The sequence below is a fragment of the Lycium ferocissimum genome, chromosome 6 (assembly GCF_029784015.1).
Source record: "Lycium ferocissimum isolate CSIRO_LF1 chromosome 6, AGI_CSIRO_Lferr_CH_V1, whole genome shotgun sequence".
NCBI classification, from domain to species: Eukaryota; Viridiplantae; Streptophyta; class Magnoliopsida; order Solanales; family Solanaceae; genus Lycium; species Lycium ferocissimum.
In genome coordinates, this window is record NC_081347.1 from 14,151,691 (window position 1) to 14,223,779 (window position 72,089).

The following is a 72,089-nucleotide window of genomic DNA, read 5'->3' on the forward strand; positions in this document are numbered from 1 at the left end:
ATCTCTTCTCTCTTTCTCTACAATATTCTTCTTGCTTGCTTTATTATTTTATAATACGTTATCAGCACGAGACTCTAGCTATCATCTCCATTATAGGTAATATTCTTCCTAATTTTTATCCCGCATATGATTCACCTGGTATGTATTTGATCTTTTCTACTTCACCGTGTTAAGTTTACATGTTATGATTGTTCAATAAAATAATCTGTATAAGTTTAAATAAAGTTTCAACAGAATCTGTAAAACACTTAGTAAAAACAGATTACACAGAGATAAAATACTTAAAACTAGTAAACTACGAAACCGAAAAATGAACGAGAAACGGTGTTGGAAAATAAAAAAAAATATTTTCGTAATATAATCGAGCCCACTTAGTTCAAAGTGTGTCCTTAAGGAAATTATTCCCCTCACAGTACTCGAGGTTGATGGAATATCCCCTCCCAGGATAGAACGATTATCTTACCAGAATAGTAGTACTCCAAATTCTGGTAGCGGCAAACCACTCAACGGTAGTGTATCACACAGAATAAACAAGAGAGTTTTGGAGAGAAAGGTTTTGAGCGCAGAAAAATTCGTACTGAATTCTGAAAAAATGAAGGAATTTATAGCAGTTGGAGGTACTGATTCTGAATGTTTGCAACCATTCAGATCAGTCACCAGGTTTTTTGGAGGGAAATTCGAAAATATCCGGAAAGAGAAAAACGGACCGGGTCGGTCACAAGTCGCGGGTCAGGGTCGATTTTCTATTTAATTAAATAATTAATTAATTAAATAATTAAAGAAAAGTTTGTCCAAAAAGATAATCAATCGATCTTTGACAAATCCAAAGCCAAAGCCAAAGCCGAAGCCGAAGCCGAGCCGAGCGAGCGACGATGACGGCGCGAAGGGTCCTTGCCCCCTCAACTCTTTTAGCAACTAGAGAAGGTGTAATGTAATATATACACCTCTCTTTTCCTCTCTATTTCCTATGTGGGACAAATGCTTTAACCAAAGCAAAAATGGACCTTTTACATTCCCTTCACTTTTCATCCCATCATTTCCCATTCACCAATATCAAAACCCAACAATCCCCCACATGAATGGGGAATGGCCATAATATAAAAGAATGCGCGGACAAGTGTGATATACAAGCGAAGATTGACTGCATCTGGATAAGTAGGTTTCCTTTGAACTTTCCGTAGTGAACTTATATCGGATATACTCGATCAATCGGTAGATTTGATATCTTTGAACCGTCGAACTTTGTTGTATACCTAGACAACATAAGTCACACAATCAACCCTCAACCGTTTATGGTTCTCACGGTTGTGTTCGTTTCAGCCATGAACACCGCCTGATTTCATGAGTGTATAGAGAATGGGCCTTCACTGTCATTCCCCTTTAAAGCGGCTTACACTTAACACTCACATAGGTGATTTCTAAACATGTGGTCCTATAGCCACATTATCTGGTCATACACTGCCAGATTTAGATAATCATTAAAAAACCTTAATGCTTGATTAACTCATTAACAAGCCATAAAATTTTATCCTTATTTCTGAACATTATCTTCATTCGAGAATGGGTTGAGTTATTTGACAATGTTGAACCGTCAGTCACAACTTTGTTTGATCTCCTTGAACCTAGCTCTTGGGATCTCCAGTCTGCTAGGCAGAGTTACCGCCATGATGACTTGTCCTCGGCCTTAACCCCATTCCCATTGATGATCTACTAACTCCCTCTCTAGATAAGCCTTTTGTAAGCGGATCCGTTACGTTATCTCTTGACTTTACATAGTCAATCGTGATAACGCCACTTGAAAGGAGTTGTCTAACGGTATTGTGTCTCCGTCGTATGTGACGAGATTTTCCGTTATACATTACGCTCCCTGCCCTACCTATTGCTGCTTGACTGTCACAATGTATACATATAGGAGCCAAAGGTTTGGGCCAGAATGGAATATCTTCTAAGAAATTCCGGAGCCATTCAGCTTCTTCACCGGCCTTGTCTAAAGCTATGAATTCAGATTGCATAGTGGAACGGGCGATGCAAGTCTGTTTGGATGCTTTCTAAGACACTGCTCCACTCCCAATTGTGAAAACATATCCGCTCGTGGATTTAACTTCAGACGATCCAGTGATCCAATTTGCATCACTATATCCCTCAATCACTTCGGGATATTTATTATAATGCAAAGCATAGTCTTGAGTATGTTTCAGATACCCCAAAACTCGTTTCATTGCCATCCAATGTGTGTGATTGGGATTACTTGTAAACCGACTCAGTTTGCTAATAGCACATGCTATATCTGGTCGTGTACAATTCATGATATACATCAGATTTCCCAACACTCTCGCATATCCCCTTGTGATTTACTTTCACCTTCATTCTTTTGAAGTGCGTAACTCACATCAATTGGAGTTCTGGCAATCTTGAAATCCAAGTACTTGAACTTGTCAAGTACTTTCTCTATGTAGTGAGACTGTGATAATGCTATACCTTGTGGAGTTCTCTGAATTCTGATTCCTAGGATTACATCAGCAACTCCTAAGTCTTTCATGTCAAATTTGCTAGCCAGCATGCGCTTTGTAGCATTTATATCTATCATATCTTTGCTCATTATCAGCATGTCATCAACATACAAACAAACAAACAATGACTTCGTGGCCTGGAGTGTTTTTAATGTTAACACATTTATCACACTCATTGATTTTAAAGCCATTTGCCAACATGGTTTGGTCAAATTTAGCATGCCATTGTTTGGGTGCTTGTTTAAGTCCATAAAGCGACTTTACAAGTTTGCACACTTTCTTTTCTTTACCAGGAACCACAAAACCCTCCAAGTTGTTCCATGTAAATTTCTTCCTCCAAATCACCATTTAAGCAAGCTGTTTTAACGTCCATTTGGTGAATTTCAAGACCATACACGACTGCCAGAGCCACTAACACCCGAATGGACGTTATTCTTGTTACAGGCGAGTATGTGTCAAAATAATCAAGACCTTCTTTTTGTCTACAACCTTTGCCCACAAGCCTTGCCTTATATTTGTCAATAGTGCCGTCAGCTTTCATTTTCCTTTTAAAAATCCATTTAGAACCTAAAGGCTTGTTTCCAGGAGGAAGATCAACCACTTCCCATGTGTGGTTATCTAAGATTGATTGAATCTCACTATTGACTGCCTCTTTCCAAAATGCTGAATCAGGAGATGACATAGCCGCCTTGAAATTTTGAGGCTCATTTTCAAGCAGGAATGTCACAAAATCTGGACCGAAGGAAGTAGATGTCCTTTGACGTTTGCTACGCCTTGGATCTTCTTCGCTAGGGGCATTCTCCATTGGTTCTTCCCGTGGTCATTTAAATCTTTCATTCGACGACTCGCATTCAATTTTATACGGATAGATGTTTTCAAAGAATTCAACATTATCAGATTCAATTACCGTATTATTATGAATTTCGGGATTGTCAGAATCATGAACCAAAAATCTACATGCTTTACTGTTTGTTGCATATCCAATGAAAACACAGTCCACGGTTTTTTATCCTATTTTCACCCTTTTGGGTAAAGGAACTTGTACCTTTGCTAGACACCCCCACACTTTAAAATATTTCAAGTTGGGTTTTCTTCCTTTCCATTTTTCATAAGGAATAGAGTGTGTTTTGCTGTGGGGTACTCTGTTGAGTATTCGGTTAGCTGTAAGGATAGCTTCCCCCCACAAATTCTGCGGTAAACCGGAACTGATTAGTAAAGCATTCATCATTTCTTTCAATGTCCGATTTTTCCTTTCCGCAACTCCATTGGATTGTGGTGTGTAGGGGGCAGTAGTTTGATGGATGATTCCATATTCTAAACATATTTCTGCAAAAGGAGATTCGTATTCCCCACCCCTATCACTTCTAATCATTTTAATCTTTTTATTCAATTGATTTTCGACTTCATTCTTATATTGCTTAAATGCTTCTATTGCTTCATCCTTACTATTTAGCAAATAAACATAACAATATCGAGTGCAATCGTCAATAAAAGTTATGAAATACTTTTTCCCACCGCGAGATGGTATTGACTTCATATCACAAATGTCAGTGTGGATTAAGTCTAAAGGATTTGAATTCTTTTGAACAGACTTATACGAATGCTTAACAAACTTTGATTCAACACATATTTGACATTTAGATATATTACACTCAAATTTAGGCAATATTTCAAGATTAATCATTTTTCACAAAGTTTTGTAATTGACATGTCCTAAACGAACATGCCATAAATTATTTGACTCCAATAAGTAAGAAGAAGCAGATTTTCCATTAATACTGTCAACAACCATTACATTAAGTTTGAAAAGACCCTCGGTGAGGTAGCCCTTTCCTACAAACATGTCATTCTTACTAAGTACAAATTTATCACTAACCAAAGACGCACTTAAACCCATTTTTCACGAGTAGTGCGGCTGAAACTAGGTTCTTCCTAATTGTTGGAACGTGCATGACGTTGTTGAGAGTCAGCACCTTTCCAGGTGTCATCTTCAACAGAACCTTCCATATCCTTCAACTTTGGCTGTTGCAGTATTTCCCATGTATAGCTCCTCTTCGGGTCCAGCGGGAGTGTAGGTTGCAAATGCTTCCTTAACGGCACACACATGTCGAGTGGCGCCGAATCAAGCCACCACTCTTTTGGGTTACCAACCTGTGTTGCACTCGAGACAAAGATTGCACACAGTCATCAACATCTACCACCATGTTTGCTCGACCCTTGTTTTTCTCTTTGTCCTTCTTGGGGGCACGACGGTCGGGAGCTTTATGGCCTCGTTTACCACAATTATAACGAGTTGCCCTTGAACTTTTTCTTGTTATGATCCTTCTCCTTTCCAGAAGGCCTCTTCCTTTTCTTGTTCTTTTTCGGAGCAGTATCTTCAACGACGTTTGCCCCTTCAATCGGTGAACTCTAACGGTACCTCTTCTCAGCGGTTTTGTTATCTTCCTCGATCTTGAGACGAATCACAAGATCCTCCAACTTCATTTCCTTTCTCTTGTGCTTAAGATAATTCTTGAAATCTTTCATGAGGGCGGCAACTTCTCAATCATTGCGCCCACTTGGAACGCTTCATTCACTACCATACCTTCAAAGAATAAGGTCATGGAAGATAAGTTGAAGCTCTTGAACTTGGGTTCCAACGGTTTTTCCATCCACCATTTTGTAGTCTAGGAATTTGGCAACCACAAACTTCTTCAAGCAAGCATCTTCGATTTTGTACTTCTTTTCAAGTGCACTCCATAGTTCTTTGGAGGTCTCTCTGCACCGTAGACGTTGTACAAGTCATCTTCTAAGGCACTCAAAATGTAGCCTTTGCACAAAAAATCAGCTTTGTTTCCAAGCCTCGGTAACCATAAACTTTTGGTTGTCGTGCATGTCGGCGGCAGCACGGGAGGGTCCTCACCGGTGAACTTTTGCATACCAAGGGTGGTAAGCCAAAAGAACATTCTTTGTTGCCATCCTTTAAAGTTGGCACCGGTGAACTTCGCGGTTTCTCGGCCCGGTGGCACGGTACGGGTTGTAGGAGTAACCGCCGGTGCAATATTCGCGAGAGGGAGTTTCGGTCGCGAGAGGGAGTTCCGGTCTCAATTGCCATTATTTCTTTGTCACTTTGTCAAATCGACAAAAACTGTTTTAGTTAATAAAACCGAATAGCAATTAAATCACAAACTTAAACGATGAAGATTTTATTTCTTCAAATTGCGGATACTTATGAACTTTGGTATTCCAACGAAGTTTTTATATCTTCGAGTCAGAATACTAATATTCATATGGAGTAGAAAACTACACAAGTTTTAATCTCCTTAAACAGAATACAGATTATAATATTATAGGTAATTTCCTTAAGATTGTTCAATAAAATAATCTGTATAAGTTTAAATAAAGTTTCAACAGAATCTGTAAAACACTTAGTAAAAACAGATTACACAGTATAAAATACTTAAAACCAGTAAACTACAGAAACTGGAAAATGAACAGAAACAGTGTTGGAAAATAAAAAATATTTTCAGAATATAATCGAGCCCACTTAGTTCAAAGTGTGTCCTTAAGGAAATTATTCCCCTCACACTCGAGGTTGATGGAATATCCCCTCCCAGATAGAACGATTATCTTACCGTAATAGTAGTACTCCAAATTCGGTAGCGGCAAACCACTCAACGGTAGTGTATCACACTGAATAAACAACAGAGTTTTGGAGAGAAAGGTTTTGAGCGCGAAAAAAATTCGTACCGAATTACGGAAAAATGAAGGAATTTATAAGCATGGAGGTACCGATTCCGAATGTTTGCAACCATTCGGATCGGTCACCGGTTTTTGGAGGGAAATTCGAAAATATCCGGAAAGAGAAAACGGAGTGGGTCGGTCACAAGTCGCGGGTCAGGGTCGATTTTCTATTTAATTAAATAATTAATTAATTAATTAATTAAATAATTAATTAAATAATTAAAGAAAAGTTTGTCCAAAAAGATAATCAATCAATCTTTTCCAAACCCAAACCCAAAGCTGAGCCGAGCAAGCGACGACGACGGCGCAAGGGGTCCTTGCCCCCTCAACCCTTTTAGCAACTAGAGAAGGTATAATGTAATATATACACCTCTCTTTTCCTCTCTTTTTCCTATGTGGGACAAATGCTTTAACCAAAGCAAAAGGGACCTTTTACATTCCCTTCACTTTTCATCCCATCATTTCCCATTCACCAATATCAAAACCCAACAATGATTTTATCTGGCAATCTCAAAATTCCTTTGTTTATGCGGACACTATATGATGATAACAATTAATCAGTTAACCTGCTAAACTTATTGTTTTCTTAAGTTTCCAGTGAATGATTATAATATGACAAACTTTTATATTGCAATAAATTTGGTATGCTTCTCGTCAGACTAATATAGAATGGCGTTAAATATGTGATTAATGTTTCATAGATGTTCACACCTACTATTTATTTATAGACTAGTGAAGTTAAGATCTACGTTATTAATATTCATCTACAAAATGCTTTTCATTGGTTTTTGATCAATCAGGTATGCTAATAGGTACTACCACATGTATGTAGATTGAATCTACTTTTGATTTTACTCATTTATTTAAAATCATGGTCTATCTAACGTAAAAACAAGGATGACAATTATGTGATCCATATATTTATCACTGTGTGGTTACTTCTCTAGAATATTGCTCAATGCCTTAATACCCTCAGTTATCAACAATGAACCCGCAGCTTTGGTTTATTAAAATTTCTATCTAATATTTTATAATTAGTTGATATAATAAAGATTAAGGATCGGTGGTACTGTTAATCGTATATACTACCGTCTCTAAGAGGTTAACGAAGGCAACTGCTGGTACTAAAAGAAGCACTGAAACTCTGGTAGAGTTCACAACAAATATATAACCACCAGAAGTGGTAATATTTTTATGATCTTATTGTGATTATAAAGGAAGATATGTTAGAGAAAAATTCTTCTATATTTATGCCTCGATCTGCAATATTCTTCTCGTAGTGGAGGAAAACAAGTCAAGTGTGATGTAATTAAGGTATGTTTACCGTTTTTCATGAGATTCGATTTTAGTAAACTTTGACGAACAATTGTGATGTCCATCTCAGGTAAAGTGATTTGAGCCTTTGCTCATTATTGTTGGTTTAATATTTTTTTATTCACTTCTAAGGTTACGTGCTATGTTTATATATTAGTATGTCGTGGTTAAGTTGATACTTGTTTTTAGAATGACCACCAGAAGTGGCATTAATACTTCACAAGTCTAAAGTATCAATAAATTTATCTATATTCATGATCACCAGAAGTGATGATTTATACATAGGCCTATATATTGTGGTTTATATTGGAAATATGTTAGAGAAAAATCTCTACATTATATGCATACCTCGATTTGCTCTCGAAGTAGCAATATTTTAAAAGAGGTTCTAAGCGACCATAATTTTATATGGTTAAGACACGTTCATATGATTATGTTCCATTCTTGAAGACTGAGAACTTTTGATAAATATAATAAATACATATCTGTTCCCTGAAGTGAATGCGATGATGTAAAAATTATAATTGGTTTCACCGCTAGAAGAGGTAGAATAATTGAAAAAGAAAATATTCTAAATATTTTATGATTTACTCCCGAAGTAGTAAACTCAGAAATCTGCTCCCGAAGTAGCGGACTCAGAAATCTGCTCCCGAAGTAGCAAATTTTGAATTCTACTATTGTTTTTACATGTCCATTTAATTATTGTTCATCTCATGACACCAGCAGTGTTTAACTAAAATTTCTTTTATGATACCAGCAGTATCTAAAATATATTTGATAGTACAAAATCAATTAAGGGCTCCAGAAGAGCTGACTATTTATCTAGAAGATCATGACACTAGTAGTGTCCAAACAATATGTGATTACGGAGAATAAATTAAAGGCTCCAGAAAAGCTTATATAGTATTATGTCATTCGTTTTAGATTGTAATATACGAAGGCGTTATGATTGAAATACAAGTTATAGTAAACCCGAAGTTTACTAAAGTAAATGGCTATCATATTGAAGTTATAAATGATAGGAGGATTAAATATCTTGAAAATTATAGTGGGTAAGAAATATGTATATGAATGGTTACCCTCTTTATTCTCCAAATTGTACTACACAAATATAAGCATATTGAATCACATGGTAAACGAGAAGTTTATTGGTGCAAAAAATAATTCATGTCATAGTAAACCAGAAGTTTACTAAAACATATAGCACATGATACGGTAAACCTGAAGTTTACTAGTATAAATAGTTTTATTAGTCGGCATGAGCGGTTTGGCCATCCCGATTCAAATATGATGTGAAAATTGAGTATTTGGCATATATTGAAGAACTAGAAGATTCTTCAAGGAATTATTTTTGTTGCTTGTTCTCATGATAAGTTGATTATACTGGCTAATGTTGGATTGAATTCCCTAAATTCTGGAAAAATATAAAAGGTGAATATGGGCTCGTTCACTTGTTATGTGATGTCTTAAATAGATGCATCAATAAGATGGTCACATGTGCGTTTATTGTCAACCCGCAGTTTGACATATACAAAGTTACTTGCTCAAAATAATTGAGTTGAGAGCACAATTTTCAGATTATGTAATCAAGATAATTCATCTTGTTAATGCTAGTTTATACCAAGCTGGTTTGGCGTTGAATGCTCCGATAAATAGTTAAACCATTGCTTATGAGAACAAAGCTTCATATGCTGGTCTGAGATATGATATATTTTATACAACATCACTTGTATGCTTCAGATCAATAAATTATGATAAATTTTCCCCTCACAATTGGTTCAGGGTTAGAAACCAGATATTTCCATCTAACAGTTTTTTATATGTGGTATACGATTAATTAATCTACCATGATGCATAAAGATGGATTCCCCCAAAGAAAATGGGGTGTATGTTAGTTTTTCTAACATAAAGGGGAGAGAATAAGCAGCTGAGGAATATGTAATGAATTATATATCATTAGTATGATCCTCATTCAAAAGATAATTCTACTCAAATGCTAGAAGCATTTGCCAACCCAAAATTAATTTCTAACTTCAGCTGCAAAACGCTCCTATTAAATTCATGTCCCTGAAGGACAGAGTCTAACGCATGCATGAAACGTGGTAGACCAATCGGTTCTAAACGCAATAATCATTGAAAAGAAAGAGAAGCAAATGGTTAATGATCATTATAAGGAGGCAATGTGCTCTTGAAGAGCCTGCGACATAACACTTCATGAAACCTCATGAGAGGTTAGGTACCTAAAAATAATGGAAGTGATGAGATCTCAATAAGTTATGTCACATTGCGAACCGATACAAATGATATATCGTCGACGATATCTTTGGTACAATATAGCGCAATATTGTAAAAGATTGTGAGGATCTAAATTCTACGTCTCCTAAAGCATGCTAATGTAGAAATTATTATAAAGTGAAATGACGCACCTTGGTAAGCGTAAAGTTTATTGGACCTGTTGTCCGGACACCAGAAGATGTCACATATTTAAATAGAAATAGATGTTGTCATATCCTATATGAATTACTTGACAAAATTATATGAAAATTCCTGAAGAATTTTGAATGCCTAAAGCATATATAAATTCTAGAAGTTTTGTTTGTTATTATGAATTAAATCAAGCAAGGTGAATGTGATTTAATCACCTTAATGAATGTTTAATGATTAAGGGTCTATTTATCCCTACATTTTTGTGGAAATCAAAATCTGTCATATTGTTAGTGCAAGTTGATGACTTGAGAATTATTGAAACTCTTGAAGAGTTTTGAAAAGAAATAGATTATCTGCTGAAAGAAGTTGAAATGAGAAACTTGCAGAATTTTTTGATCCAGAAGTGCCATATCTTTGTGCAATTGATGCATTTATATATTTTGCTATGACTATGAGGGATTATGGTCATGCGATGTTGTTTTACATGACAGTCAAATCATATAAAGGTAATATCTGTTTATAAAGCAAGTTAGGAATGCACTTGGAGTGATTTCAACAATATTATGTGCTGATGCAACTCTATCCAAAGACTGAAGATGCAAAGAACATACATAGTCCAACTAAAGAGTGGATTCTTAAAAGGACAAAGCTCATTTCACCAAAGTTGTTCTTCACAAATGAGCTCCAAAAGAATGGTGATATCAAGGTGCAACAAATTGTTCGAGTGATAATATGGCTGATTTGTTCACCAAGTCTATATCAACAACAACTTTCTAGTGAAGATGTGAAGATTCAAATTTTTGGATTGAAGTTCTCATCAGGGGGAGTTAATACGCGTTGTATTCTTTTTCCCTTTCAAGGTTTTTGTTCCACTGGATTTTTCCTTGTAAGGCTTTTTCAATGAGGCAACCAAATAGCGTATTATTAGAAATGTGTACTTTTTTTCCTTCACTAGACTTTTTCCCACTGGGTTTTTTCTAGTAAGGTTTTAACGAGACACATTATCTATCAAATAGACATCCAAGGGGGAGTGTTATAAATATTATTTATTATTGTGGATGTCTATCTTTAGGAAAAATATTAGGGTTAGTAACTTTGGGATCAAGTAACTTTTCCCCTATAAATATAGAGGTTCTCCTTCATTGTAAATCAATCCCCCAAGAGAAATAAATAATTCTCATCTCTTCTCTCTTTCTCTACAATATTCTTCTTGCTTGCTTTATTATTTTATAATAACTTTAAAAATTTTCTTACTTTTTTCCTTAAGCTTTGTGTCTCAAATGATGCCCACGTAAATTGGGACAGGGGGAATATAAAAGATGGGGAAAAAATACATGAGAGATCTATTTAAAGCACAAAATAAGTGGAAAAAGAAAAAAAAGAAAAAAAAAGGAAAAAGAAAACGAAGCGGCCATGAGAAGGACCTATGGAGGGTTTAAAAACCTTATGGTTTTGTATCTGCTATTTGAATTCTCACCACTATTCCCTATTCTAAGTTGTTGAAATAGAGATCAATCAAATATTAGACATGAAAATTAATGGAAATATAGACTCTTATTCACTTATGTACAAATTCAAACATGGGTTTAAGTCCCATTGGGTTACTGCTCATGGTGTTCAAGTCTCAGTTGTTGCAACTCTACTTAGTATTGCTGGTTTTATATTTGCAATAAAAGATGGTAAACTTAGAAACATCATGGTATCACAGAAACATAGTTCAAAAAACTATTGGATTATACCTGGATTGCAAAATCTTGGAAATAATTGCTTCTTGAATGTTGTTTTACAGGTAAAGATTAGTCCCTTTCTTGAATTTTGTTCATAAAAGTTTGATTTTTTAGTCAGGTGTCACAACTTTAGCAAATTTAATGTCGGGTTTTATTTAATTCAGCATTTCTTGAATTTTGTATATTGGTTAGTCTTAATTTTTGTAAAATAACAGGTTTTTGATGATTTTTTTTGATATATGTTGATTTTTGGATTAGGCTTTAGCTAGCTGTAAATTTAGCAAATTTAGTGTGGGATTTTGTTAATTCAGCATTTCTTGAATTTTGTAAAGATAAGGTGAACTCAGAAACATCATGGTATTAGAGAAACGTAGCTGAAAAAATTATTGGATGATACCTGGATTGCAAAATATTGGAAATAATTGTTTCTTGAATGTTGTTTTACAGGTAAAGATTAGTCCTTTCTTGAATTTTGTTGATAAAAGTTTGACTTTTAAGTCAGGTGTCAGACTTTTAGCAAATTTAGTGTTGAATTTTGTGATTCAACCTTTCTTGAATGTTGTTTTATTGGATTATACCTGGATTACAAAATCTTGGAAATAATTATTTCCTGAATGTTGTTTTACAGGTGAAGACAAAATCATTTCTTTCTAATTGGGATATACTTGACAAAAGTTTGTTTTTTTAGCCAGCTGTCAGAGATTTAGCAAATTTAATGTGGGATTTTTTTAATTAAGCCTTTCTTGAGTTCTGTAAATTGGTTAAGTAAATTTTTGTAAATACAAGGTTTTTGATGATTTTTTTTTATATATGTTGATTTTTGGATTAGGCTTTAGCTAACTGTAAGAGCTTTAGCAAATTTAGTGTTGGATTTTTTTTAATTCAGCATTTCTTGAACTCAAAAACATCATGGTAGTAGAGAAATATAGTTCCAAAAATTATTGGATAATACCTGGATTACAAAATCTTGGAAACAATTGCTTCTTGAATGTTGTTTTACAGGTAAAGATAAAATCTTTACTTTCTCAATCCACATTTCTTTGAATTTTGCTAATGTGATGAATTACTTGGCAAAAGATTGTTTTTTAGCCAGCTGTGAGAGCTTTAGCAAATTTAGTGTTGCATTTTTTAATTCAGTTTCTTGAATTCTGTAAATTGGTTAAGTCTTAATTTTTGTAAAGACTAGGTTTTTGATGATTTTTTATATATGTTGATTTTGGATTAGGCTTTAGCTAGCTGTAAGAGCTTTAGCAAATTCAGTGTAGGGTTTTTTCAGTTCAGCATTTCTTGAATTTTGATAATTGGTTAAGTCTTAATTTTTGTAAAGACTAGGTTTTTGATGATTTTTTATATAAGTTTATTTTGGATTAGGCTTTAGCTAGCTGTAAGAGCTTTAGCAAATTTAGTGTGGGATTTTTCTTCTTCAGCATTTCTTGAATTTTGTAAATTGGTTAGTCTAAATTTTTGTAAAGACTAGTTTTTTGATGATTTTTTTTGATATATGTTGATGTTGGATTAGGCGTTAGCTAGCTGTAAGAGCTTTAGCAAATATCTTGAGCAAGTTGTGGAGGAATATGAGGGTCCATCAAAGGAAGGAAGTGAAGATTTGCCAGTTGTTTCTACTTTGGCTTCGCTCATAGAAGGTGAGTTTTGAAATTTGAGATAGTAGAATTTGGGCGGCTGAACGAACTAGTATGAATAAATATATGTCTATTTGAGTTCTACTTGAATGCAAACGTGGATAAAGGGCAGCCCGGTGCACAACGCATCGGGCATTAGTAGGGTTCGGAGAAGGGCCGCAAAACCTAATGCAAGCATTAGTGGCTGCTTCCACGGCTCGAACCGGTGACCTATAGTATGAATGCCGACGTGGATACTAAATGAAAATGAAGAAGTTGTGCTGGTAGAACTGATAGCTTGGTAGAGTTTATGGAATAAAGCATGAATTTAATGATAAATTAATTGCATTTTAGCGAATTATGGATTGATTAAGCACAACTAAATATGCACAAAATGGTTATACGTTCAAGGGTGTGGCGAGTAGGCATGTGCGTTTGGGCAGTTCGGTTGAACGAACTTGTATGAGTAAGTACCTATTTGAGTTCTATTCGAATGCAAATGTGGATACCAAATAAAAATGAAGAAGATCTTGTGCTGGTAGAACTGATAGATAGGTAGAGCTTATGGAATAACACACAAATTTTAGAGATAAATTAATTGCATTTTAGTAAATAATGGATTGATTGAGCACAACTGCATATGCACAAAACGGTTATACATTGGAGGGTGTGGCGAGTAGGGGTGGGCGTTTGGGCAGTTCAGATTGGATATGAAAACTTCGGTTTGGATTTTTGCTTCTCGGATTCAAGAAATTAAAATCCAAATGCAATCCGAATAAGTTCGAACTGGATCGGTTTCCTTACGTTCGGTTCCAGATTGATCGGTTTGATTATTTTGAATTTTCCGGTTTTGAGCTTATAAGTTGAGTTTCTTCTTCTTACAAAAATGAACATCCTAATAAAATATTTATGTCAAATTGCCTTACTAATTTTTCATTTCCACCAAAATCATCCAAATAAAATGTTCAATCAAGCAATGAAACCATTATTAAGGAAATTCTTAATCCAAACAAAGTAAAATCATGCCTATATAGATCACATTACTAATAGTTCATATTAAAGTCAACCACTACTCAGTTCTTATAAACTCTATGCGATTTAAACATCAATTAATATGCTTCCTTAAGGATCTTGTGCCACAACTCCTCAAATGACAATGGAAAATACGGTCACAGTAAATGCATCTCAATTTGCACTATTCATTAGCCTGATAAGGTATATTGACCAATTTAGTAGGGTAGTATTAGATTTACTTTTAGGTATATGGGCTTATGTCTAATTGGTAGGTAGAGATATATATTAGGTACAAAAATTTCGGATATGAAAATCAAAAGTCCCAAATCTGAAACTTTTAAAAGTTAAATCCAGAATCCAATCCGTAATCCAAAAATCCAAAAAAAATGGATTTCGGTTTTGCCCAAACTATGCCCAACCTTAGTGGCGAGCACTACAAAGACGATGCTTATATAAAAGACCAAAAAGCTGCAAATTGGAACATGTAAACTGAATTGTTTAGATCATTCCATAATTTTATGTTATGATTTTGAACAGGAAAACAAGAGTCGTGTTATAGGAGAACAAGAGTTTGTGTTTTTGAAATTGGGTTTGACTCTTCAGAAAATCTTCTTATTTTGAAATAGTTATTACGATGAAGAGAGTTGTCGTCCTTAACAGAATGTAGGCGGTATCTATAGATAATTTATCTCGATTTGTTAGTTCTCTGAGATTCAAGGGAAGAAGTTGAAAGCTTTTACCTCAAATTTTGGTTATAGTACTTAATTTGCTTTGGTTCTGCTATAATAAGTTGGAACCATGGTTCTTTATGTATTAGTCCATTTTAAAGCCTTCTTGAGGCTTCGGGGGAGGGGGTTTGGCATAGACCCCTACATGTTACATTGATGTAAAAAGTATTAGAGGTACATTCTCACTCTTACCTGTGGAAGAGTTCGGTCTTATCAATACACAAATGTATAACTCCCTAGGAATTTCATTCGCGCTCATATTCATTGCCGTAGGAATCGGGTTCAATCTTTCCCCAGCCCTATCTCCACAAGCATCCAAAGCTGCCTTGAATGTTATAAATTTTCGATCTAGTAAACTCAAGTCAATAAGATCAAATTGCTCTTGTCAAACCAACTACTAATCACCAAGTCTTTTGTTTAGCCAAATCAGCCTGATTGTTGACTCACCACTGATTTCGTGCTTGAGTTGGAGGGCTCTGCCTCCTTCCATTGAGTCAAGTAATTCACAAAAAAACTAAGCTAGAACTAATCAAGATCAATATAAAACTAGGAATCTATTGACAAAGTTCATGACGGTCTATATGGAAGGGCAGTTGTTGATACATTCCTGTTGAGAATCTTTTGTTTTCTCGTTCTCCATCTCCTGATGAGTTTGAGGCCTCCGGCGCCCTTTTTGAATACTTGAAGTTGTCCACTCTTTTACATTTGTTAGTCCTAATCAAAGAGCTACGTTTTTTTTTCAAGAAATAAACGTGAAGGGGAGGACTCCTCCTTATTACAAGTAAGTAATGTCTAAATGCTCAATGATAAGATTGGTGTGATGTTCTGCAGAATTAAGTATAGCGCGACATGGACGAGCTGTTCTAAGTCCAAGGAGATTGATGCATGCCATGACTAGTCACATTCCTAATTTCAATCTAACTAGCCAGCAGGTACACTTTTCTTCACAATATGCGGACAATCATCACTAGTCCTAATGTGTTAACTTATATTTCCTAATGTAGGATGCAGAGGAAGCACTCTCCCATCTTATATCTTCTTTAAGAGCCGAATTGTCAGAATCTTATGTTCATGATCACAGTTCTTTGGCGGATGTAACTACGCTTCCTAATTGTAGGATTGTTACACAAAGGAAGGCAGGAGAAAGTGAACAGGAGAGATGGAAGCAAAGTTTTCTTGGGCCTTTCGATGGGATTCTTGGTAGCTTTTTAACCTGCCAAAGTTGTTCGTTTCAGGTTGAATGGTACTTGAAAGAACATTTACAATCATACAATTTAATTATTAATAGACTGCTGTATCTTTTTGCTCGTCATAGAACAGGTTTGCTACATTTACAAGGAATATTATATAGTTGCTTTGCTGTGCTAGCCTAGGCACGCATGCAATCTGAGATATTCATTTCAAGTTGCTGTAAAAGGAAAGAAACTATTAACTAATGGATAATCCCTTTTTTTAGAAAACAATTAGCTGTTTGATATCTCTAGTACTCCCTCTGTCCAATTTATGTGACACTCCTTCCTTTTTAGTCAGTCCCAAAAAGCACGATATATTTAACTTTAACTTTCCATTGTACCCTGAATGAGATTATAGCCACACAATTATCTAAGGTTTATTCTAGACCACAAGTTTCAAAAGTCTTCCTTTCGTTCTTAAGCTTTGTGCCCAGTCAATACCATCGCATAAATTGGGACAGAGGGAGTACATTGAAAGCGAGAAAAGGTCAAAACTTAATTAAAAAGTGGTACCTTAATAGTACCATTTTACATTTTTATGTCATCTTATTAGGTCCTTTTGAGGATTTTGTCTCTAGTTCTGCTTGCTTTGAGCTTTAACTTTCTTGGAGGACATGATTGTGCAAGTTCTCTTATATTCTCATCAACATGCCTCTTGAATAGTTTTTAGTCCTCCTTCCATGCATATTATATGGCAAGTCTCTGTCATCTAGGTCATTATTTTGTAAGTGGGGCTGTATAAGTTAAAGTTTGGTCCTTTTACTTTGTATAGTAAGCTGTAAATAAGTGACATCTTGTATTCTCTATAGTAAGCTGTAAATAAGTGACATCTTGTATTCTCTATCTTCTGGATCTTCATTCATAGTTGACTTATTCATATTGTGTTGTTTTTCTTCAGATCTCTCTGGATTTTCAGTTGTTTCATAGTTTGCATCTTGTTCCAGTGTCAAGCAGCAGTGGGGCTATTGTAAGTTTAAAACTCAATTATCATATGTTTTTAGTGCCTTAATTTGATTCTATTCATAATGATGTATTCTGCAAACATAATGTTAGATGCCTGGGTGTTCCGTGGAGCATTGCCTGAAGCAGTTCTTTGTCGCAGAACAACTTGAAAACTATAAGTGCAGCCACTGTTGGCATATTGCAGCCATAAAGTTTGTCTCTGCAATGGATGAAAATGAGGTAATCTTGGTTTTCAGATCTTATTTTAGGATACTACCTTAACCTTGAAGCTTGTGGCTGTAGTCTATGGGTTCAAAAGAGCTTACATGGCCTAGGCAAAATTAAGGCTTAATACATCAAGAGCCCCTTACTTGCCAGTAAATTTCATTTAGAAACTCAAACAATGGCTTGTTCCGATTGAGTACGTGAACACAGAATAAAATGTTCCTATTAGACACTTTAGTTTCAACTTCTGGAAAAAACTTTTGCGTGTGTTTTCAAGCGTCTATTAGGTAGTTAAGTCAATCACATAATGTATGTCACCTCCTTTAATTATACTCAGCACCCTCAGTTGGAACAAACCTGAGGTTGTATGGCTTATTTAGGCTAATGCGTATAGTTAAAAGAGATGACATATTTTTAAGTAGTTAACTTATCTACGTAATGGGCGTCTGAGAACACGTGTAGTAACTTTTCCAGAATTTGAGCCAGAAGTGTCTAATAGGGAACATTTTATCATAGCTTTAGGTGCTCAATTGGAATAAATTTGCTGACAAGTTTAAGGGGCTGTCGATATATTAAGCCCAAAATGTATATGCTATCATATCAACTATGCCACCATTTGGCAGGAATTTGGTCAATGGGTCCCTTCCGTGTTTCTGTTTTTAACATATTTATGGTCATTCTAGTATCTGTATAATTAGCAATTTGTTCTCAGGCTATTGTTGAAAAACTTAAGCTGTGCAACGAGGAAGATTCGTGTGATTGCAAAGAGCTAGCTTGCCTTGCTCGATTACCATGGTCAAATAGCTTCTCACGCACTTTCAAGCAACTCAGTATTGGCCGGAGTCCTAAGGTATGGTTGTTAGTGCTATTTTCTTCAAGTAAGAATTGAAGGTGCTAAAATCAGGTTTGACTTTATTAAAAGGATTGACCATATAGCTGTCAATAAAATAAAAAATGAGGAAAATAAGGGGTCGTCAAGAAATAACAGTTTTACGTCAGCAAGGAATAACATTTTACGTGCTTACATGCCACTATTTTCTGGACAAGAGGAGAATGACCTGACGGGGGACTCGTTTCTTGATATCCAAACATGATTCAATTTTAACACTTGGTGCTTCAGCCCTCTGTGATTTAATGGTTTTGTTATGTATTTTATTTGTTGACTTTTTTTGCATGTGCTAACAGTTGTGTCACCTTGCAGGTTCTATGTCTTCATTTACAACGCGCTTCTATAAATGTATTCGGGGAACAGGTCAAACTTCAGGTAACTTATATTTTTGCAGGCAGGTTTTGTTCTTAGATACGTAAATAAATTTATTAGGTAAGAACAAACCCCCAGATGAATTAAATTTAACCTTTAATTAGAGAAAAAAAGAACAACCCCAGATGGGGTTCTGGTGGACACTAGACAACATAATGGACTTGACCTGTTGACGAATGACCATAGAAGCAGTAGGAAGCCTATCTTTGAAGTACCATTTCATTCACTGTTTTTTATTTTCTATTCACCGATTTCCCATCATAGCTGATGTTGCACTTCACCGTTCTAATTCCTGCTCCCGTTGGTTACTTCCCTCTTTTTGATTCAAATGTTTGGCCATCTATTTTCAGTTACATCACTGATTCCGCTGCCTGTATTCATCAGATATCTGCGAGATGCCTATGAACTTTCCGAGTTCTTAAATTTCTATCTTCCATATCTGAGCTAGCTGCTTTTTGCATTTCCATTGTGTAATTGGAATCATCAGAATCCTCATCTGTAGAATAGTCTCCTTATTTCCTAGAACATCTCTCTCAAAAATCAATTTATGTTCAGTCGTGGTTAATGGCTTAATTCATAACATGTCTCCATAGTAATCCATTCTGTTCTCTTTTGTGAGTTCCCTTCCTTTTTTTTCCACATAATAGCTAATGACTTTGCAGAAGGAAAGAATCTGTTGTGGCCGAATCCATTCTACCCAAGACTAAAAGAGAAAGCTTATCCGATTATAGCATATGGCATAGACTTGGATTGATTTGTAGCTTGCTTGGGTCATGTACTTTCCCTTTTATTTTGATCAACTCTAGTCCTGATTCGTGTCTGCCACTTTTAGTGCCATCCCTAATTGATTTTTTGTTTTGTTTTTGTTCTCACCATTCCCCAGGAAATGCCGTATCTCATCTCTTTTTAGACTGATTTGAACCTTTAATTAGAAGACTCTGGTCCTTTTGATTTCAGTTGTTTCATCTAGGTCATCAGCTTGTAAAAATCTCAAACTTATTGATAGTGTGGTTCAGTAATGGACCTTGAGATTGGTGGGCATGCCCTGTAATATCATAAATCCATTTTTAGTTGAGGTGGATTGTGGTTGTTATGAAACGTCTTTTCACCAAGTGCTCCGTGTAATTTAAAATCATCCACATGGCTTCCCCATGCAAGCATTCATCTTTATTAGAGCACGAATCACCAAAACGGTCTGCATTTGTACCCAGTGTTCCTCAAGCAGTCAGAAACTGTCATATTTCTTTGAAGTTACCATTTTCCTGACTGGTCATATTCGCCCTGTCTTTTGGGTTAACTGAGTGATGGTATTTTCTGCTTTTCTTTTCCTTGTGTTTCAAGTTGAGCTCACCAAAAAAAAAAAAAAGTTGAGCTCAACCCTCCATATATTAACACTAACCTTAGCTATGGTTTTTGGATTTTAATTTATCTAAGAGCATGACTCTGTATACATTTTTGAATGAGAAATATTACTGTAGTTGCCTATCGAAAAAAGGTATGTTATAGTAGACGTTCTTTTATAACTGAGAAATCACTAAGGGCCAATAGTGCATGGTTTGAACTTGGTGGATAATTGGTCCGCCACTTACCCTTCTCCAATTAAATACTAGATTTTTGTATGCGGCAGGATTCGAACCCTGACGCACGCCTAACCCGCACATCACACACTGCACTCTTACCACTAGACCAAAGTCCTGGGGGCGCATTTTCTGTATCATATTGTACAGTTTTATTTAAAATAGAATTCTCCACTGAAAAGAGAGGAGACCCCTTCTACTTTTGGCTGTCCCAAGATTATGTGATTCTTTGAAGTAGATTATTGAGCATTTATCAAACTATCAGACAGAAAAAATCCAAGACAGAGACCAACTTCTTGTTCACACTTTGGCCTAATCAATTTCGTTTGCTCGAATGCAAAATCAATTTATTAATTGCATAGGGCCAACTTCAGACTATCAGAACTACAACTTTTGGCTACTAAATTTTGACTCTAGCCTTGTGACCTACATGACTTCAATTACTGCGTAATTTCCATCTTCACCCAGATGTTCATCTCCTATCCTAAGGGAAAATGTGATCTTCAAATTTTTTTCTATGCTTTTGGTGCATTTTACTACTTTGTAAACCCTCAATGTTTGAATTTTTTGTTCAGGGCCATATTTCATTTCCGTTGATTTTGGACTTGGCTCCCTTCGTGAAGAATGGAGTGGGAACAAAGAGTCGGGAAGAGAATCTGCAAATCGGGCAAATAAAGCAGCAGCAGCAGCCTTTCCCTTTGTTCAATTACTTAAATCTGAATGATAATAAGGGCATGTTAACTTGCATTACCCGAAGTGAGAGAGATTTTTTTGAAGTAGACGATACGGCTGATTTGTGTCTCTCAAATAGTTTTGGTGTTAAAGCACCAAAGTCAAAATCAAGTTTGCTCGAGACTGGAGGCTACAAGGAGACCAGCTTAAATCAGCTGCCTCCACATTCTGGCAATCAGGTTGGTCGGTTGCTGTAGGTAGATAATCTCAATGATTGGCATGGTATTTACTCGTATTTGAACTTTCACGCATAATGTATTATATGCGTAATGATTTGAAGCCATAAGTTCTCTTGAAATTAAGCATTGCTGTGAAAGACTAGTCGAATGTATCTTATATCCATCTGCAAGCTGCAACGATGGCCAGACCTTTCAATGTGCTGTCGTAGAAACATTAGGGAAATATATATAATACTAGTTAGTTTAAGTTGGATGGTGTTGTTACTCTTAAAATATGTTTGCATCTATGGCTTATGATGCTAAAGCGACTTAAATCGTGCATGCCTTTATGTATAATATTACAGTAGTTTCCATGTTTGTTGAAATGGCAGATGCATGCATATCAAGTTCTAATTACAGTCTAGATCCGAGATCTAGAGGTCTTTAAACCGGCAATTGATCCCGATTTCCCACTTTAGCACATGCGTATCAAGTTCTAATTACAGTCTAGATCCGAGATCTAGAGGTCTTTAAACCGGCAATTGATCCCGATTTCCCACTTTAGCAACTCTTAGATGATAGAAATTATTTAAGTTGTTCATCTAGAAAGTTGGGGCACATAAAGGAACACTTTAATGCAAGTACTGCAAGAGAAAAAAAGGGATTTCAGTTGGCTCGTTAGACATCAGCATTATTTCTACCTTGTAGCGGCCTATTTAAAGCAATTCGCTTTCGTGGAACCAAACAGGTTAAATCTCTCCCTAATAATTACTGTTTGATTAGACTTGCTCGTCGGAACCCCTGAACTTCTATTTTCCATTATTTTGACTTCTTTGGCAGTCAAAATTCAATGTCAATTTTTGATAGCCAGATGGTTTATTCAAAGTCTTTTTGTTTGTTAAATTCAACCATTGGACAAAATCATTTAGGTGAAGTTTGTGAAATTGGAAGCAGTCAGTTATAACGGATATGTGCCACGCGGCTTGGAGTACCATGCTTCTAGAATGATTCTCTAGAAGTCGAAAATTAGAGTAGAGTGCATCCTTGTCATTGAACAAAAGGGTTGTGAATATCTTGCTTCACAATTAGGCATGTAAAACTTTTGTCAAGGAAACCAGTAGAAGATATATGACCACTTATTTCACTGTGTTTAACTTCTTATGAACAGATGGAGACTAATTTAGCAGGGAAGATTTTCCATGTTATGCCCTACTGTGTTCAGACTTCTTTTTATTCTCATCCATTCCCGTGGTTCATTTTCCTTCATTGAACCAACATGGTCACATTCTAAGGATCAAACAGAATACCGTGATGTCTGCTTATAGTACATACCTCATGAGAACAGATGGAGACTATGTTGGAGCAGGGAAGACAATGTGGCCCATGTTGTGCTGTATTTTTAGTTGACTATTGTTAATTTCATTTACGCTTATCACACCATGCTTCCATACATCATCTAGGGTTGTTGAAGAGGAATTTTGCTATCCTTTTAACATCTACATATTATCCGAGGGGTCGTTTGGTTGTTGGTTAGAGTTATGCAGGTATTAATTATTGCAGAGTTTAGTTATTCATGTATTAGTTATTCCACCTTCTACCCTGCATCAAATAATACATAGATTGCCTCCTATGCGAAATTGTAAGCTGGTAACCAAACACCGGACTTGGTGTATTAAATTTTATACATAGAAACTAAAATGCTACCAAACATGGGTACTCGTTATGCTGGTTTTAATGCATGAATAGCCCTTTAACCAGCAACCAAACGACCCCTCAATATTATTCTCTCGGAATGAGCTTTTGGATTAAATTACTACTTTGTGCTATCAAGACTTTAGCTTCATGATCGACCCAGATAACCTGCTATAACCTTTGCGAGTTCATGTTTGTCCAGGTTAGTTTATCTGCATAATTTTAATTTCACGTGATATTCTTCCTCTATCCTTTGTATTGCAGGGTGGAGCTTCCCCAATACCACATTTCAAAAGTCACAAGTACCGACTAGCCTCTGTGGTGCAGCACTTTGGAATAGTTGGTAGCGGGCATTACACTGTTTACAGACGAGTGACTGCCAAAATTAGTGAAGACGATCCTGCAGGACTACTGGGATCAGCTGTTGATCAGTGGTTTTGCATCTCAGACACCGACGTGCACAGTGTTTCTGAGAAAGATGTCCTTGATGCTGAAGCAACCTTACTGTTCTATGAGAAAGTTTCTGATTGTTAAATTTTTGTTGAGTTATAGCTGTTTGTAGTATAACTTGAATAATTTGTGGTAGCAACTCACAAGTCTTAAGTCTTTTGTTATGGGCATTTTGTGTTTTGCCTGGAGAAATGTTTTGCTGGCTTTGGCAAACCAATTGAATTTAATCAGATTTCAGTTTACTTTATGTTGTTTTTTTTAATGTTTTATCGTTTCAGGCGTATGGCAATTTTCTTTTTTGTTTTAGTGATAATATTATTTTGTCAAAGATTAATATGCCAGTAGATAATAAAGCGAATTTGTAGTTTTAGAATTTGATTTTCATATTTGTGAAATGTTCATAGTATCGGACTGAAGAGCTTAAATGGAGTGACATGGACAGTGGAAATTCATAGTCGACTCAACTTTGAGATTGTGCACATTAGTTAATGTAATATTGGTTATATTTTGATATTTTCTTCTTAAAAATGTGTGTCGAAAGACCTTTTGAATTGTTATAACGTAGTTGTCAACCCCTTCAATTTTCTTTTTTATTTACTTAGGCCCCTCAAACTTACATTTTTGATGATTTGGTCCTTGTCCGAATTGAAGCTAATAAAGTTTCGGATTTTCTTTTGAATGTCGTCCTTTTTTGTTATTTCTATTAAGGAATGAAACTAATCAGCTTGAAGTCATTAGCAGATTACGAAATTAACTACATTTGTCAACAAAGAAAATATTGAGATCAATAAATGTTTTCCATCAAGCCACACCAAAAAATTCATATACATTTCGGGACTGAAAATAGGGAAAGGTTAATGTATATCTCTTATTTTCTCTCAAACCAAACATTAAAATTGGAAAGAGAAATATTAGGGAAAAAGCTAACAGCAGAAACCAAAAGGGACAAAATAAGAAATACATGTGACATACTCAAACAAAATGCTGCCATTGTCCGAAATATAGATAACCAAGCTAGAGCTATTGTATAAATTGGAATTCGTGAAACTATCAACTAAAAAATAAAATATCTCTCAGAATTATCATTTGAAGTTTTATATATCTTCATAAAGGTGTATATGTATACAGGTCTCATCAACATTAATTCGATATATTCAAATTTCTCAAAAATCCTTCTCCCATATATCTCCTTAAATACCCTCTATGATTATACTCTCCCAATTCTTTTTAATTATTAGTTTTTCTTACCTCCAAGTTACAAAGTATATTTCGGAAACAAAAGTAGTACATGATAAAACTTGTGACATTCAGGATCTAGACCAGACACAACGAGTTTGATAGAATTTACTGCGTCTAACTCGGGCTATATGTGTTTACAAAAACAACACTTGTATAAAAAGTAGAACTCACTGATGGCTGACTCCAAATTTTGGATTCCCCATGGGATAAAACCTCCAAGTTTGTATAAATTTTCTTAATTATGAATAGGAGGTTTCTTTCTAGCAGGAGTATAATCTAAGTCTATTGCTACTGAGTCTTCATACTTTGATTGCTCTTTATTCCTTACAACAACTTGTTGTTGGCCACTCTTTTGAGCTTCATAACGGTCCACTCGCAAATTTCTTGCTGCAAAATAGAACATGAAACCAAAAATGTGATCAACAATAAGGTCATTAAAAAGAAAAAAGGTCATATTCTCTCGAAAATGGATTATTTATTCATCCAATGAGAGATAATTATTAGAAAGAAATAAAGAAAAAGAAACTCTCTAATTAATTACCTTGACAAGTGATCAAGAAGAAGCAGAACAAGAAGGAGATGGCCAAGAACCAATGCGTTTTTTGGTAAACAACAGCCATTTTTTGACCTCCTAAATTTTTATGAAACTTTGAATAGATAATAAATTTGTGTGTTTTGTGGGTTATTTTATACAAATTCCTTATTTATAGACAGCCAATATAGAATGGAAAAACTGGGCAATCAATTTAGAGATGTCAAATCATGTTGCAAAATTTTGTACTTGGATAATATAGCATGAGCGACCTTAAGGGGGTGACAATGTATAGAGTCAATATCAGCATTTTGCATGAGAAATTAATCTTAATTTGCATGTATATGGCATTAATGCTTCCACTATTTGTCTACAAGTCTCTTAGTCAAATGACTAATGAGGTAAAAAAACAATTGTTGAGTACCAATCATATGCTTTGTCTTCCGTTTGCACGACTTTTTTTTTTTTTTTTTTGTATTTTTTATAATTGAAAAATCTTTGAGAATCAGCGGCGAATGATTCGAAACTCGATGGATAAGACATGAGATTTTTACATTACACATCACTCTAAAGTGGTCCATATGAAAAATAACCATTTTTTATACAAAATTTAGCAAGTGTATTATTAATGGACGTAAACATTAGACATTGATTATATAATTTTTATGCACTCAGTATACACTCGATATACATTGAGCGTACACTTATGCCGGTTAGAAAGGATTACGGCTAAACGAGTAAATATTTTAAGCCACCTAGCTAAAACTGTAACTTACCTAAATATATTGAGTGTGTGGGTATATTAAAGGGGGATTTAGGGGTGTGGCACACCCGTACACCCTCGACAAAAAATTACGCTTTACATATAGGGTAGATTTTCTGCGTTTGTGTATATATATAAGTTTTGAACACCCTAAACAAATTGAAAAGGTTAGCTCAAGTGGTCTAGGATGTTCAAAATTCATCAACATCCAAGGTTTGATTCCTAGCGTTGACATTATTTTTTATGTTTAGCTTTTTGTTGTTTTTTCGAACCTCCTGAGTTAAAATTCTGAATCCACCACTATAAAAAATAACAGTCGACATCTGTAATAAAACACAAGAATATAGTTATAGGGTCAATTTATGCTATTCAAATCGTAAGTTGTCATTAAAAAAAATCATTCACCACGAAAAGAAACAATAAACGAGGAAAGATTATACAATTGGACAAAAGGGACCCTCTCTTATTTTGAGATAAGGCAATTGAAAAGGAAGTGTATAGAATTTCGCGTGGCAAACAACCAGTTGATGTGCAAAATTTTTCTTCGAGGGCTTGAAAATCAAAATAGTTTGTTCCCTGCTAAGGTGACATTCTAAGATACATATATTTAAATTGGAAAATGGTACGAAATTTCCTTTCCACAATTATTAATTTTTAACCCTATCAGTATCTGAGATGTTAAGCTAATAATAAACACATGTTACATCTCTCCTTTTCGATCAACGGAGACATAGACACTAAGGAATTAGATGTGAATCAAATCCATGTCAAGGTCACACATCCAAAGGTAACAACGTTCTAGTATTTGCGTTTAAACTGAATCATGTTAATTTAATACGATTAGGTAATAAATTGATTTAATAACACGTATTATTATATGTAATAACATGTGCGATATATTCATTGATTAATTTGGTGTAAATAATGGGTGCAAATTTCTTGATTCGTTCTCATTGAAGAATTAACCTACATAGCGCCCACCCGACTGCTTAAAATGAAATAGCCGGCGAATGTATTAATATATGTAAATTTCAAGTATAATATGTTTATAACATTGTACAATCAATGTACAATCTATATAATATGTGTATAACATTGTACAATCAATGTCTATTGTATAATCTATGTATACTGACTAGGAAAATTAAACAGGAAATTCGGACGGCTTTTTATGTAAAAAGTCCTTTTTAATTTGCTCAAAAGAACTATTTTGGCGAGGAAAAATAATCTGTTGTTAGCTGACTCGATAATCAATTAGTTTTTTTAATTTTTATTTCCACAGTCTAAGACTCTAAGGTCTTGGTTCGCCTTTTTACACTTATCTCTAACTTCTACGAGCATCAACTGTTCATTAAATAGAAAGATATTAATCAGAAATTAGTTTCTACGAGCATCAATTTCTTGTTAAATAAAAGGATACAGTGTTAATCAGAATTTTTTTAGCATCACTTAGTTCTCATAAATTTTAGGGTCTAAGGTCTTAGTTCTCATAAATTTTAGGGTCTAAGGCCAGTTAAGAAGGGTATGAAACCTATCAGGTCATATTTTTAAGGGAAAAGGGTCAAGAATGCCCCTCTACTTTGGAAAAGGGCTAAAAATATTATCCGTTACAAATTTGGGTAAAAAATACCCTCCCGTCATTAAAGTTTTCAAATATACCCCTATTTTAACGGAAATCTCCAAATCCCCCAAAATAACCCGATTTTATTTTTAAACATGACCCAACTACATAAAAAACCCAAATGCGACCAACTTGTTCCCGAGTCCTACATTTGGAGCCATTAGGCACAGGAGCGGGTGACCCATATATTGGGTTTTTTATTCAGTTGGGTCGGGTTTAAATGGAGCGGGTTTAAAAATGTAATCGGGTTATTTTGGGGATTTCCTTTAAGACAGGGGTATATTTGAAAACTTTAATGACGGAAGGAGTATTTTTGACCCAAATTTGTAATGACGGATATTTTTAACCTTTTCCCATATTTTTAACCTTTTCCCAAAGTAGAGGGATATTTTTGACCCTTTTCCCTATTTTAACAAAAAAAGGGTAAAAAAGGCCCATGACCAGCGGCGGATACACCCTTTTAGGGTGGGGCTGGCATGGCACCCCCTCGATTAATAATTTTTTTATATACTTATATTGTAATTTTCTTAAATTAGGTTGAATATTTGATCCTGCCAACCCCAGTCGTAAATTAGACAAAGGTGCCCTAGCTGGTAGACACAAGTTTGAATCTATCTTGAACATTTTTCGACTCCCGTTTTTCTTTGCGCTTCTTACTTCCTTTGTACCAGTAATTCCCTTTTCGGCCCTCCCAATTTTCTATTTATCTTTTTATTAATTATATTGCCTTTCCTCTTTTCTATTATTTTATTGGTGATCTCTAGCGAGAACACACAAATAGAAATTCCAAAATCCTTTAAATTAAGCATTTCTCTTAATCTCAAATCTATGAGTATTGAAATCGGAAAACTTGGGTCTCAATGGGAATTTTGGATTGAGATCAAAATTCAATTTTTTTAATTTATAATTTCTTTTGTTTGTTACTCCCTCCGTCCATGTTTCCTTGTCTATATTTGACTTGGGACACTCTTAATAAGCAATAAATAAAATGAGAAATGAATTGTAGTACTTAATAATAAGGATAAAATAGGTATAAAGTGGTAAATTATGTCTTGGTTTTTCAAACTATATAACTTACAAGTGAAAGTGGACATATATGTTTAGTATAATGGACAAATAAAAATGGACGGAGGGAGTGTATTATAAAAATTTATGCTATTCTATAATTGTTAAATTCAATTTAAATCACTTCACTACTTAAATTGTGATGGAAATTTCGTAAGCACTGCTTAGAAAAAACATGAAATTTATGATTTATTTTTGGAACTTGTAGTTTATCTAATTGTATTTACCTATTGAAGAGTTTTTTTTATTATTTTTCTTATTTTGATTGGTGTAGTTCCCTTATTGAAGATGTTATTTTACTTGTGCAAATTTATTTTTTAATATACATAAGAGATGCAAGTCCCTTGGTGAAAAATATTGATTTTACTTCTGTTGTTAATGGGTTTTAATGAGTGTGATTCCTTGTTTAAGATGCTAATTATGTTCGTTTCTTGATTTTTGAGATGTAATTTTCATATTTGCAAATTAAAAAAAAAAAAGCCTATTAAGTTGATCCGAATAAACTAAAAAGAGATGGACCAGACCTAAATACACGTTCCTAAAAAGATATACATTAAAGAAAATTGTGGCACCCACCACCTTCAAATCCTAAATCCGCCTCTACCCATGACCTATTAAATATGACTCAAAAATAACGTGGAGGACATTTTTGGTCCTTCTCCTTATTTTTAATATATGAATGTTCGTTCACTTTGCTTTTGGAGGAATATAATGATTCACAAGCTAATTTGCATCAAGTTAGAACGATAACTAAGTCATTTCTCATTTTCAGTAATATCATATAAACTTTCTTACACTCCTAGCTTTGCCTGCATGATTATGCATGCATGTAGTACGTATACTTGAAGTAGAAGACAACCATGCATGAAAATGACTTAAGAGATGTCATGGTCCGAAGTTCCAAAATATATGGCTAACTACCCTCGTGACTTCACGTGATGAAGTTAGGCTATAAAACGTAAAAAGAGACATGAACATCAACAAACAATTATTTCCTTTCAATCACTTTAAGACCAACACCTAATATGTACTGCTTCTTTTGAAGATGCTGCAGTGAAACTCCTGCCATTCCTAGACATTGTTATCTGTGGACCATCTTCGACAAGGATTTTGATGGAATTTAATTAAGTTAGTGGAAAAATGGCACCAAAATTTGATTAATTTTATTTTTATAGGAATATGCCATGTCCCCATACTGGGGTTGGACGTGGTTGACACTCATCCTTATTACCCTTTGAGTAAATCATGCACAATTAGCTAGCTGAAGGTCTGACCTGTACTCAATAATTGAAATGAAACCAACAACATCTTAATTAAATATTGCAAGGCAAATTAAATAAGGAACTTAACTTCAAAACGTCTTTATTAAGTCATAAGCCTCTAGCTGAAATTTGAATACATGAAGCTTCGGGCATTCTCCGATTGACTAAAAATAAGTATAAGACTAGCTCGAGTTAACTGAGTTATCGTGCAAAGCTATTCACTTTCTGTAATATGATATGTATCATGAACTATTGGCTGAATTTAAAGCATTTAAACATCTACAACCTCAACTTATCTCAAATTAACTATCAAGGTCCGCTATCAACAAACTCGTATACTCAATCACTTCGAAATCTACAATAAATGGTTAAAATCGTTAACTCTACTACTTATTCAACTCAATTCCTCAGTTGAGATCTCTTTTTGACCATTTATAGTTCATCTCACTTCCACCCCTAAACATTAGCGTTCTTACCATCCAAACATCACTATACGTAATAAATTTTTTTAACTTTAGTAGTAGGAAGTAGAGAAATTACTTTGAATGTCATTCTCAAAAACCCTATATGTGTTTTGGGTTTTTTAGAAGTCCTTTGAATCCTTGACGAAAACAATAGGATTTAGAATTTAAAGGTGTTAAAACGATATTAATCTAATATTTATAATTTGAACCCGTGATAGAAATTGTAATCAGGTAAAGGATGAAGAGATCCTATTTATCCCACCACAACTCTTATTGCCAGAGCATGTAATACTCAGGTGGAGAGAGCTAGGGGAAATAATTATATTGTGTAATCCAATATTGATGCAATCTTTGATATGGTTAGGCTTGTGGCACATCACGTATATAAACATACGATTACGAATATTGTAAGTGATCTCTAGACATCGAAATTTTGTCGGACTCTACAATTTGAGCCCAATATGTGCTAGGGTTTTTTGGAGACTACTTTACCCTAACTCTAGATTAAGCCTATATAAAGGACACATATTCACTTGAAAAGACATCTCAAATATCCCATAAACTCATGGGTATTCAAAAAGAGGTCACTATGTGGCCGGATATTTCTTGACAACCAAATACTTCAAGAAGATCCACAATATCCTTTCATGGAGATCAAATACATCCAAGAAGGTCCACACACATCCAAATACAAATCATCCTATGTTTGAGAAATACGCTAATAACGACCCTCGAATTACGGAAGAATCAAGGAAGTAAAGAGATCTTGTATCCGCAATATTCAACAATAGAATCTCTGTTTCTTCATATTTTGTTTGTGGTTGTAATTTATTTCCGCATATTAAAATTTGTTGCAAACATGATCAATGAACATTTGATTACAATAATTTGGGACCAATAATTGCGTTTGAAGTCTGTCAGTAGCTGTGAACCATATATACATTGGATGATTAGGCAGATCTGCTATGAAATATTCAATTTCTTAATTATATGACAGTCACGTCCTCTATGGAAAAGGGAAAAAAAAGAAAGAATTCTAATATTTTTAGTCAGCCGCGAGCCTTCTAACCATAATAGTTTGTAGTATCGCCAGAGTATAATATGTATATAATAAGTTTATAACTAGTATATAATGTATAACCAGTAATTATACACAGATTGTATTGTAATTAAAAATAATTACACACTGTATACTAGCTAAAATTTATAAAACTATAAAAACTAAAGTTATCCTTTATTGTAAATTTTGTTGGGTTGTTATGTAATGCAAAAGGGAACAATGTCTCCTTGTATATTAATTCACAACTTACTATTTCCTTTTACTATTTTTCTTCAAGTTGTAAAACTAATAATTTCAGCATTTTTCATTTGAAACAAAACAATCATATTATGTCTGATGATCACATTTCCATGTATAAACTCAAATTGTGGACTAAATGCCAGTGCTAGCGCCTAGCGGATGGATCCATTATTTTTAACTTGATTTCTAATTTTCAATACAGTAAAATAACGATGTCGTTTGTATGGATATTTTTTGGTTGCTATAGTAAAATACTATTATAGAAAACATATAATATAACATAATATGAAAAATCAATTTTAAATTAAACTTGACTGTTAAAGTAAATGTAAATTTTAACTATAGAGAATGACTTGTTATAAAGAGGCCTGACTGTATATAGTCGAATGTTATAAGAATGATCATCCACATTGCCACAAGATATAATAGGTGGGTATATATATATATATTACTACTACTGTATATAAGAAGGAATGGGGTGCTTTTGTAGTCCTCACAAAAAATTTAATTCAACGGTGTTGTTACATGTGGCTTTGTTTTGTCTTTTGACTAATCTCACGGGCTTATGTAATTGGTGTATTAATTTACTTTACTACTATATATTAAGAGGGAATGAGGTGATTTTGTAGTCCTCACAAATTTTTTAATCCTATGGTGTTGCTACATGTGGCTTTGTTTTGTCTTTTGCCTAATCTCATTCTTTGGACTCATTCTTTATCTTAAGTAAATTTTTATGTGGGCTTATGTAATTGGTGTATATTGAATTGTAATAACTTTTGTGAATTTTTTCTTGCTCTTTACTTCCTTCGGTTCGTATTATATGATATTTTAGCTTTTATATTTAATTCAAATAATTTTTTATATAAATTGAGAAGGTATTAATAGTTTTTTTTTTTTTTTTTTTTTTTTTTTTTTTACTAAATTTCATTTTATTAGATAAGTGAATTTTTATATAACCAAAAAATCATATTAAGTTGGTACTATTTAACTAAGGTAATTTAGTAAAACGCCTCTTACTTTTTAGCACAAGCTAAAAACACCATATAATATGGACAAAAAGGATTATCAAATTTCCCTTTACATTATTTGTTATCATACATATTATGTAGTAAAATTTAGGCAATTATGGAGCCATATTAACGTTTTCAATCGGAGCATTTATTAGATCTTACTAATCACGCTTGCCCCGGTTTTAATTTATGTGAGACTTTCTATTATCGCCAAAGTATTTGACTAAACTATGAAGCTATATTGAATTAGATGAACTTGATATTTTAATTTTAATTTAGATATTAAAAATACAAAAAGTACTATAAATTGTAATATTAACTTAGAAGAAATAGTTTTAAGCATAAACTATATATGAAGAACTAAATTGATTCTTGACATTCATTTAATGAATTTAATTTTTTCCCTTAATTTTGTCTAAAACTAAGCTTAAATCACCACATTTAGCTAGCATAAACTCTTGTTATATGAAATATTATGAGTGAAATTAAAAATTAATAATACAACAAAAAATTATTTCTATCTATATATACAAAATTTATATGTGCACAAATTCATAAAAATGTCAATATTTTTCAATTTATGATTTTCACGGAGTTGTATTATTTTACATAATTTAAATTGTGTTACATTACATAATGTTGATTCGCTTGTGTCCCTTTGGCATTTGATGATTTTTTTCGCTAAACTTCCTTCCTCAATTAATTTTTTGTTTAAAAATTATCTAATTAGTTGACTAAAGAACATTAATAAATATGAAGACTTATCAACAATACATATTTAATGTGCCACTGAATTGTTAATTATGTTGTAAGAAAATATGTAATAAATTATACTTTTCTAATTGAAATATGACTACTTTTATATCTTGAGTTAAGCCCGGGCCTCTGATAACTAGTATATTTAAAGGGACAACCAAGGAGTATTTGTAGTCCTCACAAAAATTTACAATTTAATGTCAATTTTTTTAATTAATTACTTCTAGGTCCCAAATTTATTTTTTAATGTCAAATTCACTTTTTATTTTTATTGTCTACTTTTCATTACTTTACTAGTATATATAAGGGAGAATACCTATTTTTTGTAGTCCTCACGTGAATATTTTTTTACACTTTTTATCCCTAATTGAAATTTTAATAGCGTTGTGAATCTTCACACATTTTGGTAAATTATGAGAACTTTAAGGACTTTTTTATGCCACTAAAATGATGATGTTATGGAAAAGTTATTGTTGCAGGCTATGCGTCTACCAAACACAATATATGAGGGACCTGGTTGACTACCAGTTCCCTTATGCAACGTATTAAGTACAGAAGGCAAGATAGTACCGTGAAAAACTCCTTGCTCGAGGGATTAAAAACCATGATCTACCCCAGTAGGATTTCAACTCCACTACACCGAGCAACTTCAGGTTACAACTCTATCGTAAGCTAGGAACTAATTCCCATAATCCCTCACCGTTATAATAACGCTTATGTAACCTAGGAAATAACTCCCATTGTCCCTACCATTGCAATACTCCGATTGCAAGCAACTCCACTTAGCTAACTCTCGCTAAGGACACTAATACACTTAGACTAATCCTAGCCTAATGTACCCTCAATGACTTGAGGAAACACACAACAAGCACCCTTTGAGATTTTGATCTACCTACAAACAGCTTCCTTTAAAGAGAAGAGTAGGTTTACAATTTAAGCACAGACGAACAAAGACTCACAACAGTATAAAGAACTTAGACTAAATCTTGTGTCTAGATCAGGTTCTTCGACTTGTAGGTGACTTTGTTCTTGAGAGATCTTGAGAACTTGTGTCGGCAGATTTGCACGATTTAGATTAGGTTTTCAAGTCTACTAAACATGTTGCCATCATGTTGTATATATAGTGGGAGCATTGGGGGTGAAAAGAAACCACTCTTCAATTTTGACCTAAAGCATGGGCTAACTCGATGTTGTACTTGTGTGCAGTGAGTGGCAAAGCTTTACAGCTGTCTATGTCGATAGTGTAAGGTACACAGAGAGAAGATCATAGACCAGGTCTCTAGTTGGTGCTGAAATAGTTTGACAATCATCAAAACACGAATGCACTTGGAACTATCAATTTATCCCTTTTTTGATGATGACAAACTCATACATAATGTTCCCCTGAGAACCAGATTTCCACTTGTTCCCCCTTCGAAACAGACTCTCATTTTCAAGGCACCTGCGACATGTTAGCAACAAAGTACAACATCTGTGTGAACCAGAAGAACAGGTCACCCACTAATGAGTTCTTCAATTATAGCACATATCAAGCTTCCCCCTTAGTTCCCTTAATTAGTTCAACATTCTTCTCCCCCCTTAGTTCAGCATTGTTTGTCCCCTTAATTCAACATCATACAACATTGTCTTCCCTTTTAATTCAGTATGTCTTCTCTCTTTTGACATCATCAAAAAGATAAACATGCGTAATAATAGAGATGTCGTATGGTATAAAGACATCCAAAGCTGGATGAAGTAAGTATCCAAAGCGGTAGTCTAGATAATACAAACATGATAATTAAAAAACTAAAACACCATGTCAAAGGCAGAGAGGACTGGAGGTAGCCAGAGGGGACTTTAGGGCTTAAGAGACTGAAATATGGAGGACATAATAGTGAGAAGAGCTAGAGAGCATAAGCAAAGGCCTTTAGAATGTTATTTATCTGTTTACCAGCAACTCGTTGATTCTCGATCAACTGATCACCAACGCTCATCCTCCTTCTCCTTTAAGCGAGAATTTTCAGCTTGAAGCTCAGCATTTGCACGGACAAGCTTGCTGGCACCGGGACCGAGGTTTGTGTGTCTATCCAACCAATTCGGCTCTCGGACTATCATTTTCAACTTCAAACTCCGATTTCGATTTCAATGTGTTTTGATTAGGTCGGACATAACATACGCTCCCCCATACCTTCTTTTTGGGTATGCATTCGCATTCTTCCAAGATCCCTAGAGTGATCATACGCTTCCTTGTTCCCCGGTAGCCTTTCCGGTCTTGACAACGAAATGCTCAAACACCTTAGTCGAAGAGACCATAAGAAGCCGGGCTTCTTGTCTTTGATATTCTGACTAATACGAATTCGAAGTCGTGCATCTCCCTTCAGCTCTAGGAAGCAACACTTAGTTAACAAATTAAAACATAAGTTGATATTGCGGCTTTAGCTATTTCTTATGGAATCTTTCAGAGGACGCATGACCCTTCTTGGCAGTCGAATTTCTGAAAGCTTGCGAGGCTTTTCTTTTCACGCTTTTCAATCCACTTGGTTGGGGCCCATCGAATTTCTCCAAGATTTATCTCGGTGATCTCAAATTCCTCGAATGATTTGTCGAGCCAAGGTAGAGTTCTCAGTATAAATTAGGTTCATCATGGAGCTCAGCTACTTCTTGTTCAAAGATACTAGGAGCAGGAGCAATAAGCAGATGTTCCCACTTCTGAAATTTGACAATCTTTAGAAGCTCTTTTATGCCATGTTTTTTAGAGATGTCTGGGTCAAATACTCTGCCAAACAACACCTTTTGATTCTTCAGAGAGACTTGCTTTTCATCATTCAAGTCCTGTATCTTTCTCTTCTTCTTGGAGGGACAGGGTTACTCTCTTGCTTTACTTCCTTTACCTTTTAGGAGGTCGACCCCATGCTCTCCTCCTTGACTTCTTGTTTACTCTGTACATTTTCATCAGAATCTATTTCAAGAACGGAGTTAGTAGACTCACTTGCCTTCTCAGAGGAAGGTTCTTTTAAGGGCATAACCACATGGATACTATCTTTTATCACCCTAGAGGGGTTTGGAATTTTAACTGAGGTAGGAGTGGTTCGATGAATGAATGATTCGAACGCTCCTGGAGTTTAGAGACCAAGTCCCTCTTGCACATTTCCTATTTTACTTCCTTCCCCCCTTAACCTTTTCATCATTCCTGGCAGCTTGTAGGGCATCAATACACCCAGCCACAATTTTCACCTCACTCTCAAAGATATTTGACAGTCCCACTCTTTTTTCAGCCAAGTTACCATCTACATTTAAGAGAGAGTCTTCTGCGTGTTTAACTCAACTGAAGGAGATGGGGTTACCTAAAATTCCTGTTGCAACTTTATTTCCCTCAGTAGCACCAATATTTTTAGAGTCAACCATGCCCTCACAACTCGATTTTTCAATAGCAAAACTTTAGAACTTAGTAGTTACATATTCAGAACCCCTTATTTTGATGGCTACCTCTGCTCCATCATCATTTACATTGATTATCTCAGTGGTTTGGAGGAATTTGGAAGCAGATAGTGTTTGACCGCTCTCGCTAGAATCAGGTTTACTAGATGGAACAGGATTTAAGGATTGACATACTGATTTTTGATAAGTTTGGTCATTTTGAGTTGTAGAGGGACTAGTCGTGAGGGAATCTAAGCGTGCAGAGGACAGGTTTTGTTCTTTCAAAGCTGGAGATGGTGTGGAGGATTTTGGTGATTGTGGTTCCAAAGGGAATGCGTTCTTAAAGAGTGAGGAAGAACTGTTCATGTCTGGGACAGCTTGAGAGGCACATTCGTTTGATAGAGATTGATCGGGGTAAGATTTTGTGAGAAGAGGAGGGATCACCAAAGTTTTCTTGCAAACCGGTTCGGTTTAAGAGAAGATGTAACGTTTGGTCTTAAGTTTTGAAAAGAGGGTGAAAGGGGTTTTAATGACATGGAATTTTAGCAATTTAGCACATATAAGCATTAGAAAGACTATTAACTTGAGTCACGGGGACCAGGTCCCTTTGTGCTTGCTTCACTAAGCATCCATGAAGAAATAAGTTCACCTTGAGTTTTCTGAACCTTGTAGCATTTTCTCCAACAACAAGCAGATTCAATCTAACAAGAGAGTGTCTTTTCAAAAGCGCACACTCCCCTCAAAGTTCCTTGCGTGAGATGTCATTCTTCAAGTTTTTCAAAAGGATTTTGAGCAACAACACTTCATATGCTACCTTTTGACTGTCCTTTTCTCACCCAGGTCTCCAAACTGAACTATTGACTTCGTTTGGGAACCCGTATCAGATCGGGTCCCTTAGTATGATGACTAGTAAAGGTTGAGCTTCCTTCTTCTAAACCAGGTATGTCTTCCTTTTTCTGGTGCGGACCAGGTTCCTCCTCTCTTGACCTTTGTTTGGCAGTATCTTCATTTTGAGGATGATTGAGACTGCTGATCTTTTGGGGTTCACATTCTTGTCTACCTTTATGCCCCACCTGATCTACTTTTGCTATTTCCTTCCTTCCATAAATCGTATTCATCAGCTCTTTGATCTGGCTGTTTAGTAGACGATTTTCCTTGGTAACTTCTTCCACTTATTCTTGTAGATCTATGATGCAGACGACCCTATCATAACTCTCTTGTTTGTCACTATCAAGCTTCTCAGTTAACTCATTCTTTTCTTTAGTGAGTCCATGAAGCTCACTTAGCAATCCATTTACCACTGAGATCAACCTTTTGTGAGAGTGACCTTCTATTTCTGCCTAATCTTTAAGAGGATCTGCCTCCTTTTTGTTGACTTCATTATAGGTCCCAGATTCTTTTAGGAGACAAGGATACAAGTTACTCGTTAAGGCTTCATGATTGACCCCACTTTTATGTGTATTACTTGAGTCAACTTCATCTTCGGATTCCCTCATTGAATCTCTCCATGAAGTTAGGGCCTTCCTCATCAATTTCTCAACTGTCCTTCTCTCTGTAACTTTTTTGACAGATGTCTGACTTCCTGTAATTGTCTCATTAGAGTTATGCTTGAGATCTTTACTGATACTCCTTCTCTTCAAAGATTCAGCATTTTTTCGAACGTTTATTTGAAATCTGTGAGTGAGATATGCGATTTCTAAGTCATCATCACTTGACTCACTTCTGCTCTCATCATTAAGACTATTTCTTCATTCTGGATCTTGAGTGATCTCACCATCCTTCATCTTAAGAGATCCAAGCTTTGTGATGATTTTGTCTATTCCAACACATCTACTTTTAAGAGCTTCCCAGATTTCCTTTACTATTTTACAGGAAGAAACCAGATTGTGCTCTTTTGATTCAAGGCTTCGAAGAAGAATGTGTTTAGCTCTCTGGTCTTGTTGCAAAGTATGGCTTTGGTGAGCAAAAGCACAAGGACCATCACAAATGATGTCCCACAGTTCTGGATCCTCAGCAGTGATGAAGTCTTCCATTCTGGCCTTCCACCAGTCATAGTGTCCTGCACTGAATCTTGGAGGACTTGTGATGCATGCTCCTTTCATTTGGTTTAGTAAACTGACCATGATGAAGATCCTTTCTACGTGTTAACCTTTTAGAAAGAACCTGCTCTGATACCAATTGATGCAGGCTATACATCCACCAAACACAATATATGAGGGACCTGGTTGACTACCAGTTCCCTTATGCAACGTATTAAGTACAGAAGGCAAGATAGTACCGTGAAAAACTCCTTGCTCGAGGGATTAAAAACCATGATCTACCCCAGTAGGATTTCAACTCCACTACACCGAGCAACTTCAGGTTACAACTCTATCGTAAGCTAGGAACTAATTCCCATAATCCCTCACCGTTATAATAACGCTTATGTAACCTAGGAAATAACTCCCATTGTCCCTCAACCATTGCAATACTCCGATTGCAAGCAACTCCACTTAGCTAACTCTCGCTAAGGACACTAATACACTTAGACTAATCCTAGCCTAATGTACCACTCAACAACTTGAGGAAACACACTTCCAACAAGCACCCTTTGAGACTTTTGATCTACCTACAAACAACTTCCTTTAAAGAGAAGAGCAGGTTTACAATTTAAGCACAGACGATCAAAGACTCGCAACAGTATAAAGAACAACAACAACAACATACCCAGTGAAATCCCACTACAACAGTATAAAGAACTTAGACTAAATCTTATGTCTAGATCAGGTTCTTCGACTTGTAGGTGACTTTGTTCTTGAGAGATCTTGAGAACTTGTGTCGGCAGCTTTGCACGATTTAGATTAGGTTTTCAAGTCCACTAAATATGTTGCCATCATGTTGTATATATAGTGGGAGCATTGGGGGTGAAAAGAGACTACTCTTCAATTTTGACCTAAAGCATAGGCTAACTCACTGCTGTACTTGTGTGCAGTGAGTGGCAAAGCTTTACAACTGTCTATGCCGACAGTGCAAGGTGCACAGAGAGCAGATCATAGACCAGGTCTCTATCTGGTGCTGAAACAGTTTGACAATCATGAAAACACGACTGCACTTGGAACTATCAGTTATAGAGGCCCCACAAAGCATACTCATACATATTTAAATCTTTTATGTAGAAATATTATTAAACTTGTTTCAAAATATGTTTTTCCTTAAGAATTTATTATAGACACATAAAGAATTATCATGTCATTCAATTCTATCTTAATATAAACTTAATTGTTGAATTAAAATATTATTCTTATAATACTATTTATTATTTATTGATGTTAAATTTTTATTTGCCATTTATCATTTGCTATTTAATTTTTTATTCTTCCATTTGGTAATTTATTTTTCAATTTTCTCCTACAATCTTATGTCGTACATGCTAGCGAACATAAGTAATTATAAAGATTTCACTTAAGTTTGGATTAAGTTTTAAATTAAGAAAATAAATATAAATAACTTATATCATTGTTAAATACTTCAAAAATGTAAATTACAGTCCCTCCGTCTCAATCGAAAAAATAAATTCCGAAGTATGGGAGTTAATTAATCAAATATTACGTGCGCACACTATTTACATAAAATTTATTTACTATACGAAAAGAGTAACTATAAAATATTATTTTCGTATATTCTAAAAATATTTTAAATAATACTGTAGTTATAGAAAATACAATTTGATTTTCAAACAGTAATAATGCTAGACAATTGCAAAAGTAATATTTTTACCTTTTTTTAAAAAAAAAAATTTAAAATATTTTGTAAAATATCGGATAATCAATATTTTATATAGTTTAGGATAAAATAGTTACATTTAACATGAAAAAGTTATTACAATTTATATTTTATAAAATGGTTTATTTAAATTAAGAAAAGGTAAAAAAATGATATTTTTCAACATGCATCTTTTGGAAGGTAAAAGAAAGCTTAAAGTCAGAACAATTAATTCTATGGACTTTTTAGTACTTTTTTGTGTTTTAATTTGAAAGAATATCCACAAAAAATTCTTGTAATATCAGGACTTTTAATTATTTATATTTATTTGTAAGTTAAATTTATTGATTTCATCATGCAACAATATTTGTGCATTAAATAATTTTTGACATTAATTGAATACTGTAATATCTTTGGTAAAAAAAAATAAGTTAGCCAATATGGATTCAATTCAAATAAACAAAAGAAATTAATCTAACATATGAAAACTCAATTTGGATCATCGAAGACTTTAATCTCAAAATTTTTAAGTAAAATTGAATTAGAAGAGCTTTCAAATGTTTGATATTTTTGAAATCTAATATATAAACTAAGTAAAATACTTTCTTTTAATTTTCAGGTACATTTTTCTACTTTAATATTTTAGAAGTCTTTCCAAGTATCAGATTGATGTTTCAAAAACAAACAAGCAAGAGCAGAAAAAATTTAAAAGATATCTACAAATTAAAACTTTAATATATATATATATATATAAATATTTTATTATGAACCCTATTATTATTATATATTAAATTTAAATCATTATAAAAACTTATAAATTTCAAATCCTAATATGTCTCTGAATTAACCCTACTCCACCAACCCTCGACATACATGCTGATTCAACTAAAATTCTAAATTCACCTCTGACTTTGGCGTGTGAGACTCATTAATTAGGCAGCACGACCTTGAGCCGTCTCTTCAAACACACTTGGGGCCAAAATCACAACATATTAACATTTAGTAAAACAAGGTGATTCAATTATATCAGATCAGTGTATAGACTTGGAGTGACTAAGAAAACAAGTGTGTGATTTTATCGTCTCAACATAGCTTGTCAAGAAACAAAATTTGGGAGGGGCCGTGCTCGATCACGTTCCCAACATCATCCTTGATATGAACTATTCATGTTGAATTTAGTTAGTCATAATCACAATAATGTTAAATGCTAGCTTTTGGGACCTCAATAAGTGCACTGAGGCCGTTGATATCTTCACCTTTAATTATATATTTCGAATAGAGGTCTAAAAATAAAAATAAAAAGCCTTCTGGTAAGGAGCAAATTTACCCCCTTAAAGACCTTCCTAATCAGTTGAGCCTTTCGATTTTGAATACCAGATGATTATCGGGAAAAGAACCTGTCCCAATTTATGTGAAGGTTGACCTATTTGGAAAGTCAAACAATTTTTTTTTACTACAATTTTCTCCAACTCTTGTCATGTATTGTGGATTATTAACTATGCCGACTTGTAATACTTTTAATATAATTTTCAAATATGTAAATTCTATTATAAAGCACTACAAGAACCTATTTATGAATTGAGTCAAACAAAGAGCTTTTTGACTCTTCAAATAGGCCAACCCTCATATAAATTGGGACGGAGGGAGTAAATTTTTTGGGGTGTTTTTCAATTTTTCAATGCAATGTTTGTTAAAGACAATATCACAAGGGCTCCTTAAGATTTCTAATAATTGTGTAAACATACTACCACTAATTAAGTCAATGATTGTTGAAATCTATTTTTTTCAACTGCACTTATAAGTTAGCAACACAGAAGGAGCAAACCAAAGTTGACCAGAATTAGTGTAATTATGATTGGTCCTTCCTTTGGTTGGTGAAGCCCTAAGTTGCTTTAATTCTCCTTTTAAAGCTCTAAAAAATGTTGAAGAAATAAAGTGTTTTCTCTTTCTCCGACGTACTTTATATTCTGCAATTTTCTGTGCCCCGAAGAAATCATGTGCATCACAATCATGGCGCCGCAACACGTAAATATTTTGTCGTCCCACGCCATGGCTCCTGATCAGTCCTGGACGTTTTATTTTGTCTGTTTTAAGTATTTTAAGTCCCCTTATAACTTTTACTAAGTCACATATTGCATATATGGTACGTCCGTTAACATGTTTTATACGCTATGCTACCCCCAAAATGATCTCAACTAGTTAAAAGACGTTATGAGGCTTTATAATAAGCTTCCACGTACGGTAGGATAGAAGTTGAAGTCATGATGATAAGCTGGTATAAACAAGAATACTCATCCAAGCAATAGGGGCATGTACATATGAAACACACGACAATTTACTATACCAACCTGTTGAAGATCTTATTTGTTTTAACTTACAATTTTGTTTAACTTTTGCAAATCTTAATATCCTAATGCAGTAGAACTCTAATAAATCCAATTTGGTGTCATTTTCTGATTATTTGACATATTGTGAGTCTGGAAAGTTTAAGTGGGCCATGAATTGGAACTCAAGACATTAATTGAAAGGGCGGCCAAATACAATCTCACATGCTTATGTTGGGGATGTACAAGACTTTCTCTCGATAAAGCATGGCCAAGAAAACAGAAGCTAAGACACATGATGGATGATATGAACTTTCTTTTACTTGCAGATGAGAATTGAGCCCCTTCAATGATGAGTCATGTCTGCTCTAAATTATGAGAAAGTCTTCTCTCTCATTTCATAGGAATCCAATCGGGAGAATGACGTATATATATATGTAATAATACGATATATTTACAAATTATGACGATACTTTTTAGTTTACAAAATATATCAATAGATTTCTTACAAAATACATACGAAAATTTTCGCTCAAAATTTTGTGTATGAAAACTGTATGAAATGTGTATATCTGACTCAAGATTTAAAAATTCGCTCAATTTTATGTAGTCAAAAGACATAGATTGACCCCTAAACTATACTCCAAATGTCGATATCACATTCAAACTATTAAGGCGACCTATTGCACACCTAAATATTTAAAAAGTAAATTTATTTACCCTCTGAGAGCTGATGTGGCATAAAAAAGAATTATATTTAAATAATAGGAGGGTGAGGTCAAAATTAAAGTAATTTTTTTTAAATTTTAATAAAAAAATAATTTTCAACCCGTCCCACTTCTTCTTCTTTATTCAACCACCACCCTCAACCTCTCCCCCTTCTCCTCCACCTTCCCGCAACCCCTCCCCCACCCTCCCTTTCTTCTTCATCCCTACTCCCTTTCTTATTGTATAACCACCATTGTTTCCAATGAGCTTCAATATTTTCCAGTGAACTTCCATTTTTTTCGATCTTCTTCATTTTTCGGTCACCAAATTTGCATCTAATCTACCTATAAAATAAATTTTATTATTTTTTATTAAGTGGGATATTAAACTCATCAAGCTATTTTCAAAGAAATTAAAAAAAAAAATGAATGGCAAGGAGGAACCACTGCTCGTCCTCCCCCATCACTGCCAAGAGCTCCGCCATCCATGAAGGCGGAGGAGAATGGAGGGTGGAGGGGGGGGGGGGAGCGAGGGTGGTGGCGGTGAAATGAAGAAGAAGGGTTTGGGGGTGGGGTAGGGTGGCGTGAAGGTGGAGGAGACAGGAGGGTCCGGTGGCGGTGGCTCTTGGCAGAAGAAGAAAGCGGGCTGGTGGCAGATTGGTGGTTCCGGTGAGATGGGGTGGTGGTGATGAAGAAGATATAATTATTGGAGGATTTTAATGGTTAATTAGGGATTAATTAGTGTAAATATAATTAATAAAAAAAAATCAAATGAATAAAGAAAAGGAAATGAATATAAAATTAAAATTTAGGAAATTTCCAAGGTGGCGCTGACGTGGCGCTGATGTGGCGAGAAAGTGTGTTACACTTCCCATTGTGCAACTGGTCATCAGTTTGCAGGGGGTAAATAAATTCACTTTTTAAATGTTTAGGTGTGTAATAGGTCGCCTTAATAGTTTGAGTGTGATATCGACATTTGGGGTATAGTTTAGGAGTCAATCTATGTCTTTTGCCTTTTGTGTATGAAAACTGTATGAAATATGTATATCTCGCTCAAGGCTTAGAGTTCTCACATTTTACACATATGAAAATTGTATAAAAGGGTATGAAATATGTCTATAATTGTATAAACTTTGTATAAAGTTCATATTTGGTTTTAAAATTTTTTAATACAACTACAACAATATTGTATACAACTTTCATACAATGTTAATACAAAATTTTCTTCTTGTTAAATGAACATGAGAGATAAATTTTTGGGGGTGGCAGAGTTCTGAGAGAGACATGCCGTAGGCAAAAAAGCCACTTTGTCGGCGGAGCAGCGTGAGAAGATGACCACCAGACTCTTTAAAAAGTTTCAACTCCATCCACCATATTGTTACCAGCAACTCCGCCTCCATTATCCACCACCCCTGCCTGTCCTCTACTCGACTACACCGACATTCAACCAGTGGTAATTCCTTGTTCAACTAGTGGTAACTCTACAAAGACAAATGGTGAAGGAAAATAATGTTTCTGTGATCAAATTATTTGTGCAATGGTCCAACTTACCACCTGAAGATGCCACTTGGAAAGACTATCAGTTCCTCAAGGCTAATTTCCAAATCTTGATTCCCATCCTTGAGGTCAAGGATGTTTTGATGGAGGAGGGTATGTCATGATCTCAATATATTAGTAGTAGTAAATAATTGCTGAAATGTTGTTGTTGTGTGGGTTCGAAGCTGGGCACGCGTAAGGGAGTATATTAACTAACTTTTAAAAGCAACGACGGAGATTACATTTCAATTAATGAGCAACAAGGGCCAGGATCGTACCACGTCAGCGTTAGTTGTTATAAAATGTCAGAGGAGAGAGAAGAAGGCAACGAAAATCAGGTTTCCTTTCTTCTTCCTCAATTCTCTTCTTCCTCAATTTCTCTTCTCCTTCTTCTTCTAATCTCTAGTCTTCTTCAATTCTGCAGATTCATCTCAACAATGGAGAATTGATTCTATCCATTAGTATAGTTTAATTCAAAGAGTTTTAAATCTATCATTTGAGTTCCATTTTACAGTTTTTATATATAAAGAAAATTATCCCAAAAAAGTTATTTTTTTTGGGCAATAAAATGTGAATTGTTACCATACCAACAAAAGCAATTACATCTAAAAGAGCACTCATAACCTTGGCCTTAGCTTAGAGTTAGTGAGCCTCAGAATCTAGTTACATAGTGAATCAATAACATGGACAAATTTTCTACCCTTCTTCGTACTCCTATACATGTTCAGTCTTTCTCTAACTACATATTGTATTTGCTCCAAAGATAAATTTGCTCTGTACAGTGTGTCCTCTAAATATCTTCTGGTTTCTAGCAGTCCAAATGTTGTAGATGGTTGCCCCATATATGGCAGTCAACACTTTCTTCCTGAACCTGCTCCATTTCTTGCTTTTTATCCCCAGTAAAGTTTCCTGCACTTTTTGTTTCTGCAATTTAATACCCAACTAGTGCTGCACTTCAGACCACACTATTTTGGTCCAAGTACAATTATGAAATAGATGTACTACATCTTTCACCTCATTCTCTGCACATAACTCAAATTCTATAGTGTCACACTTCAGTCCCATGCCATGTACTCTAACCTTAGTAAGTAGTCTCTCCTGCGCAGCAAGCCAAAGTATGAATCTGTGTTTTGGCAGAGCAATGCTAGTCCAGATAAGATTAGCAGTCTCCACCTTTGCTCTAGCCCGTAACAGATCCTGATAGCCATTTCCCACAGAGTATTTCCCTGAAGTAGTCAAGCAATAATGGCCATTACTATGCCAATTTGTCATTCTAGATTTGATCTTGTGCAACTTCTTCCAGTACCAACTACAGTCACTTGGTGGTATGTGATTCCAAAAATCATCAGTATTATTCATATATATCCCATGAACCCATTTCACCCATAGCAAATCAGTTTTTTCCACAATCCACCAAATGAGTTTGCCTACTGATGCTAAGTTCCAAAACTTATAGCCTTTAATGTTCAGTCCACATTGCCCCTTTGGCCTACATATTTTCTCCCAATCCACCAGGTTTATTTTCCTTGTTTCTTCAGTGTTTCCCCATAAGAACCCCCTATATAGTTTATCCACCTCCTTCAACACACTTTGAGAGAGAATGAACACTGCACCCTAGAAGTTGTGTGAGGAAAAGAGAACAGATTGTATTACTTGCAATCTTCCAAAGATAGGATAAATGTTTGTTTGCTGTACCTCTGATTCTTTCAGTGATCTTAAGACACAGTTGATGACACTCCAATTTGTTCCACTTCTTAGGTGACAATAGTAGTCCCAAATACCTGATGGGAAATGTATCTGATGCAAAGCCAGTCATTCTCAATAGTTTTTCCTTCATATCATCATCTACCCCTACAATGAATATGTTAGACTTGTCATTATTTGCTACCAATCATGTTGTTGCTGAGAAATGTTGTAAGGCTTCCATAACTCTCTTTACAGATGTTTCAGTTGCTTTGCAAAATTTCATCAAGTCATCTGCAAATGTCAAATGTGTTAGTTGCATTTTTTTGCACATAGGATGGAACCTAAAATTTGGTAGATTGCCCATCTTCTTCAGAACTCTGGACAGGTATTCCATTACTAGAACAAATAGCAAGGGTGATATGGGGTCCCCTTGTCTCAAGCCCCTTCTCCCTTCAAAATACCCATGACTATTCCCATTCACTTTAATGGAGAACTTAGTGGTAGTCACACATAACATGACCAGCTGAATAAACTTAATGGGAAAACCAAATCCATGCAACATTTCTTCTATAAACTCCCATTTCATCATATCATAGGCTTTCCTTAAGTCTATCTTCACGAGGCATCTAGGAGTGGTTTTTCTGTTATAATGTCTCATTAAATCATGACATATAAGAACATTATGAACTAGAGTTATTCCACTTACAAAAGAAGACTGAGTGTCACTCACCAGAGCTGGTAATATTTGTTTCAGTCTCTTACATAGCATTTTAGAAATGCATTTATAGACCACATTGCAACATGCAATTGGTCTAAATTGTCCTGCATTCTCAGGATTGATCACCTTTGGTATCAGTGCTATGCTAGTAGCATTTAGTTGGTGCAGCATCTTCCCAGTACTCAGTGTTTCCAGTATTGCCTCTGTGATGTCTTCCCCAGTTAAGGCCCAAGTATCTCTGAAAAATCCACTGCCAAACCCATCTGGCCCTGGGCTTTTATTAATATTGATCCCAAACATTGCATCTTTTACCTCTTTCCTAGTGTAAGGCTTTACAAGTTGGACTTGCCGCTCAACTGTAAGAGTGTGACCATAGTGTAAAAAACCAAGATATGTCTTTCGTTTGCTTCCTTCATTTTCTCCCAACATATGCTTATAGAATCTGACAAAATACCAGCCATTTCTTCTGGATTATGGTGCACCTGCTGATTCTCATCCTTCAGTTGAAATACAGACTGCTGTAGTTTCTTTTATTTCAATATTGAGTGAAAATAGGTGGTATTATCATTACCTAGTTTCACCTATGTGGCTTTGCTCCTTTGTAGTAACAACATTTCTGCTAGATAGCTGGTTTTTTTGAATTTTCTCCCAAGTTCCTTTTCTCTCTATTGGAGGTTCAGGTCCAGTGGATTCAGTTGTAACTTTGCTTGCACATCCAGTAGGTTCAGTCTATCTTCTTTCACCTCATTCATTATGTTGCTGAATGCATTATTATGCAGTTTTCTCAGATTAGTCTTCAGCAATTTTAACTTTCTGACCATTTGATACATCTTGCAACTACTAATCTTCTGTTGCCACCCCTCTTGTACAATTCTCAAGAAATCTGGATGCTTACTCCATACATTGTAATACTTAAAAGCTTTCTTCTTCCTAGGTGGTGTATGCATAAGTGTTATATGGGCTGGGCTGTGATCACTTATGCCCTCAAGAAGAAACTGCGCCTTACAGGATGCAACTTTGTCTAACCAGTCTCCATTCACAAATACCCAGTCCATTTTTAAAAATACTTTACTGTTATCCCCTTATCATTCCAAGTGTAATTGCAACCACTTCTTGGTAATTCAGAAAAACCACAATAGTCCAAGCAAGCCTGGAATTCCACTACTTCAGCCATGGTTACATTAGTTCCCCCTACTCTGTCTTCACTATGTAGTACAGAGTTGAAATCACCAAGTATGATCCATGGTATGGAATTACTACCATGAATTTGACAAATATACTCCCACAAAGCCCTCCTCTCTTCTTTTGTGTTGTAAGCATACACAAATGTAATAAAAAACTAGATTTGCAAAGGTATATGTATCACCTGACAAGTTAGAGCTTGTGAACTCTCACTAATTTGTGTTACCTTGTAGGTGTCTCCTTTCCATAACATCCATATTCTACTATTATAGTGGGATAAATAATTTGTACTGTACTCCCACCCTCCAAACACTTTTTCAGCTACCCAACTAATTTTGTTTACCTTTATTTTAGTCTTTAATAGACATAATAAATCAACATTCAGATCATCACAAAGGAGTTTTACCTCCTTCTGTTTTGAGGGGCCATCCCCTCCAACAGAGTACATTAACCATCCCCTGTAGGGACAGTGTTTGGCCACCCCTTTCCCAGGTCCTCTCCACCTGCTTCTGATACTTCTCATCATCTGGTTGTACTGGTTGAAATGAATTTGACATCTGCATTTCACCCCCTTTAGGTTCAGCAACTGCTTTGGCCCACTTTTGAGATTGTATTCTCACTGGTGACTGTTGCCTATTGGTACTGTTCTGCTTATTAGCTTGCTGCTTGATTGCACTTTGTTGTATAGAAACAATGGCCCTTTCTTACTCCTTACTAGCATCAATGACTTGCTTTCCAACAACAGGACAGGTTGGTTTTTCATTATTTGGAGCAGTCACTACATTCTCAGGCTTCTTATTCTTTCTACAACTAGCACTTTCATGCCCATACTTGTGACAATAAGCACAAATAGAGGGCTTTCAATCATATGTGAATTTTTGAGTAATCACAATCCCCTTTTCATTCCTGAATAGAACTTCGTCTGGCAGTTCCTTGCCCACCTTTACTTCTATCAGCAACCTAGCAAAACTCAGCCCCAATTTCTTCTCTGTTTGCTTATCCACTATCTAAGGTTTCCCTATCAGACTTCCTATCTTGCTCAAACCCCTAGGACTCCGATTGAACTCCAACCCTGGCAGTTTAATCCAGATTGGAACAGATTGTAATTCCTCTCTAGTAAACTCTATGTCAGGTGTCCAAGCTTTGACAATAAAAAGGTTTGTTATCAAAGTGGTAGAACCCACCTTGTACTGCATCATTTCTTCCCTCTTCACTGTCAAACCTTACCAACATGATACCATTCTTCATCATCACCACCTTGTTAATTCCTTTCTTCCCCCAAATTCTCTGAACATAGCCATTTAATACAGCAAAAGGGGGATTAGCACCCAGCACATAGCATACTACTGTGTTTTGCCAATATTCAATCTCAGATCCTATGTCATCTACTTCAATTTCACCCATTAGTTGGTCCCCAATATTATCCGAATTCACATACTCCAGTTTGAAACCAACATTCGACAGTTTTGAGATATCAAAACTATCCCAAACAGTTTTAGTAGCAGTTTGCTTACCAGTGCTCTTTTCATGTTGCTCAACTTCGTTTTCCCAGGATTGGGAATTACTACTTCCTTCCTTCTGGATAACTGCTTCCCATTCCCCAAGTCGTTCCTTAGCCGGAGTTTTAACTTTTGCTGGAATCTGCTCAATTGGACTATGACTCGGTGATTTACTTCCACTTTGCTCTGGATTTATTCAGTGCAGGTATCATCATATTCCCCCTGTCCTCCATGTTTGCTCGTCTCTTCCTGTTCCTTACTTGTATTCATTATTTTTGCCTTACTTGGCTTCCTATCAAAAAAGTTGTTGTTCTTCAATTTGTTCGATTAATTGCTTGAATTAGATCGAGATCATTACAATATTTTCTATTATTAAATTGCTCTACTAATTACTTTTCATTTAAAAATGAATATATTTGACTTCATTAAAAAGTAACTTTGCGAAACGCAATAAACTCTCTTTCGTGTGTTTACTTCAAAACATCTTTTAATCTCATATTCTCTTTCATTTTTGTCCTTTTTCTCTTTCTCATTGCTTTGGGATAAGGCATCATTACCTACCCCCCACCCCCACCCCCCCGGAACTATACCCGAAGTTGCTATAACACACCTTATCCTTTCCGGGTCCTATTACTCCCCTAAACTTTTTTAAAACGAAATAATTAACCCCCTAAACGCTGATGTCCACTCTCAGATGGGAAAGTGACATACACTCTCCTTGCCACACGTATATTTCTTTGTTTTCTTTTAATTTTTTTCTCTTCCGTGTCATTTTCTTAAAAAAAAAATGAAAAAAATGAATTTTCTTCAAAAAAATAATATGAAAAATTGATATTTAAAAGATCTGAAAATTTGATTTTTTTTTTAAAACCCATTTAAAAAAAAAAAAGGAAAAAACTAAAAACATGAATTTTTTAAAAATATCGAAAAAAGAATTTTTTTTTAAATATCGAAAACTTGATTATTTTTTTAAAATGTCTTAAAAAAATCATGATTTTCATTTTCTTAGGACACTTTTATTTTTCAAATAAAATTTGAATTATTAAAAAAAATCTGAGAAAAGTGTTTTTCTTGTCAAAATGTGAAAAAAATGAATTTCATAAAAAATTTGAAAAATTAATTATTTTTTTAAAATGTGGAAGCCCGTTTTTTAAACTAAATTTGGAAAACTAGATTTCTAAAAAATGGATTTTTCATATTTTTTAAAAACAATTCAGTTTTCCATATTTTAAGAAAATGCGGATATTTTAAGTAAAAAAAATAAGTTTTCCACATTTTTATGCTTCTGGGAGAGTGAAACACACTCTCCTTGCCACGTCTCTTGCCACATCAAAGCATTAAGGGGGGGGGGTAGTAATTATTCCATTTTTAAAAAGTTTAGGGGTGGTGGGGTGGGGATAGAACCCAGGAAAAGATAAAGTGTGTCGTAGCAACTTTGGGTATAGTTTTGGAGTGGGGGTGGGGGGTGGGGGGTGGGGATGTAATGCTACCTTATCCCCGCCAATGCTTTCATTTTCTTCTCTTTCTTTCTACCTTAAACAAATTTAACAACATAAGCAAGCCTATTGAATTTCCACTTAAAAACAATTACAAAATTTAAAATGTTGTAAGCAAAAAATCTTATTGCACTTAAACACACAAGATTGCATTAATGAACACCTTGTGTACAGCGTTAAACACATGTATATATTGATTATACATTATTATACAATGATATACATTTAATATACATTGCTTGAAGGAAAAAAAATTCAAACCTGTCTCTACCATTATACCATTATATATTGTACAATCTTATATGCCTATGTATAATCTTGTATAATTATTAGTATATACATAAATATATGACTATATAAAGCATATACATGATTATATACGGATATACAAAGTATATACATATCATAGAGATCACCTTCCTCCATTCATAATCCATTAACTATGAAAAATCAAGTTCAACTCAAGCGTCCATCAACACCCCAATCTCCATTTTCCGTCAACAAACACATCAAAACTAAGCAAGAAGAAGAAGAAGAACCAAGCAAGAAGATATGGTATTGAAGATAACATCGGCAAGATCCTTCTCACAATTTTTTATTCCTCCTTCTTCGGTGAGTGATTCGACATAAATCTTATCATCGTCGTAGAAATTGAATTTATTATTGCTATAAGTACTAAGCGTCACTTTGGAGATGAGAAATTACCCATTGAAAAAATTGAGAAAGTAATGTGAATAGAAACACTCAATGCGATTTCACCCTCAATAATCATCAAACCCAGCTCAATTGAATTCCAATCGAACACCCACTTTATAATCGACTTCCTTGAGCTATTTCCGACAAAATGGAACCACCCATTTGAAATTTCACACAAAAAAAAGAAGAAAAAAAGAAGAAGATAGATTTGAAAACCCCAGAACGAAGAATGTGATAATGGGTTGCTAACTAGAGATCAAAAGATGGAATGTGCACACAGAGAGAGAGAGAAGGGAAGGGGGGGGGGGGGGGGGGGAAAGAGAAAGAAAGAAAGAGGAGCGGCGGGGGGAGGAGGAGCCTTACCTGTAAAGTCGCGATCGAAGGTGGCGTTGTGTGAGAAGTAAGTAGGATGGGCTAATCGGGTAAGTAATGGAAAATTGAGCGAAATTTGGAAATCTAGATGCCCGATGGGAATCTAGGAGTAATTGTCTCAATAAATAAAAAATGTCTTTTCAAAAATATTTAGACAAAGTTTCTCATGAGTCAATCTAAGCTGCATAACAACTCAATAAAACGGATAGAGATGAGCCGAGTTAATAAAACAAGCGGGTCATTAACCCGCCCAAACCTAAACGAGTGGATCATGATTTTATGGGCTAAATTTGCCACCTAATAGCGCCACCTTCCTTAGCTAGTCTCAATGCATGATAAGTTTACATCACTGCATTCAATACCATCAAAATATATTAGTGATAACAAAAATTTCTTCAAGATTTTGATCAACAGTCAAGATATATAGTTAAAGAGTAATTGGAGTCAATTTCTAAGGGGGGAAAGGGAATTCACAAAAAAAAAAAAAAAAAAAAAAAAAAAAAAATCTTACTAGAAGCAATTTATGTTATAGTACATGCATGACAGTAGTGTAATTGAAATAACTTAAGTTAAGATCATTTTCTAACTTTACTTCTCTTTTTTGGAAGAATTGCAAAAAGAAAAGCATATAGACACACAAAAACTAGGTAATTTCTTATTATCTATCCAAGTTTTGATGGACAGAGTTATCAAGTATCATATTGGTGTGGTGAGAGGTAGCACCGTGAGATTAATCAAGGAGTATGTGTCACGACCCAAAACCGTGAGGTTTCCCAAAACCGTAAGGTTTCCCAAAACCGTCTCTAGACCTGTACAAGAGTTTCTAAGATTTACAACTCAAATGAAGTACCATACAATCTAAGTACAACCTCTGTTTTAGAATGAAAGTTAACATAAAGCTTTGGAGTGGACATCGTGAGATCTTTGGAAGCTAATGAAATCTCGAACATAACCTTTAAAAACTCTACACTCCAAATGGAGTACAACAAGAGTAGTATTAGTACAACACACGTACCGGTAAGCGTCATAGGCCGACAACAATTAGGAAAACAATCATGACAGATAGAAGTCAACAGATAAGAATGTAGGCAATCAAACGCAGTTAATAGGCATGCTCAGATAACGGTCGCAACAATTAGTTACAATATAGTAATCGTCTCAGAGCATGGGCATAGATAGAACCTTCTAATCCTCAATCCATTAGTTTTCTAAATACAGACTCATACATGCATAACCTGCCCAAACTCATATCAATAAAAATGTCTTGCTAGGTTCAATTCATATCCTCAGTCATATTTCTAATCCTCAATATGAGTCCTCCTTACAAAGAATCCTACCACGTAACTTAACAAACCTTTAATGAGCATTACACAACCAAGGAGAGGATAACAAGAAAATCACAATGATGTAAATGTAGTGCACATGAATGGGAATGTATGCAATGCAATGTCCAGTCCATACACACATGCTACGGACAGAAATTCTCCACGTCTCGGTAGTTATGACCCATGGAGGACCCGCGAAGTTCATGTACCAGTCACTCCGCACACAGCCCAGAGATGACTTCCACGCTACTAGCCACCCTGCACACAGCCCAGAGATGACTTCCACATTACTAGCCACTCCGCACACAGCCCAGAGATGACTTCTATATCAAACCAGTCCACAATCTCGGATGTTCCTTTCTCTCTTATCAACACCAGTACCAATCCCAGTCCGTATCAATGAATCATGTAAATGTGTATGAATGCTATGCATGATGTCAATATCAAGTGTAAATCACAATCAACTAACATTCGTGCCTCTACATGAGCATACATCACAATACTAACCCTATATCGATGTTCTTCCTTTATCGATGATAAGTGACAAGATAAGTGAGAGATAGATGTATTACAACACAACATAGAAAATGGGCAACAAGCCTAACACCTCACACGTGGAAACAAGTCAAACCACAATAAACAAGGCGACGAGCCCACAAGGTCCAACAACAATACCAACCTAAGAATATCCATCCTAATTTCATTCCCGAAGGTTTACATGCTTCCTCCGTCACTCACTAACTTCTACATATGCTTCGCTAATTGAAATCCAACCAAAAGGTAAATAAGGCATCAAATTCAACATATAGCACATGGTGTTAGCCCAATCATGCCAACAAGCCACAAGTCCACATGGTCACAACAAAGACGACAATATTAATATCATAAAATGGCGACAAGCCACACATAAATAACACCAACCTAGAATATCCATCCCAACACTATGTACGAAGACCTAAGCATGCTTTCTCCATCAATCCCTATTGATCACATACCCAATCCTAATCGGAGCATGCTTTCTCCATCAATCCCTACTGATCACATACACAATCCTAATCGGAGTCTAACTCAAGTAAGTCGTAACCTACCTCGAAGCCGAACAGGTGCCATGAACATCCGTTTGAACTTCACCTTCCATTTTCGGAACATGCCGAGACGAGTAGGGTCTAGGAAGGCAAATAAATCGAGTAAGCATGCGTTCTGAACATATAATTTGTTATAATCCTCGAAGGGTTCCAAAAATGCCTAAGAAACGACCCTGGGCCCACAAGGGTAAAATCAAAACTTTACCTTTTGAACAAGTTTACTAGATTCTCCAATGAGTACTAACCCTAATTTACAGTCATCTATCCCAATTAAGCCATCAATTTTATTTCAAAAAACCCCCAACTTCAAGAAGAACCCTCCCTTAACTCATTTAGAAATCAATTCCAAAATAGAATTTGGACTTAGAAAGTAATTTCTCAAGCTAATAATCCACTATTACTCCTTAACCAACAAGGTTTTAGTAAAAGAACATCATTTGCCCACCTAGGGTTTTGCTAATCACAAGAGTTTCTCCCAAATGTTTAGAATTCCTAACAAAATTTCAAATAAAAGGAAGAGGAGGGACAAAAGGAAATGGAAAGGGTCAAGGTTAGCTCTTACCCTCTTCATTGGCCATGGAATAACCCTCAAGAACTGCTCCCTAACCAGCAAACAAAAGAATTTGGTGAAATGAGGGTACAATCCCGAGGTGAAAATTTAATGTTAGGTTTGATACAGCGAATTCCGCTGAGGCGGGCTCGCTCCAGCGGGAAAACCACTCGCGGAAACGGACTCACTTAATTTGCGAATTGCCGCTAAAGCGGAAGAAATGTAGCCGAGGCGGGCTCGCGGACGCGGCCCGCCGATCGCAGGGGCGGAAGAACTGAACCGAGAATTTCAACAATGATTTAAATTTCCTCCCAACTCAGCTATAGGTCACCCTTACCCGAAATCCTACTCGTAGAAACTATTGGTGCGAGCCTGAACAAGATTTTTTTTGAGAAAAATAAAATGAAAGTCCGTAACGACCAAACGGGTCGTTACAGTATGCAAATTGACCCGAACACCATGATTTTTTAATTTTTAATTTTTTATAAAGGAGAAGAGAATTAATGAAAGGGAGAGGGAAAGAAAAGGCAAATATACCAGAGAATGAAACAAGCAAGAAAATCACATAAACCATGCAAAGGCTCTTCATTGTCAGTGCTTGTTTGAGCATTGTTTTCTTCAAAGTGCAACAGCAAATACGAGGAAAAAGAGTTAGGTTGAGGGTACGTAATTTATAGTTGAGCGACTTAGGTTTTCTACTGTTGCAATTTATAGTTTTCTATCAAGTCTTAACGGGTAACAGCTGCACGTAATTTTCTGTTCAAACATTAATTGGTAACCTTTAAAAGCGCAAAACATTCAATAGGTCAAAATATACTGATAATTTAAGGAAAATTTTCACTTAAAATTAAGGCAATTGCAGCCGGTAGGTAATGCTTTAATTTGTGCCAACATTAATTGGTAGCATTAATGGAAAAAAATCTTCTACAGTAGGTCAAAAAAAAATATTGATAGTATAAGAAATTTTAAGACTACTAGTGAATAAAACTTTAAGCCTTAAATATATGGAGGCTTGAATTAATTTTAACTTGTCCATTAATAACGAAGAGGTTTAATTATGCACGGTTGAGTATATTTCCTTTTATCTATATCTATCTATCTACATATATTAAAAGCACGAATAATTTTCGCTAAATGTTGAACGACAAAAATATCCTCAAAACGTTGATCGATTTTTATGCCCTTACTTATTTACATTAATATTTACAAGAACTAATAAAAAAGGACACGGTTGGAAATATGCATTAGGATGGAGAGTTTGTAGTAGACTATAATTGCATTGTACGGACAGTGTTGTGCAAAACCTACAAAAATACAAAGAGTAAGACTCTAAGTTTGAGTCTACATGCAATGCCATAAGTTGCACACGTACAAACAAGATGATTAACTCTTTACATTAATTAACTATATAATGAGTCCAATCAAGAACTGGATACCTGCGCTTTCCTGTCCAACCAATAAAAGCACTTCTTCAGTTTTGTTTGTACGCTTTCCGTCTAGATCTTCCCTTTTCTTTTCGATTTAAATACAAGAATGTATGAATGTTGCTCTAAATTGAATCTCTGTTCAATCCTGCATGCAAAAGGTACGTCAATTTATAAGCTATTTCATGCTAATAATTTCATTATGTCATAGTATTAGATATGTACACGTTCGAGCTAATGGCTTACAATTTATCATGTTGTTCCCTTTTATCTTACATCCAGTTGGTGATATGAGTGAAAGTATTAGCCCTTTACTCCTAATTAAATTGAGCATGTTTTAGGGAGGACCGGAATTTGTTGATGAACTATGTTATGTTGTCCAAATCTTGCTCGCGTGCTATCTAACTTGTCACTTTCTCTTCTTAGCCTTATCAATAAATTGAGATGGATTGTAATAATACTTGGACAAGTTTGATTTAGTTGTTGCAGTCTTTTACATGGCAATCTCTCTGGAGTTGGCTTTTCTACTGTCCAAGTTCTCAAATTGCATTGAATACACAATGTGCTCTAATACTACGTGTTTCTCCCGTTGTTTTAATTGCACTCACTACTAAGAAAAATAGGAATTAGTGATGGACAAATTTTGTAATGACGGATTATATTAAAAAAAATTATTAGTTACAAGCAATTTAATGACGGACCAGTGACGAAGTTCGTTGCTAATTCCAATCTTTTAGTAGTGCCTGTTAAGTTTGAAATTCTTTATTTCTGCAGGGATGATCTTCTCCCAACCAGCTAGAAATTTAAGAAGAACGATAGTGCATTGGATTCCAATCACTACAAAAGAATGAATAATTTGCGGAGGCTGAAAGTTACAATTCGCTGAGGTTTTAGCCCCCTCTAGCAACTAGCGGAGGCTAAAACCTCTGCGAATTGCAACTTTCAATCTCCGCAAATTATCCATTTTTTTGTAGTGAATGCTCACCGGAATATGTGTTAAGAAGTTAGAAAAAAAATTCAACAATACTTATTTTCATGTATTAATTAGGCGTTTGGCTATAGAAACCAAATATTTTTCACTTTATTTGGAATTTTTGAAGTTGGAATTGAAGATGAAATTTTGTTTGGTTATAGTTCTTGTAAAGAATATTTGATTGTTTGAATGTACTGAAAATGAAAAAAGTTAAATATTGATCTCTTCACAATAAGATGTTGTAAGTTTACATAAACGTATTAAACTGGTTTGTCTTAGAATTCAATTAACTTTAAGTGGCGTAGAATGCTTTTTCACTAACACAAGGACTTCTTAGGATTAAAAGACTAGAAATTCCCTTTGTAAGTTGTTTAAGTTGTGATACATGGATACATACACCAGACAAGACATTTAAGCACGGTGCATATATATTCGTTTATGTTTTTAATTTCCATGAAAACTAATGATTATTATGTTAAAATGTTAAATGTAGTACGATTAAAATATCTCAAAACGTTAATTGACATGTATCCTTGTTAATTAAAATATCACTATAACACTAATTTACATAAATGTAAAAGTTATAGAGTCCAAGCTGAAAGTCCAATTTAAAATGCATATTGGTATATTAATACCTTATAGAAGCAAAATATAAAGTTCATGACTGGATGAAAATCAAACCGTGCTCTATAATCCTTGTCTGACAAGGCTGAACAAGATCTAAGGGGTTTTATCATGTTCAACACTTGATAATATAAGTTGCGTATTAGACAAATTTGAGAATGGTTAACAACTTATATTTTTAAAGAAAGGAGATTCAATTGAGTTCCCATTCTTTAACTTTGCTCCACCACTGAAGATATTTGCGCATCGCACGAACATAAAGACTAGTTATTTTAAAAGCATGAATATAAATGTTGGTTGATCAAAATATCTTTTAAATATTGAATAACTTTTATACCCTTAATGAAAGTCCAATCCTATTTCTTTTAAACATACTTCTTAAATCAAAAAACCTAAACTATAAACCTAAAAGCACGTTAGTAATATTCTTTAGGGACATTCTTGTTACTACTAGGAGGTAAGAATTAACTATATCGTTAAGTATATTAGGAACGTATTTATTTAAGTTAGAAAACGACACGTATTAGCATATATACTCCTTTGCACACGAGGTGGTAGTAATTATTAGATCATATTTTAATAAGCTTAGGTGTTCTTAGTTACCTTTTGCCTCTTATGTTTAATTTTAAAATAAAATAAGAGTCATTAAATTAAAATATTTTTTTCAAGATAACGAGTAAAATAAATATAACAATGTTGAATAAAATTTTAATTTTTAGAATTTATCCAATATCAAGGACTTTGAATTCCTAATTAACTAATAATGTAATATTACTAAATTAGCTACATAATAAAATTCAGATGGGTCGGGTTACTTATGGGTTGGGTCTAATATATATATCTATGTGGGCCAATAAATCAGTACGACCTATTTTATTAAAGTCATACGTATGACATCTAATAATTTCATTAAAATGAGGGACATTTTTAACCATAAAGGGCATTTGGGGTCCGGAAGGAGGGACATTTTTAACCTAAACCTAATATTAAGGCCAATAGGAGTCCAACATGTGGAAAGAGGAAAAACTTAAACCATTTTTAATACGCTGGGGACTTTTTTTGCCCTTTCCATTTTGCTTTTAGTGGCATTTTCACGTAGGTAAAAAAAACATGTGAAATATTAATCGACTTTTATGCCCTTCCACATTATAATATTTTTGTAAGAAAATTATTCTGTATTGGATAAAATTGAAACATTTGATAATTCTAGAATATATATAAGTTGAAATTTTATTATTTAGGTATGCAATTCATAGTATTTGATGCAAGATATATCCGTGCAAAGTATGAACGTAGAGACTAGTAAGTAATAATATCATGATGAACATGATTAATTTGTCTGATGTTTGTTCTAAAGGGAACCCAGGCCCAAGTGGAGGAGGTGGATTAGTCAGGAATCAAAGAGGAGATCTCATTTATGCTTATGCCATTTACTTAGGCAACATCACAAACAACTTGTCTGAAGCTCTAGCTCTTAAGACTGGTTTGGAGTGGTGTCTGAATAATGCAGTAAACAAATTGGAGGTTGAAAGTGATTCAAAGATACTGGTGGATTGGATTTTGAACAAGTCTAAGCCTCCATGGCCACTTTTGGACATCATAGAACAAATCCAAGATATGTTTGAAGCCATACAATATATAAGCATCAGACACTGCTTTAGAGAATGCAATAGGGCAGCGGACAGTTTGGCAAATTGGGGACTGAGTAGTGGATGTAGCACTCGCATGAACAGCTTCCAGGAGCTCCCAAAAATCACCAAAGGAGAGGTCAGGGTTGACAAGATGCAATTAACCTCCTTCAAGAAATCTGTAGTTAAAACTCCTTTTATGTGCATAGAACAATGTATAGAAATTATCTGTTTGATGTACCCTGATGTCTCTATGTTAGTAGAACTGAGGAGATGTATCATCTACTCAAACATAGAATTTTTTTTGTGATCTTTAGATGAAATCCTACTTACATGAGATGGAGCTTGTTCCATCAAGTAGGTGCAGGGGGTTGCTTTCCCTATTTTTTTGGGCTGATGGTGTTATGGATAAAAGAAAGGCATTCTCCAGGTTGGAGATGACTAAATTGAAAAAAAAAAAAAAAAAAAAAAAAACATGATTAATTTGCAAAGAAGTTCAATTAATCATCAAGAATGAAAATAATTTCGTGCTTTTTGTGTTTCCTTTTCCTAGCTAATTTCTTTTACGGTAAAACACTTATTCGCACCAGATGTTTATATCAAAATTTATCATAGTTAGGTGATTTATGATTAATCATGGTTAAGTGATAGATGTGCATGTTCAAACACATGTCAGACGTATATTGGTTTGGTATAAACACCTAGGGGTGTCAATGGTACTGCTAGGGAGATTATTTTATAAAATATATACCATGCCAATTTCTTCGATTATTTTATTTTGTTTTGCATGCCAATTAAGACTTTGTGAAACCGTTCCATCATCTTGATTTCTCTTCTGTATCTTTTAAAATGGCTTTCCTAGCCTGGAGAGCAGTCCAAAATAAACTATCTACTGATGATAGCATTTTCAGGTTTGGGATTAATCTTGCATCCAAATGCTGTTGTTGTTATGGTCAGGCAAAGCTGATTCATCGCTTCTTAATAACTGCATCCATGGTATTTGGATTTTGGACTGTAACAATTATGCAGAAGCTTCAATTAGCGGCCATCTATGGAGTGAATTGGTGCAAGCAACAGGGCCTCCTCAACTATGACTTGGAAATGGACTCTTTGATAGTCACTGAAATGCTCAAAAATGGAGGCACTACCAACCTCAAACTCAAGAAATTGATTGATCACATTCTCAGAGATACCAATGGTAAATTTTCTTCACTGCTATAGGAAGGCTAGCTATGGGGCTGACCTTTTGGCTAAATTGGCGTCTTCGAGTGGAAATAATACCATCTACAATTCTTTTGATCAGTTTTCAAAACAATTGACGGGTACTATTTCAACTTGACGATTGACAACTCCAATCTCCAAAGTTTAAATAAGGAGGAGATATATATGACAAAATTTATATATTATCAGTGTACAAATATTAGATATATCTGAATCACTAGGTATTGATCTAAAACCGTCTTCTTTACACTTGAAAACTTAACTAGAATTATGACAAGAAGAGAAAATCAACCTAAGAGACAACCATAGATAACAAAATCTTTAGAAAGGAAAAGTTCTTAAATTCAAGATTGATCAACTATCCTTAAAACTTTTCAAAAAACTAAAACTATTTTTAAAAAAGCACAAATCACCTTAGTTGTAACTTTTTTTTTTTTGTTCAGTAAAACAACTTAAAAAGTAGCAACTTGGAAATCCAACATAACATAAAATAAATACATGAAGAAAATGATAATTGAAACCCACAACAATTGCTTGATTATACTTGAGAGAATACTAATAAAACTAGTTGAATACCACTTAGCCCTTTCATCATTCACTTTTCAATGATCAAATAGCCATCAGTTAGTTCCAATCCAATTGCGATGACGTCATCCCAACCTGAGCTCCAAATCGGGGCCATTTGGATCATTGTAACATTCCAATCGAAGCTCCAAATCTAGGCCATTTGGATCATTGTAGTTATGCAGATAATCTTGTTGGAGTAAGAACAAGTACCCTTCAGGGTCTTCTTCAAAACGATCAATCACATTGGATATCATCGCAATCTGTTAGAAAAGGGAAAGGAGAAAGAAAAACCTATGAGTGATAGTATTTAGAAAATAGTAATAACTAACTGTGTTACTCCTAGTTTTCAAAAATATTACCGAGTGCGAGTTGGATCCCTCAAAACTAAAGCATTTTTGGCGGATCCAACACATATGCGACAATATTTATAAAGAATCCAAGCAACATAGGAGATAAATAGGAAATGGAAGTGCATCTTCTCTTAATTTAGCATTTTCATTTTGCAAGTCTTGTAAGATTGTTCCTTGTTGCTCAGGATTATTGCAAGTAGCACAAAATCGTTTCTTCAACTCAAAACACATTTGCAAGTTCTCTGAACACAATCTTCTATTTTCCAAACGAATAATCTCACTTTCTTCCATATCCCTTTGGGCCTGAAATTAATGTAACTCGATATCACAATTTGTATACATATATTGATCCAGTATAAGAGTAATTGACCTTTTAAATCTACAAAACAAAAAATAAACAATGAAAATATTCTTTAAAAAAAAAGTGACTATGATTGTTGTGATAGCACTGACGGGAGTAGTTTAACAAAAAAAATTCGTTGCTCGTCCCTTTTTGGACAATTGCTTAATGAGTGACCATCTTTTTATTTTTCTTGGAATTTATGAATTTTCTAAATCACGATCTAAAGATTCCTTTTGAGCAAACTGAAAATTAATGTTATGAAAAAATGTTAGACCACAATATAAAATTTTGTAAGTTATTGCAAACGTTAGACAACAATCTATTGTGTTGTGTATAAAGTTGAGTAATAAATGAGCAAACATTAGACCTGAGTAGAAACTTATGTTATAAAATGAGCAATGAAACTTATGTTATAAAATGAGCAATGAAGACATGGATTTCACCAAAAAGATTTTGAAAAAAATCTTAAAGTGTCACGCGCAGCTGTCAAACCCACAACCAATTAGCATTTTATGAACCTTTTGTTGTGAACTAGAAGCTTCCTTTTGTCAAGAGAATTCAACAATTTAAAGATATTTATAGTTAAAAAAAACAATATAATTAACCTTTATATATACATAGTATAATTTTTTGGCGACCATCAAAATTTTCTAATAAGAACCTGTATGTGGCATCGTTTGTTATCAAACCACATTTTGACTTGTGTTGTATCAAGCCCTAAATCCTCACTCAATTGTTCTATCACACGACTTTCTGGGTTTTGCATCTGATTAAACACCCTGATCAGGAAAAAAAAAAAGGGTTACAATGTGAAAAATCAATTGATAAAAATAAAAATAAAAAGTAACAGGAAATTAACAATCTTTTCCCCAATTTTTCACATGAAATTATTTTATTTCATTGAACACTTGCTCCGGATCTACTTCTGGATCAAAATTGCTCTAGTAAACAACAAAAGAAAATAGATAGATGGGAGATAGGAAAATAGAAGAGATTATTGTACTAACTATTCTATTTTACTTTATCAAAATAGTGAAGTGAAACATGTGAATCTGTTAAGTAATTAATAGAAATTGAAATGGACGGAGAAAAATAAAATGGAGAATTAGCAAACTAAAAAACAAGGAAATCAGATACACCACTGGAAAAAAAGAAAACTATATCCTTTTTTGAAACAAAATTAGAAACCAAATCTCAAATAATAACATTTTTAAAAATTAAAAACAATGTTTTTAGAATAACATGAGTTAGTACATAAATCTCAAACCTATAAACACTACTAAAAACGTAGAATTACAAGGAACGTTTCTCAAAACGCCATTTGAAGTATGAGATTTTTGACAGAAATTTCATCAAAAACGTTTCTGACAAGCCATTTTTTACGAATTTCATCGGTAATTATTGTTTTTAGTAGCAAGATGCACGAAAGGCTATGATAAACACCAAAAAGAACATCAAGAATGAGTAAAAACCTAGAAAAATTGAAAAGATAAAAAAGAGACGGAAATTATTCATTCAACAAACTCACTCTTCTAGTTTCTCGGTTACTTGTTCAAACGAATATTGATAAACCGGTTTTTTCCCATTCTCTTGACCAGAAGTTGACCCAAGGCTTTCATCAGTTTGAGAATCCATGAAGAGAGAAAAATGAAACAATAGAGAAAATAAAAAATTGATAAATAAATAAATTCAATTATGAGTGAAGAACATATAGAAGAGTTCGCCTTAGTTTTGTATTTATTGAGTCTTGAAAGTGAGAAAAGTATGACCATCTTGGATTTTTGTGGAAAATATTCAAATGATCTGAGATTACGTAATCTAAGTAACTACTCATTAATAAACTCTAAATTTATTGAGTCTTGGAACCAAAAATAAACTCTAAATACTGAATTATCAGCATCAGGTATTTATATCTAACTCGTAATTAACCTGAAATTGGCCACAAAGGCAAATACTTCATTTGATTATTTAGTTCTTAAAATAAAAATGAAGTGCTTAGTCTGTCTGGTGTAGTTTTTGGTGTTGTTGTTTCTGAGATTAAAGGACTTTCTCATGGTGTTTCTGGTTTATTTTTTTCTTTTTCATTTTACGTTCCACAAAATGTAATTGCCAAACATTAAATTTACGGAGACTAAAAGTGATTACTTCGTCAAATTTAAAAGAATCAAATTGTTGAGGAGTAATAATTAGAGGTGGGTTCAGAAATTTAAGTTGATGACGTTGACCTTTGAGGTTCTTATAACTGAACTCATCAACAACAATGAAAACAACATACCCAGTGAGATCCCACAAGTGGGGTTTGGGGAGGGTAGAGTGTACACAAACCTTACCCCTAACTTGAGAGGTAGAAAGGTTGTTTCCAATAGACCCTCGGCTAAAAAAAGCAATAATAAAGCAGATCACATAGGAAAAAGGAGCAGTAGCTACAACAAAACAGTATGCTAAGCAAAGAATAAGAGATAACAACTAATAATAGAAATCGAAGGACAAGAAACTACCAAAGAGAGCCTACGACTACTAGTAAGGAAGGATAAGCGAGACAACACTCTACTACCTACTAACCTTCTACCCTAATCCATATACTCCACAATCTTTTATCTAAGGTCATGTTCTCTGTAAGCTGCAACTCATCGTACTTTCAAAATTATGAATTTTGATCTAATAGTTGTTGAAATATTTGTTAGTTTTCATATACATATATATACTCCGCAATAAAGACATTAGGTTCGAATAAATTTTGGCACCGAATCACTAGATCTTCCCCTGCCAATAATTCTTCTCATTTGTACTTTTTCTACTAATGTATGTTAGAAATTGTTGAATTTGTTAGTAAATTTTCTAAATACTCTCAGCGTTTTCCTAAAAATGAACAAAATATCAACTATGCTGCTTTTGCTAAAATACTATGTATGATAATATATATTTCACGTCAAAAATACTGAGTTCAATCCGCCGCTGTAGGAATATCTTCATTTCTGTAGGTTCACTAAAGCAGCCTAGCCTACAGTAAAGTCCAAACTTGAGGTTTTTTGTTATTTGATTTTGCATACCTTTATACAACTACGAAGACTTTTTAAATAAGAAAACACAACAATAGATCTCAACGAAGGTAAGGTAAGAGAAACAATAGAAATTAAATTTGAAAATAAGAGAGTTACAACTATTTTACTAGGTAACTCATGAGTAAAGTTCAGGGCCATCTCAACAAGATTGGGAACCTAAAGTTAAACTTCAGAGAGAGGTCCTAATTTTTTTAAAGGAAAGATCATCATTTATAATTTTTATTAACGTCTACTTTTCTATCTTTTTTCTATGTCAAGTCGTTAATTATTGTTATTATCATCTAACTCAACTCTATTAGTGACTTGTTCATTTGAAGAACATTCTCTCCTATTTTCCATTTCAAGATTTTTATTATTTGTTAAAAATCTATCAAGGGCTCCTTTTTGAGATTTAATTTAATCTTCAAATTTTTCTTCTTTTTTTTTTTTCCCTATTTTTGCATAACCAGATTCATATTTTCTAGTTGACATATTTAAATTGGATAAATCTAATAATAACTAAAACTAGTATATATACTTATGAAGCAAGAATATCAACAATGACAGATTTTCAAAGAAAAAACATAAAATAAAGTTAATATAAAACCTGGCTCAATAATTTGATAAGTTGATATAATGATATTGAAATAGTGTTGCTCTGCTTCAATATAATGATTGCTTGTTGTAATGCTTAAAATTTTGAAGAAGATATTGGAAAGGAAATTTTGATCTTTTCTAACTAGTAAGCTGCAGTAAGTTGTCGTTTGAGAGACTTTCCAATATTGAGAATAAGAATAGTAAATGGAATGAAAAGGGAAAATATAGGAATAATAATGTGGACCCATATTAGCTGTTAGGATATAAATGAGGCAATAAAACCAATTACCATTCACCAATTATTACAACGGTCCCCACATTAAAAAATAAAGTTATTGCAATTTCTTTCCAAAAATATCTCTTCGAATTTAATAGTACACAAAGTTTTTTTATAATATATATATATATATATATATATATATATATATATATATATATAGGAAAAAAAAAAGGAGGCCCCTAAAACGTTGGGGCCCCAAAAATATCGTTTTTTTATCGCCTTATAGTCTAGCCGCCTCTTTATTTTAGCAATAACTAACTTTTTTTCTAACTCCTGGCCAAAAACATTTGATGGTGAAGCACACATGATATGTTTTAACTTAAGAAACCAAGCCATCATGCTGTTACAGTTAGCCAACTTATCAAGGTTACTTGATTACTGTTGAGAAGCATTCTTCAAAACCTTTGCGCTTTATTTATGAATTTTTTGACGACTTTGGATTAAAAAAAACATATTTTTCTCTTGCTAAAACAAGTTTGTAATATTGCAATCTCATTGAAAGTTTCTAGCTCCAATTCTACTCATCGTCATGTACTTTCTTCATAAAATTGGCAAACCTAAATAACTTTTCGTTCTGCAAAGGAAAAGACTCAAATAAAGTTAGTAATCTTTAGGATTTACGTTATATACACTGATACAACAAATAATTTCTTACGTTCTCAGTGAATTTTAACCTTTGATACTTGATATCACGTGACAACGAATTTTATTATGGGAATTATGGTCCTATTAGAATAGGGTTACTCTATAATTATGGTAATACATGAATTTTATTCCTATTAGAATAGGCTTACTTTAGGCGGTGACTTACTTGTATATAAGGAGGTCATATTGTGAATGATAAGGCAGAGAGAAAATTCTTCCAAAATATTCTTGTCTCTTTACCGCTTTCACGTTTCTTTAGATATAAGCATAGTATCAGAGCCACGTTAGAAAGAACACTAAAACCCTAAAATACGTGATAATGGCTGGTGACAAAGGCAAAGAGAATGTCGGTAGGGAAGACAAGATTCAGAGAAAAACAATCTCTCCGTATGACATTACGTTGAATGAAAATCCTGAAATTGTTGGAACACAAGTCCAATTGAAGGGTGAAAACTATGAAGAATGAGCTAGATCCATGAGGACAGCCTTAAGAGTAAGGAAGAAATTCGATTTCGTTGATGGAACAATCAAGAAACGGGACAAAGAGTCGCCGGATCTGGAAGACTAGCGGACTATAAATTTACTATTGGTTTTGTGGATTCGTAACACCATATATCCGACACTTCACTCGACTATCAAATAGAGAGGAAATGAAGGAATTATGGACAAGTATCCAGGAGCGTTTTGCGGTTGTCAACGGTCCTAGAATGCAAGAATTGAAGTGGAACTTACGGAGTGCAAGAAGAAGGGTAGGATCATAGTGAATTCCTATGGAAAACTCTCAAAGCTATGGGAAGAACTAGAAAAATACGAACAGCTCCCAACTTGTACACACGGTAAGTGCACGTGCAATCTGGGAAGGGCTTGGAGGCCAAAAGAGAAGAAGAAAAGGTGCATCTTTTCCTCATAGGGTTGGATAAGATGATGTATGGAACGGTAAGGTCCAACTTACTGGTGCAAGTCGTTGCTATCTTTGAACAAAGTCTATTCGAAGTTGGAAGATCCTGTGAAATGAGTCGCATGTGAAACAAAGGATCGGAGTGAAACTATGGCTTTTACAGTGCAAGGAAACTATTAGTACAGGGAAAAAAGTGAGGGGATAAATAATGGTTTATTTTGCACATTTTGCAAGAGGTCCAATCACAACATTAACGGATGCTTCCAACTCATCGGTTACCCGGAGTGGTGGCCGGGTAATCAAAACGTTGAAGGGTAGACAGGTGGTCGAAGACGAGGACAACCACAACAACAGAGAGGTGGTCTAGGATCTAGTGAGGGAAGAGAAAATAACCGGGCTAATGTTGTGGTGACTAAGGGTGGAAATCAAGAGGAACTAGGACCGGTGAACATAGGCCGGACAGGACCCCCAAATTGATTAACGGGTACCGAAGGACTATGATTCACATGTTAAAGTCACAAAAGATGAACACAAACAACAAGATGGATGGTAAGACCCAAAACTCATCCTGGATTATTGACTTCGGGGTGACAACCCGTGTGACAAGTAATCTAGAGGAGCTGTGTAATCAACGAGACATTCTCGAGGGTCTGATTTCCGAATAAGAGTAACTCAGTGGCTACTAAAGAGGGAACGATCAGGCTGAATGATACGATATGGTTGATGGATGTTCTCTATGTTCTTGATTTAATATGCATATTAATTTTTGTGTCGCAACGAATTGATCTTTTAGATTGTGATCTAACATTTAACAAACTTATGTGTGATATACAGGACCCCACCACGAGGAAGCTGATTGTCACGACCCAAATTACTAAGCCATGAAGGCACCAACTCCCACCAAGTAGGTAACCCACCCACAACCTATTAGAAAAAATTAATAAGGAAATTATACAAGTCATTTTTAAAGTCTTAACAAAACTGATAGACATAAAACATAAGAAAAGCGGTACAACCCCCGTAATATGGTGTCACTAGTACAAGAACAACTAAGATACGAATATAAGTCTGAAGAATTATGCAATACTCTATCTGAAATAAAGGACATAAAATAAAAAGGGAAAGGGAATATGGTGCTGTGAATTGGCTAGTAGCTCACCCCGGATCCTCTTAGACAGCTCCTCAACGGAAAGTGAGATCATGTGCTCCACTCAAACTGGGATTGAATGTGAACACAAAAAGGTGCAACAAGTGTAGCGTGAGTATGGAAAATCAACGTGTACTCAGCAGCATCGTCAACTGACCCTACCGAAAACGGAGATGAAGGCTGGTCTTCCGAATACTACTTCCACACTTAATTGTTGTTAGTCCATCATAATAATCATAATAAGTACAATAATCTCATATTTCAATCCTCGGTAAAAGCCTCTAACCCAAGTATTCAAATAAGCACTTAAGGCAAACCAGACAATAATGCAAGTAAGCCGAACGATCAAGACACCAATGAGATAATATGATATGCCATGATATGCAATGTAAGGCCTTTTTCCATCACCTGGTACACACACGTTATAAATCGTGACTCACGGGGGACTCGCGAGGTCCATATACCGACTCGAAATTTCTCTTCGGGTTCTACGCCACATTTGGCATCAAACCACAATACTCAGCCTTGTAGGTTCCAAATCACAGTACTCGGGCCTTAGGCTCACATTACTTGTCTCTAACTAGTCTGACTCGAAATACCATCATCACTCCGTCTGGAACCATTTTCCCTCAGACATCACAAATGTATCCTCAAAAGCACATGAGATACTATATAAAGCATGAATATGGCAATCACAACATAAGGAACCAAGCTAAGTAATAAAGACTCAATCTTTAGCTCTTTTCCACTTTTAAATGAGTATTTAGGAGTGATGAGAAGATACAATCATAGATAAGACAGATAATAAGCATAGAAGCAATAATAAGGGACCACATATCCCAATCACAGACACATATCACTCTATTCTATCAGTAATGCCCAAAGCATGGCACTTAGACCGGACTATACAATTCAAATTACGCAAATACCCATATCATGGCATCGGTACCCGATACAAGTGTTCGTAACCTCACAAGTATCGGGACCCCCTTTAGTTACCCTATTATCCCCTCTTGTTAGTCCAATTAAACCAACCACAATGCTTTTATTAAGGTCAAAAGTCTCAACATGCCTTAATAGGAGTCTGATGATCATTGAAAAGCCTTGCCCTTTTGTAGAGCCTAGAAACGATCCCAATCTATTCAAACATGGATTATACGTAAGAATACGAGTCTTTCGGCATCCATATTTCCATATAAAGGGTTCAAGTTTATATAGTCAACCTAAAACCCCATCCCCAAACCCCAAAGGTTAAAACGGTAATTTCATAGGAAAAATTTGATTCAATATGGTCAAATTATTACTCTAGGAAGTCATAGGATTCCAACGATACCCATAATGCTACACTTTAGTTCCGGAATTAAAAGTCACCCCAAACTAGGATACTGAGCACCAAAGGGTAAAATGGAAAATTAGATAAATAAATAGTTTATCCATGATCTATAGAGTCTAGATACCAAGAATCAATCAAATCCAACATCAATTTCATGATTAATTGAAGAAATCTTTATTTTAGACTTAGGGTTTATAAACCCCCAATTCCCCAATCTTAAATCATGATTTCTAGCATGGAATCCCTTAATAATCGATGATATGATAGGTAGATTAGAAACTTACCCACTTGATGAATCTTGTAATCCCTCAAAAATCTCCTTAGACCGAGTCCCAAAGCTCCAAATATGTGAATGGACAGTCTAAACTCGAAATGGGGATTTAATAGAATTTTGCCTAGCGATTTGCGCCCTAATCCTCGCACCTGCGAGGTCGCATCTGCATCCTAAGGCTCGCAGATGCGAGGTCCACTTACATAGCCTAAAACTGCAGGTGTGGCCCAATGCACGTAGATGCGGCCTCGCACCTGTGAGCCCTCTTCTCGCAGATGCAGGCTAGAGCCCACTCAGCCAAAAATCGCACATGCGACCCACCTTGCATAGGTGCGAGCCATGTCTCGTAGATGCAAGATACCAAAAAACTTTGAAAATCCAATCGTAAGTTCAAACTTCAATCCAACACCCAAAACTCATCCGGAACCTCCCAGACATGAACCAAATATGAAAACCAGATCTCATAAACCTCATGCTACGAGGCCACTTGCGCCCTCGAATTCCCAAAAGAGGTATCTTGACCGAGGTCAACTCCAATTCTCATAAAACTAGATTTCCAGCCAAAAGACCAAAACACCTCCCAAGTTTCTCGGAAACTGAACCAACAACTCAACCAAGTCATAATCGATATTTCGGACTTAATGAACTCGACAAAACTTCCAAAAAGACTCATTTACCCCCGATGTTGACTTTGGTCAACCGAACACCTATGAATTTCCAAAAAAAAAAAGAATCATTTTTGTCACCCAAATCACATCCGAAAGCCTAAAGAATTATGCCACCCATCCCCACAAGTCGAACATACCATAAAGAAGCTAAGGGAAGGGTCAATAGGGGTAAAATAGTCAAAACAACCAAAACGACCTAACGAGTCGTTATACTGATTGGAACGGGTGAACGACGAGGTGGACTTTACTACTTCTGGAATGTACCACATACACGAGCTATGAAGGCGGAAACAGTGGATTGGTTTGAGCTTTGGCATAAGCGACTAGGTCACCCTTTAATGCAAGTGACAAAATTAATTTTTGCATCATGTCTAAAGAAAAGTAGTGTTAGATTAGGTAAAAAGTGTGACGTTTGTCAGAGGG

The 72,089-nt window shown here is 34.9% G+C and overlaps 4 protein-coding genes and 1 long non-coding RNA gene across 8 annotated transcripts; 1 reads left to right on the top strand and 4 right to left on the bottom strand.

Moving 5' to 3' along the window:
• Positions 1-2,314: 2,314 nt before the first annotated feature.
• On the bottom strand, positions 2,315-2,701 carry LOC132061138 (uncharacterized mitochondrial protein AtMg00810-like). Its single transcript, XM_059454003.1, has one exon. It carries the CDS (start codon positions 2,699-2,701, stop codon positions 2,315-2,317), a length of 387 nt encoding a protein of 128 aa, XP_059309986.1.
• An 8,650-nt stretch (positions 2,702-11,351) lies between these two features.
• LOC132059385 (ubiquitin carboxyl-terminal hydrolase 27) lies at positions 11,352-23,578 on the top strand. Of its 4 annotated transcripts, none has more exons than XM_059451980.1 (10): positions 11,353-11,763; positions 13,221-13,344; positions 15,894-15,994; positions 16,067-16,297; positions 17,193-17,261; positions 17,348-17,476; positions 18,174-18,311; positions 18,663-18,725; positions 20,875-21,210; positions 23,146-23,578. In XM_059451980.1, the coding sequence occupies exons 1-10, from the start codon at positions 11,503-11,505 to the stop codon at positions 23,413-23,415; spliced, it is 1,722 nt and encodes a 573-aa protein (XP_059307963.1). In that variant the 5' UTR covers positions 11,353-11,502; the 3' UTR covers positions 23,416-23,578. The 4 variants fall into 4 exon arrangements, with proteins under 4 accessions (XP_059307964.1, XP_059307963.1, XP_059307967.1 ...); XM_059451984.1 differs by lacking the exon at positions 11,353-11,763 and adding an exon at positions 12,039-12,148; XM_059451982.1 differs by lacking the exon at positions 11,353-11,763 and adding an exon at positions 12,574-12,703.
• A 753-nt stretch (positions 23,579-24,331) lies between these two features.
• On the bottom strand, positions 24,332-25,242 carry LOC132060677 (uncharacterized). Its single transcript, XR_009415979.1, has 2 exons — positions 25,112-25,242; positions 24,332-24,957 (listed from the first exon to the last, which is right to left on the bottom strand). It is a non-coding gene; the product is annotated as an uncharacterized LOC132060677 (long non-coding RNA).
• A 20,540-nt stretch (positions 25,243-45,782) lies between these two features.
• Positions 45,783-47,912, bottom strand: LOC132061139 (uncharacterized). The gene is made up of 5 exons (XM_059454004.1): positions 47,906-47,912; positions 46,987-47,807; positions 46,743-46,844; positions 46,062-46,661; positions 45,783-45,971 (listed from the first exon to the last, which is right to left on the bottom strand). Exons 1-5 carry the CDS (start codon positions 47,910-47,912, stop codon positions 45,783-45,785), a joined length of 1,719 nt encoding a protein of 572 aa, XP_059309987.1.
• Positions 47,913-62,000: 14,088 nt separating this feature from the next.
• LOC132060678 (uncharacterized) lies at positions 62,001-64,464 on the bottom strand. The gene is made up of 3 exons (XM_059453651.1): positions 64,315-64,464; positions 63,448-63,565; positions 62,001-62,353 (listed from the first exon to the last, which is right to left on the bottom strand). The coding sequence occupies exons 1-3, from the start codon at positions 64,419-64,421 to the stop codon at positions 62,177-62,179; spliced, it is 402 nt and encodes a 133-aa protein (XP_059309634.1). The 5' UTR covers positions 64,422-64,464; the 3' UTR covers positions 62,001-62,176.
• Positions 64,465-72,089: the final 7,625 nt, after the last annotated feature.

What these genes read in the sequence shown, in the direction of transcription:
- LOC132061138 (XM_059454003.1), bottom strand. Translation starts at nt 2,701, where the DNA reads ATGGCTTTAAAATCAATGAGTGTGATAAATGTGTTAACATTAAAAACA.
- LOC132059385 (XM_059451980.1), top strand. Translation starts at nt 11,503, where the DNA reads ATGAAAATTAATGGAAATATAGACTCTTATTCACTTATGTACAAATTC. An exon ending in TTTGGCTTCGCTCATAGAAG is followed by an intron (nt 13,345 to 15,893) that starts GTGAGTTTTGAA and finishes GATGTTCTGCAG; the next exon opens with AATTAAGTATAGCGCGACAT. An exon ending in GTATTGGCCGGAGTCCTAAG is followed by an intron (nt 18,312 to 18,662) that starts GTATGGTTGTTA and finishes GTCACCTTGCAG; the next exon opens with GTTCTATGTCTTCATTTACA.
- LOC132061139 (XM_059454004.1), bottom strand. An exon ending in GCAAAGCAACTGAAACATCT is followed by an intron (nt 46,845 to 46,986) that starts GTAAAGAGAGTT and finishes GCTTTGCATCAG; the next exon opens with ATACATTTCCCATCAGGTAT. An exon ending in GATCACTGAAAGAATCAGAG is followed by an intron (nt 46,662 to 46,742) that starts GTACAGCAAACA and finishes CACAACTTCTAG; the next exon opens with GGTGCAGTGTTCATTCTCTC.
- LOC132060678 (XM_059453651.1), bottom strand. Translation starts at nt 64,421, where the DNA reads ATGGATTCTCAAACTGATGAAAGCCTTGGGTCAACTTCTGGTCAAGAG. An exon ending in GTAACCGAGAAACTAGAAGA is followed by an intron (nt 63,566 to 64,314) that starts GTGAGTTTGTTG and finishes TTTCCTGATCAG; the next exon opens with GGTGTTTAATCAGATGCAAA. An exon ending in ACAAACGATGCCACATACAG is followed by an intron (nt 62,354 to 63,447) that starts GTTCTTATTAGA and finishes CTTTTCTAACAG; the next exon opens with ATTGCGATGATATCCAATGT.